General features: G+C 41.7%; 1 protein-coding gene across 1 annotated transcript; it reads right to left on the bottom strand.

Annotated features, from left to right (window-relative positions):
• IRX4 (iroquois homeobox 4) lies at positions 30,220 to 36,882 on the bottom strand. Its single transcript, XM_021389137.1, has 3 exons — positions 35,427 to 36,882; positions 34,598 to 34,920; positions 30,220 to 34,418 (listed from the first exon to the last, which is right to left on the bottom strand). Exons 1-3 carry the CDS (start codon positions 35,873 to 35,875, stop codon positions 33,685 to 33,687), a joined length of 1,506 nt encoding a protein of 501 aa, XP_021244812.1. The 5' UTR covers positions 35,876 to 36,882; the 3' UTR covers positions 30,220 to 33,684.

A 67,848-nucleotide genomic window follows, 5' to 3' on the forward strand; every position in this document is an offset into this window, starting at 1 on the left:
GTAAGGAGCAAAAAGTAAATTAATTTGAAAACATTTGTCATCTAGTAGCTAGTCCAGTGACATTTTTCCACTGATACAAAAAAATCAGGCTTTCCCTGTTATTGTGCATAAAGAAACCTCACAGTCCACAATCCAGCTCTGAAGATGCAATTTAGAAAGACTGCATTTTGATAGGTGTGTATTGGAAATGCATCTTTTCTTTTGCTCTTAATGCTTTCCTTACTGGATTTGTTGATATTTTTGTAATTAATTTGAGGAGGTTATGATGTAGCAAAACCAAACCAAACCAAAATGATGATAAATTAAGTTTTAAGAGGTCAGATGGGGGTGAAATGTATAAGCAATTTCCCTTTGAAAGTAATAAGACTAGAGCAGAAAGAAAAAGGTGGGCAGGAGTTAATGGTGAAAGACACAGGCTGGAACTACTTGTTACCAGTCATTCTTCTTGGAAATGCCGCCTGGGCCTTTGAGTCTGTGTGCCAGATCTCCTCTGCCTGTGTCTGTTGGCGGCTGAGCTAGCTGCAGTCTGAGTTAGTTGCTGAGCACAAACCTTGCTCTTCCTCTTCTCCTGGATCAATTACAATTGTGTCAATTTGTAATCCAAAATGCTTTGTGTGTAGTGTGTCAGCTGGCTGCACTGCAGAGGAAGGCCGAGTCTGCATACAAGCCAGCAGTGAGCTTACACCCAAGTGCTGTCCTACCATCAGGATATCCCTGCCACTGCAGTACCGCTTTGAAGCGTGTCTTTCTGTTCCCAACACCTCTGTGTGCTCAGCTGTGATGGATATCTAGAGGGCTCTGGTCCTGTGCATTAAGGGGAAGGGAGAATTTATTCATGCCTAGAAAAAACATTTCCTGAGACAGAATGTCACTGCACGAGGCAGAGGGCTTAGAAAGTTCTGTGACTATTTGTCAAAGCAGTAGCACTCCTAGGGTCAGTTGAACGGAAGAGCTGCTTGAGAGCTGTTATCATGGCAGGTTTTTAACACCAGAAGAACAGAAATGCAGTTTTGGTGGATGCCAGCTCCTACCAGCTTGGGAGCTACTCAGGTAATGGGCCAAAGGCAGCCTTCTCCTGGGGACCTGGATTGAAGTTAAACATCGTTTAGTTTTGGATGGCTCTGCGGATGGTGTATGCCAACAGTGCAAGTGCAGGAAAAAGAGACCTTTTTCCTGCCTTCAGAGAAGAGTGTCAGCTACAACAGGGCATCCTCTGACAATGTCACTGAATGGAAGAGCTGGGGTAAGCATCATGGCAGTTTTGCTCATCTGGCTCTTTGGTTCAGTTCCATTATCTTTGTTGAAATTCTCTCTTCCAGCAATGAGGATAAAATTACCTGACCAGGCACGGACCATTTCAAACTGGATTGTCAAGAGCATAGCTAAAATTATTGTTACAGAAAGAAACCGTTATAATGGGAAGCACTTTGAATTTTAAACAGAGGCAATGCCTGTGCTCTCCTTATTTAGCTAATGGTGGCAGCAGAAAAAAAGTCAGCTACAAGCTGTGAAACTAAAATGCTGTAGAGAAGCATAAGACCCCATTCAAGTCTGAAACTTTTATTATTATTTTATAATGAGAGGGAGTGATGGTTAAAGCAAGTGGTACAGTCTGGAGCCAGGGCAAAGATGGGATTTCTTATGTTTGTTTGTTTCTTTTTTCCTGCAGATACACAAAACTCTCTAATTGGTGATTGAGTGCATAGGGAAAGGTGATTCTGTAGGCTAAGAATTGATGATTTCATCAATTTGGAGAACATTTCAATAGTGGCTGAGTAGGAAGGAATAAATTCAGAGAACATTTCTGTTTGCTTCTCTTTTTTTTTTTTTTTTTTTTACGAATATTCAGAGGAGCTGTTTCTATGATCTGCAAACTCTTACAATAATGGTAACAAGTCTGTATTTAGGGTTCAACATATTCCCACAAGCTATGGAGGCAAGGTAGAAAATGAAGAATTAAAGAGCACTGCTGCAAGCTTTTTTCATCTATATCCTGGTATTGCACAATAGAACATCCCTGTGTGCACTTATGCATTTTTAGTGGAAATAACAGTTAAAAAAAAGAAAATAGCTTCTAAAGCCAGAGTTTAATCAAATGTCATTTGATCAGGCAGTGTTTTTCCTTCATTTTCTTTGAAAATGTTTTAAATTTTCCATATAATAAATAACCCTCTCTACTTGTTTTTAGATAATATACAACTTTCTAATATCCCATTTCTCCCTTAAATATTGATTATTAATTCACTCTGAAGAATTCATACTATTTAAATATTTATAAATAATTAATATGTGCCACCTTGATCATTACTTAATCGGGTTACGTAATTGTTTTTTAATCTTGTCTCGCAAGCCAATCCTTTCAGCTCCTTCATTTTCATTTTTGCTCTCCTCTGGGCTCCAGCAAATCTGTGACTATATATTTTTTTTCCAAGGTGGGAGTCTAGCCCGAGGATTGCTTTTGGAGTTAAGAAAAAAACCACACACACACAAAGGCAACAATAATACAGTAGCAGTATGGGGAAAAAAAAAGCCAACACAGCTCTACAACCCAGTTTTGTTTGTATCTCAGAGAATTACTGTCAACAGGTAATACAAAGATACAGCTGCAATAGTTTATCTGAAAGGTTTCTCCCATACAGTTTAATTTATAAAATAAATAGGTTATCTCTTGAGAGTATTTATTTATGTATTTCTCTCTAATTTGTGTCATTTTTATGAGCCGTCCTGTTATTCTACCACTATACAGAAAGTAGGATTTTTTTTTAATCTTTCCAGGCTGAAAAATACTTTTTTCTGCTTAGGTTGAAGGTCTTCTGGTTTGTCACTGAAAGGCCCCTTTACTTGCTGATTTCTACTCATTAAAGCGGTAGTTTATCCACCTTCAAATGTCTCTGCTCTGTGTCACAGACACTTATTTGTTCTCCAGCCATCAAAGTGTATTAAAATTAACAGCAGTCATCACATGAGTGGAGGGTAGCCGTTTTCAGACACCCAGATAGTTATATACTCACAGCAGGAAACTTGCAATCAAATTCTAACAAAAGGTCACATTTGCAATAAGTAAAGGAAAATGTAGGTAATTGGTTATGGAATCAGTTAATATCTTTGTGGGCCTTGAAAGGTACTCTGGCGGACTTGAAACCCTTTTGTTCAAGTAATTAAAACTGAGGTATTGTTATAGTATTAAAAGCCAAGGAAATTCTGGGTGCTCTGTGGAATAGTGTCGCTACAATGGCAAACAGAGGGAAAATTATTTGTAGTTTGTTTGAAAAGACCTAAAGACCTGGCTGAAATGCAGAAATGAAATAGGGAACAACATGAAGATTAGCCCTTACAAATACATGCATTTGCACCCAGCGTTAAATACACACCTACTGTTTGCCTTGGCTGGCTTAGGTCTCTGGCCCCTTCGTTAACATCAGATTGCAGTGTTTAAGAGGCCTTCCAGGGACTTGAAAACACCTGTCTGTCTCAATAGCAATGAGTGACTTTTTGAGGATGCACTTTGGCTGAAATTCTGATTCCTTGAGTAGTATCTACCCAACCAAGAGGAAAGGTACATGCCACAAATAGGAGTCCAAGCAGCCAGAGCATGGAGCAGAGACCTCACAAGAGCATTCATAGGGAAAAGCCATGAAAATGTGCTGAGGTTTTCTTTGTCTGTCAAACACTCTCTTTTTTTCTCTAGTTCTATCTAGGAGTTTCTCAAGGTTTCCACCATGACTGGGGACCAGTCCTTAGGGTTTCTAGTGTGAAGCCCTTCTTCTATCCGTAGAAAAACAAAGCTGGCACCCAACAGCCCTCAGCAGAATGTTGTGGGATCCCTTGAGCAGAAGATGATGTAGCACACACCTTCCTTCCTGTTTGTTCTTCAGTGCTTTGAATTGTATAAACTAGGAGTCTTTCGGATTATACAGAAAACGTATGTGAAAGCATACCTGAGTCTGTGAGCTGAGGCATTTAGCAAGGAGAGGGAAGGCATTGTTAAAACTTCTGCTTGAATAAACATTTTAGGTAATCAAACAGCCATTAAATGTACTCCAAGCATTCCTTTTTGTCCACCAAGTGCTCTGTCTACTAGTCTAGGCAGTCAAACATCATATTGACTTCTCTGTGACAATTCATTTCTCGTGCTACCATTAAAATTTTGACCCCTTCTACTCACCAGTTTTGCTCCAGAATAGAATCATAGAATCATGAAGACCACCAAAATAATCAAGTTCAACCATCTGCCTACCACCAATATTTCCCCACTAATCCATGTCCCTCAGTACAGCATCTAAATGTTTCTTGAACACCTCCAGGGACGGTGACTTAACCACCTCCCTGGTCAGCCTGTTCCAGAACCTAACCACCCTTTTGGGGAAGAAATTTTTCCTAATATACAACATGAACCTCCCCTGGTGCAACTTGAGGCCATTCCCTCTAACCTTATTGCTGGTTACATGGGGAGAAGAGGCCAATTCCCACCTCACAACAACCTCCTTTCAAGTTGTTGTAGAGTGCGATATGGTCTCCCCCAAGCCTCCTCTTCTCTAGACTAAACAATTCCAGAAATAGCCTGGTGTTTATGGAACTTCCAGATAGTCTAGGGAATGCCATTGCTGAGCTCTTGTCTCTCCCATCACCGTTGGGTGCCCTTCTTGCTGCACGCTCGCTCTCCACAAATTAGGTAGAGGAACTCCTCCATATACCTTGAAGGAGATTTAGGCCTCTTAAAGATACCCAAAGCAACTATGGGAGCTTTCTTAGGTATGACTCGTATTTCATGTAGAGTCATAGAAAAATATGAGATGCCAGTGGGCTTCTAGGTGTCCTCGGGCTGAGGCAGGTGGGCCTGTGCTGTGTCTGATGAAGAAGGACATTTTAATTTCTACTCCCTTAATTGAAAATAAAAGCTCATGGAGAATTTCTTCTTATGTCTGGAAGTACTCTCTGAAAATTGTTTGGAAAATGTATTACTAATTTACAACAGGAAAACTTAAACACTTATCCATTAAATTTTCTACTGGCTAAATTATTCTAAAAAAAATGTCCTACACCTTATCTTAGGATGGCACTGATGTTCTCTAGGAGAAAATTTGGGAAATGGAAGAGAGCTTCCAAGGCAGATTCAAAATCTCCTTAAAATTAATTATGCATTCAGAGCTTTCAGAGGAATCCTTTCAAACTTCCACAATGTTAGGTGAGAGAATGGGATCAATTTCAAACTTTTCCTTTTTTTCTCTAACTCTAAGAATTAAACCCTCATTTCTAGTAAATGAAAATTCATAGGGAGCACACATCCAGTGCTTCTTGCAGGAAGATACTCTGTTCTTTGAACTGTTTCAGGGACAGCCTCCAGGCTCAGTGCTCACCTTCTCATGTGCCTATTGCTCATGTCATCCTCTCCTCTGCACTGTATTTAGTGTTTCTCCCCAGAGGTGTTCCTCTCTGGCCCAGTTGAGAAAAATATGTGAAAACATTCAAAAACCTTTGAATTTTGAATATTAAATATTTCAGAGAACTATAAACTGTATGTATGTGGGAAGAAAGAGAAGAACACCTCTGTCTAGCAACACACCAGCTCTATTTGAAGATCTTTCCCCAGAGTCAGCAAGAAGGAAGATAGTAATGCATTTCCTGAATTGTTATATGGAGAATATTTGTTCAGTTCTAATTGAAACTATTGCAGGAAGCTCTTTGTAAATTTGACAGTCTTTCAACTGATAGAAAGAGGAAAAGAACCCAAACATCCTCTGATACTTAAGTAATCAATCACAGATGGAAATTAGAAGTTTGAGTGAGAAAATATTTGGATTACTGATTGCAGTAGGTAAGAGTTACTTCATAGGTTTAAATAACTTTGCCTAAACAATCTGTTAAACAATTTCAAATGAAAAACATACAAAAAGAAATGATGGCAGAGTTTCTGAATATGAGATAGATTAAGTTGTTGCAATTAATTTACCCATCTAGAAGGCAAGAGAATGGAAATGCTGAGTAAAATTAGTAAGACCTTCTCAACATCTTACTTCTTTCTAGTCTAAATTGTGGTAACATAATGTCTAGTCTAAAATTTTCCTGGAAGTTATGATTTTTATACTTAGATATTTTGGAAGGAAAGAATGAAACTTTTTCAGGATATTCTCTGTCAAAATAGTTGACTGTGTGAGTAAAAAAAAAAATTAAGACCTGTAATATGAAGCTTTCAGAGTTCATCTTGCTCAGTTTGTTTGAAGAGAATCTTGAGATGTGACCTAATCACTGATAACAGGACTTTCATTGTGGAAAAGAGCTCTGACAATAGGGGGTCATTATCTTGTTGACAAAAGCACTCTGAGATCCTACTGAAGCTAGACATCGTTTCTTGAAATAGAATACTATTTATGAGGGCTGCTCTGAAAGTAATGCCTGCTACTCTATTATGTTGGCCCTTGACCTCAGAGGCAGATGTTGGTGATACATAGCAGTGGATGATGAACCTCCCCACTAGTATTCCGGTATATTTTGTCACCATTTGACAGATGACAGCAGAGGGACAGTCTGACAAAATGGCGTCTGATGTGGGAGTGGGCATGAGCAAAGATGTGTCATTGAATTCCTCAATGTAGAGAAAAAACGTCACCCACTGACATTCATCAATGCTTTCTGAACATTGATGGAGACCAAACAGTGGATGTGAGCACAATGAGATTGTGGGTGGTGTGTTTCAGCAGTGGTGACAGTGACAGTGGGTCACCTCCACTGGTGCAGAGTTTTATGAGCATGGCATGCAGGCTCTTGATCACCACTGGCAAAAATGCATAGCTAATGGTGGTGACTATATTGAAAAATAGTGTTTTGTAGCTCAGAATATGCTCTTTATGTCAAATAATTTTATTGTGCTCTTTGTATCCATTGTCATTTCCAAGGAAATAAATAGGAGGCATTACTTTTGGAGCAATCTAAGTATTTACTGTGAGTGTAACTGAGCATTTGTTCGATGTACATCTAATCAGTCTCCCATCCTGGAAGTGTCTTCATCTCTGCTGTTCTCAACTTTCTACTGACTGAAATTCACAACCCTAGAGCTTGAGGGAAGGTGTTTGATTAATTAAAGGTGGCTGATATTTAGCTTCCCTGAAAAGATGATCTGACCGTTCTTTCTGTGCTCAATGCCCATCAAATATATCAAAATATCCTGTTGAATGGGCTTGACCTTACTTGGTTTTTTGGTTTTTGTTTTTTCTGTTTTCCCCCCTCCTCCCAGAACATTTTGAAGAAAACTCTTAGATTAATAGTTTGTTTCTTAGGGACTTGATTTAATTATTTTTCCCTTGTTAACTTCTCTTAAATTTCTTTATCTCTCTTAACAAAATCCCACTGGAGCATTCATAACACATTTCAGAAGTGACCTCTCTCCTATAAGCTTTCTGCTGCAGATTTCCAGCGTTGACCTTCCCTATTTCATAGAATCATAGAATCATAAAATGGCCTGAGTTGAAAAGGACCTCAAAGATCATTGAGTTTCAACAGGGTTGCCAACCACTAGACCAGGCTGCCCAGAGCCACGTCCAGCCTGGCCTTGAACACCTCCAGGGACGGGGCATCCACAACCTCATTGGGCAACCTGTTCCAGTGCGTCACCACCCTCTGAGTGAAAAACTTCCTCCTAATATCTAACCTAAATCTCCCCTGTCTCAGTTTAAAACCATTCCCCCTTGTCCTATCACTATCCATTCTCATAAACAATCGTTCCGCCTCTTGTTTGTATGCTCCCTTCAAGTATTGGAAGGCCATAATGAGTTCTCCCCGGAGCCTTCTCTTATTTGGATGGAATAAAGCCTCCTGTTCCAAAAATTGCGTAATGAGTCAGATACAGATTAAATATAAATGTTAAATTTGGGTTATTTCTGTAGAATTTGTGTTCGATTCTGCTCATGGAAAGTCCCATCTTTTAATGCCCCAACACAATTGCTGGCACCCTAATGACTTATCTATCTATCTATCTATCTATCTGTCTACCTTCCTTCCTTCCTTCCTACCTATGTACACATCTACCCATCTATCTATCCATCTATCTATCCATCTATTTATCTATATTTGTTTTATATTATGTTATAAACTTGGAGTCTCAGAGATTAAGAATAATGTTGATCTGACTGATGGTATATTTATTGATTTTTGCTCTCTCTAATCTAAGTCACAACTTAAGCTACTCGGTCCAACCTTATCTGTGCAATCTATGCTTACAGCAATAGCACCCAACCTGCTCTCTTATTGAAGACAGCAATGTTTAAGTAATAAGTGTTTTCCTGAGCTGTGGAAGCTATCATTTTGCAGGACCAACCTTTGCTAACAGGGTGCTTGCTGATAGACTTTGGAAAGCCCTGATATAGCCAAAAAGCTTCACAGGATGACACCAGTTGTGATCAGTTTAAACAGTAAGCAAATCTTCTGACCTGACTTCCTACCTCTCTGCCTGGTTTTCTGGGTAAAGGAGGATGGAAGTTTCCCTGGTCTTCTTATTTCACTTTACAAGGCTGTTAACAGGCAGTGCTCAGTGCTAGTCAAGTAGCAAGGACTCTTTCCTTTACACATTCCCAAAAAGAGAAGTATTGACGACATCAAAGGTTTGGTTCATTGTAGATAGATTAACTTATCATATGTGTTTTGTAAATATTAGAAGGTTCGGAAAGTGGAATAATGATCCTTATTTATAAAATATTTACAATATATCTGTTTATAAAGCTGATAAACAAGTAATTTCATAAAACCAATTTAAAATGTCATTTTCTAAAATCTCAAATTGGTTCTGCTCTCATGATAATTCTCGCTGTAAATTTTATGTTGCATATTTAATACTATTTGGTTTCAAGTAATTATCTGTTTTAAATCTTGCAGTTTTTGTGTATGCCCCAAGGCAACTGTACATAGAGCTATCAAAAAAAAAGGAAAAAGAAAAAAAGAGCTAGTATACTCAAAAAGAACGAAGTATGTAAAGTTTTGTCATATTTTTACAAATCCATGTATATTTATCATAATTTCTAATTATTCTTTTTGCTTTACTGCATATTATTAGCTTAATTGAACCATAAACTTTAGACTAATGACACCAATTTGTCTTTCATTATACTTTGCTCTATTAACTTTTACAAATGGATTAATCTCAGCCACTGATTGATGGGCACACAGCAACTACACTAGATTTCTCACTCTCAAACAGCTGCATTGCATTTTCTGTTCCTGAAAAATGCTTTTCTTTTTTGCTGTTTTTGGGAGGAGGGGGAGAGGAAGGCAAGATTTGAAGTTTTATCTTTTATTCTTGAGTTTTAAATACAAAATACACTTTCCTCTTCAATTTATTAGCCCTTCTTTGCCTTCATTAGCCCATTACCACCAACAGTAAAAAGAGTTAGAGTTGTCAGTTATTTCAAGAGATCATTTTCAAAATGAAATGCTTTGTTCGGTTTCCCAGGAAAACCCTATCCACTTCAGGATTTTGGGAATTTAAATCTCAGTGATCTTCACTATTAGGAATTTCTCTGATATATGATGGGAATTCTGTGAGAAAATAAATGCACATATATATCTTCTCTTAGGAAAATGAACAAAACAAAATAAAAAACACATAACTACCAAATTACACAAAAATAACAAAAAAATTGCAAAAAATAATTGTGGAAAGCTATTGCAGGGCCACTTATCTTCTTTGTAGTTTGAACCAGTGCTGAACAACACAGTCCACGTATCCTTTTCTAGTTACTTTGCAAATCCAATTAAACTGCAGGGAGAACAATGAATACTGGAATTTAGCTGGTCTCCCAGCTGTATCCAGTCTGATCTGTGGACACCTGAGCCAGCTTTGCAAGCTCAAGTGATGCTCTGTCTTGCCCTGCCCTATCACCTGTTATCGGTTCCATGGTCATTGTACATGCCCTGTGAAGGCTTCTGAATATTCAGTCTAGCTGATATATTTGAAAAATACATCTTTTTCCTAATTTTACCATTCTTAGTGAGGATGGATGAAAAAATGACAAGCTGAAAGGCAGTCAAGAAGAAAGAGAAGAGTGTAGGAACAGAGAAAGGGATCTTCACAAGGAAGGAAGGGGAAAGGGAATGGAAAATAAAATATCCAAAATAGATGAGAAAATGCAGGGTAAAAGAAGCAGTGCAGAGAGAGGTGCAACCCTGGCAGACTTAGAGCAACAAGAAGTCCTTTACTACAATAGAAATATTGCTCTCCCTTTCTGTGGAAATAGCTTTTTTGTGCACCTTATTCAGTAGAAAGAGTAGTGTGCTTATTCCTAAACCATAGCATCCCAGGAGATGTGTCCCTGCACAATAACTTTGTGAAGGAAAGAAAACATTTTGGAACCAGTATGAAGCCTACTGACCAGATAAATTTACCTTTGGAATTGGATAATCCAAATAATATCTTCCACAAAGCCACTGTCTCACCAGATAAGGTGTTATGACTTACTTTCATTTCACCTTGCAGTTACGGTGGAATTCTAGTGATTGCTAAAATTATGGAAAAAGTGGGGTTTAAACAACAACTTTATAGCAAGAAATACCATGGAAGAAGTACAGAAGGTTCTGCATTTTCCCATTTCTCCATCACCTCATTTTATATATTTGGATGTTTTCTTGTTTGCACAGATCTTAATTTAACTGGTCTCAAGTTTCTGAGTTTCAGTGAGTTTCCAGCGTTTCAAGTGAATATGGGCTAATAGAAAAGAAAACATCTTCTTGGGTGTGGTTTTCTGTAAGTTGAAGTGACTTTGGTTTCAGCTTAGTGCAGAGGTGAAGACAGTGAACAGGAGGAGAGCAAGTGAGAGCTGCAGACTGCCTACAGTAATTGGTCTGGCTCAGTAAAGTGTGATGGGGATATTTTATCATTTTGTTAGGTTAGTCTCTATATATCTGCAACCAGATATTTAAAAATAACAACCCTGACCTGTAAAATAATTAAATTATTGCAAAGAAAATAAGATTTAATAATAAATAATACATCTGGGGACTCTGCGTTTGCCATCTGCACTTTGAGCTCCTTGAATACAGAGAATTCACATTTTCAAGCTTCTTCAAGCAGCCAGGTTGGCTGCACTCTGCTTTTCTAAACAAGTTTCGCCAGCAGTCACGCATCTTTGTCAGTAGTGGCTTAAGAGCTGATCTCACATATATCAATGCTCCAAAGAAAGCTGTGAGAGCTGACAATTTTTCTAATCTCCCGCAAAGCATTTATTATGTGTATGTATCTTAAATTTTCACTAGCCAATGACCAGGTTTTGAAAATTAAGATATGTTATTGAGATTTTTGTGGATGCTTAAGTTACCTTATGTGTTTCTTTTCTTTGGCGGCTTTTAATAAGGGAAATAGCTATAATTTTTAAGAAGACAAAGAGGCTTCCTTTGTCTACAAGTCACCACACCCCATATGTCACATAAAGGGGCATCTAGTGAGCATATCGTATTCTGCAACAAAACATATCCTTACTGCATTATTGAGCACCAGACCATACAGTTCATCAAGCTAAACTTCATTGCAAGTAGTCCTGCGATTATCTAATTTGTATATGAAGCAGTTATATCTTCACTACATGCACATTTGAAATGGAAATAACATGTTACTAAGCAGCTATTAAGTTTGGATCATGTTTTTGGTATATCTTTTTGAAAGGACAACTGTGAATGTTATTCAACAAGTTAGCTAGCTTTTTAAATTGTTATTTCTACTACATGAATCTGGAAATATTTTTCAGTAGAAAATGTAAATACCTCTTCACTTGAAAGTGGTGTTTCTTTAAGGTATATTATGGTATCTCAGTGTTTTACGCCAACACTCAGAAGAATGATAAACCAATTGGGCTTTTCATATTTAAACTTCCATTCTTTTCCTAATCTTATTGGATGCAACAAAAGAAAAATATAAAAAGAGATAAAATACTCCCCTTGTTCTGGAGTAAGTGAAATCACCATAAATTAATTTTGTAATTACAAACAGTTCGTAATTTTCTGTTATTCTTTGCCTCACTTTCCGTGTCATTCTTCCTGGTGGCAGGGACAAGGAATGGAAAGCAAGTGTCATTTAATTGGAACTCAAAACACAGTTTTCTGATTGATTTGCTCACTGCAGCCTTCCATCTCCTTATCAGTATATAATTTCATGAAGTTCTACAGAAAGATTTTTCTTAGATTTTTAAAAGGCCATATAGGTAATAATTATTGACAAATAAAATTTTGATCTGGGGTTTATTAAACTGAAAGAAAAAATGTTAAAAATCAGAAAAAAAACAACTTAATAACAGCAATGCAAATTTCCAGTTTTCTTCCTAATTGAGATATGTGTTCCATGTGTTTCATTTCTTGTTAGTGAGAAGCCATTTATCCCACTTTGCTTAAAATATTAGCCAAGTTTGGTGCTGAATTTTCCAAGGAAGATGTGTAAGCATTTACTTTTTATCTGACACAAAGTTTTTCACGAACAATTAGAAGAGAAGTGGGTTGCTTTTTACCATAAGAAGAACATTTTTCTCCGCATGTTTTAAACAATGATTTTCTGGACACATATTTTTTGTCTCAAAAAACTCTGCAGCTTATGAAGTTGTTTGTTATTTTGCTGTGATTTTATATGGAATGGAAGGGTGAGGAAAAGGTCAGCAATAACTCTGATGTTGCATTTTCACTGGGAAAAACATAATATTGATCGATAAGAAAATGGAAAAAGCACAACTATTAGCGTCTTACTTGATCTTCTCCGACCTTTACCCTGCCATGTTGATTTTATTCTTAAATGTTATGTCTGTTGTTCCAAAGGTTTGTCCTGTTTAGTCTTTTATTTAATTAACACATGATCTTCTTTACTCTCTCTAATGTTAAAACATGAAATACGGTTTCATTCCTTGTTGAACCATTGTCCTCTTTACACTCAGAAATGCACACTGGGTAATGACTCCATGTACAAATTGGCCTGCTTAAAACTCCTCCAGAATCGCAATCAATGGGTACTTAACTTCACCAACTTGTTTTACATGTCCCATAGGAAAAATTGGCTTTAAGGATGTGGAAGCTCTTTAAAATGAAAATTTTAATTTTGATATAAACCCACAGGCTTTTAACCTTTCTCTGTGTCCACTATAGACACTCCTGCTTACATTTCTTCTTCTTCAAAGGGGCAGAAACCAGACCCAAACCTGCTGAATGGAGACTGAGGTCACTAATTTGTAGCTTCAGAGAAGTAATTGCTGAATTCAGTAGGTCAATAACGTAACTCATAGCTATATTCTAAGTTGGTAATTGATTTTGCACCTTCTTATTTCAGTTTGGTTTAAATGGAAAAGGCTCTGGTTGGTTCACCCGAGATGTGGTTCTGTTTAGCTGAAAAAAAGGGGCAATGTAATTTGCAGTCCTAGAATTAAACAGGCATCAGAAACAAGTCAGACAACTGTAAGAAGGCTTTTTTTTTTTTTTTAAACAAAATAGTAGAGTCCTGACCACTTGAATCCAAGATTTATAAAATAATTGTGAGGGCTGTTCCTGGTAACATTTTAAAACTTCAGAACGGCAGGGTTGTTCTAAAGAATTATGTGTAAATTTTTATTTAAAAGCAGTAATGAGAATAGACCTGTAAAGATGACACTGTGTCTGCCAAAATAATGGAATAACTGATATGAAAAATAAAAGATGAGGATATAATTAATTTCAGTTGACATTTTTTTTTTTTTACATAAAATAGTTTTTGCTGGCCTCATTTCCTTTCTTAAGAGATGACAGGCTGATTAAAGGTACCTTTATTAGCTTGATCAGACTGAATGTACAATTTTCCACATATTACCATGCAAATTTCTCAGTATCATAAGATTATATGATATGTGATATACTAATGATAAATATCCAACAAAGTAATTACTAGAGAATCATAATCCAGTATGTTTCCATCGAGGACTCACACAGACCAGTTCTTGCTCCACTGCAGCCATAAATCATTGACAAAAGCACATAAGAAAATATAAAATAATTGTTGATAAGGGTTGCAGGTGCCATAAAAACAGATGGAATGGTAAAAACATCCTGACAACAAATCGTTTGTATGGGATTCTCTGTATCATTTAGTTCACCGGGAAAAAAAAAAGATGCATTTTAATATAACTAAGTGCAAGACCAAGCACCTAGAGGTAGAAAGGATTTAACATTAGGGAGACAATAATTTAAGAAGCACTGAGCCTGAAAAGGTGGTAATACTTTTTGAATTGAAATATTTTCTCTTCTGATGGTTCAGGCAAAAGAATTAGTGTGAGTCCCTGGATGTATAAACAAGAAATCATCAAAAAGAGGGAGAGAGCTGTATTATCTCTGCCCATGATGTTACTGACACCACCAACAAAATACTGTCTGATATCTGTTCCTCAGAACAAAGAGTAAAAGATTGGAGAGTGTTCAGAGAAGAGCTACAGGAATGATTTTACGGACAGGAAATTCCACCTTACAAAGAAGCCTACAGGAAGCTTCAAGTTTTCAGTGTATCTTAGATAATCATAGCCCAGGGGGTGTATGAGCCCTCTATATTGCTCTCTAACTACAGAATGTGTTGCTTTTTAATATGACACTTGACTGCAGTAGACCAAGTCACCAGCTCCAGCAGTCACAATACAAATGGTTAACACTGTGTATAGAAATATATGAGATTTTTTTTTCTTATTTGAACTTTTATGTCAAAATTGTGGGGTTTTGTTTTTCTTTTTTTTCTTTTCAGAACAGATTTTTTTCTTTCTTTCCTAAAGGATATTTTGCAGTCAGTCACAGGTTCTTAAACACAATCACAGATGAAGTTAAACAGCTAAATCATACAGAAAACCAGATGATATTCTGGTCTTAAAAATCTATTAACCTCTGTGAATCTTGCATACGTCAACATTTCTCTGTGAAAGTCTTTGGCATAATACGAGGATAATAGACTGTGCCTATCATTATTATTTTTTCACATTTTTTCTCAAAGGTGAACAGTTGTTAAACAAATATTACAAGTCTTTTTATAACACTGAACTCCTTTATCACCATATCATTAATTCCCCAGCTCTCTCATTTTAGGTGCTTGAAAGTCGCTTTCAATTGCAAATTAGCCGGGGCAAGAAGAAGAGGGGCCATGAAATCTTTTTATATAGAACACATATCTTATTTTAGTGACCCGTGGTCTTGGATGCATGTTGCAAGTATCATATAGTAAAGAAAAGCTTGATAGATACATTTGATCTAATGCAAGTTATTCCTTATAAAGCCTGAATTATTCTCCTTCACGGTTTTGCATTTTTCTTCCACCGTGTGAGGTTAGGAGGAAGAGCCGCAGATAAGAAAGTATCTGGAAGACTCAACAAGTTATCTGCCTCGACCTTTGGAGAGCCTTAAAGGGAAGTGTTGTCACTCTGAGGAGATGTGGAGGTCATACTAGGCACAGAGCCAGCCTACAACTTTTTTTAGAGTGTGTCAAAGCCAGGGCAAAGTGAAGACAGACTAGACTTAATCCTTTAACCTAACCTGTCAAAACCACATCAAGTCAGCACTGCCAAATCTGCAGCCACCTCATAACTCAAAAAGGTATGCATGAGTGCATTTATGAATTTGCTTTTGAGAAGCGGTTTTATGCTTTGGTATTCACAGCATTATGAAACCTGGCCACATCGCTGGGTATGCAAACATAAAGCTAAATGCTGCCTACTGCATGAGTGATTCATCTCACTGAGTAGTAAGGAGATCTGAAATGTGATTATTGCAAGAGGTGATTGTTTTTAATAGATACTCACTTCTAAACATAAAAAATACAGACTTTGAAGAAATTAGGTTTGTACTGTTTTAACAGAACTGGAAAGAAACAGCTATTTGTCAAATCCACAGTAATGGATAAAGCACACATCACATTAAACTGATATTTTATTTTCACCAACTGTGAAGAAAATACTGTTCCTGCACAGTGATAATAGTTTGTTAACTGTAAACATATTTTCAGGTTTTACATACACACATGTGTGCAAATTGATTTGTGTGTACGTAGGTATGTGTATGACCATTTTACTGATAGTTATAAGAGGAAGCATTCATGTGAAAAAATAACACAAATGCATGCAAAATACAGGACCATCTCCTAACCACTGCAAACTAGCTTGGCTGATGATGGCACCCAGCCACACTCAGACATGACAGTTGTCACCATTCCCTATACAGTTGTGAACTTTAAAGAGTGATACAGAGATGCAAATGAAAAATGCTGGAAAGCTCATTTTGTGCTGTTGTTCACCGAGCTCTTCTTTGAAATGGGCAAAGACAGAGTAATGATTTTGTCTATCTTCAAGGAGAACAGTCTAAAAGCTATAGCCTGAGTACACATAGGGACGGGCTCTGTAACAAGCTGGGGCTCGAGCTCTTTCTCCAGTACTCATTTAGGTTCTTTTCTTGTTGGAGCCATGGAGTGCAGCATCCAGCTCACATCGCACACAGCTGGGGCACCCAGGTGGACTTTTCTGGGGCTGGGCCTCCCCTCTGAGTGCAACAGCTCCCAGCTGGGAGCAGGGCAACTCTGCCCCAGGGCTGGTGCCACAGGGAGGTCTGCTTCTGTGAGAGACAGGGACAGAGCAGGAGTGTGATCTCTGCCTTAATGATCAATTAACCAGGGAATTGTCAAAGGAAAATGCAAAAATGTCAAGATTTTATTAACGGTTCTTGCTTGTGAGCTTGGAAGAACCATTAATGACACTGAGATTTTTTACACTGGAAACATCAAAACTAAAATGTAGCCTTCTCTACTCTAGGAAAATGAGAGTGCTCTCATCTTAATGAGTGATTTGAGCAAACCCAAGGCAGGGTAAAGGTATTCTTATATCTACTTTACACTTAGAAGACAATAAAATTGGAAATCTGTGAAAAGCCGGCCAAAGCATGAAAAGGAAAGGAAAAGGAAGTGGGATGAACTATGGAAAAGAATATGGGAGTCTGAATTGTGAGTGAAGTCAAGTAAAAATGATGTTAAACACATGTGCCAGGGATTTTAATGCATATGTATTGGTGATCTCTTGTGAAAACTCCACCAACTAATCAAGAATTTCACTTTCAGGAGGAGCAGTAGGTTGGCAGATGTTCCCCACAGTCTTTGTGCTTTTCTGGGGAGGAGATGTGACAGTCCATGCCTATGACAGTCCAGTGATCATGTAGGGCACAGATACTAAGTCTGATAAGTGGATACGAATCAAGTAGTCTATCATCTAATTTCTAAAATGAGGAAAACAAGACTCTTTTCTTTTCAAGTCCGAATAGTGTTGGAAAAATACTCAGAATCTGCTATTCCAAAGGAGCAGAATATATAATATTTCATGCCTAAATTTCTGAAGATATTTAAGATAGTATACGTATAGCATACATTTACAAAGAAATAAGTCATACTGGCATGAAGTTGAAACCTGGATTATCTGTTACTACCGCTTTTGGATCTAAATCAGTCACTTCAGGATATATGAAGAAAAACAGATTTCCAGCTTCAAATACGTGTACAGTGATGCATTTTGACTGCAGTTTTTAAGGCTTCAATGCCAGAAGATACTTCCAGCTTTCTGGCCTGACTGGCTCTGTAAATCAGCCATAACTTCTGCCTCAAACCTGGCAATGGCTTACAAATGACCAGAGGCATGAATCCACACTTGAAGCTAGAGGTTTCCAACTTTCAGAGATCACACCTGTTTTTCTCATTCACCACATTTTTCTCATTCACCTTATTTAAGCTTTTATTTAAGCTCATTTAAGCTTTTCCCTTGTGCCTTTGTACATCTCCTCTGTATTGAGAAACTGCATTATGAAACTGTTATTTTGTTCCTAAAGTATTAAAGACTACCTCACATTTTTCAGAAGTAATTCTGTAAGAATACACTATACAGAGGCATAAACTCTTTCAGAACACCCACTGTAACTTTGAACAGCATAGAATACATGTAGTGATATGTGAAATTAATCTATAGCTAAATAATACTGGTATAAATTAAAAAAATAAAAATTAAATAAGTAAAAGTCTGTGTGGATTAGAAATTCTGTCATAGTTGCACTTCAGCTGCATCTCAGTATGAAACTTAATGGCTTTGCCACCTAGAAAAAAAGAAGAGCAGTAGAGATGTTCTTGCCATGCATTTGTGACGTATTTGTATGACATCCAGTAACTTAGGAATGGTAAAGAAGATAAAGAGTTATTATATGCCACACAACAATTGCATAACAAAATTAGAACTCAAGAGTTGACTGTGTCTGCCCAAACCTGTCTTAGTGACTGCAAAATTAGAAGGTGCAAGTTTGTCATTTCTAACTGGTGGTGGCCTTACAACAGTTCTGTTGCTTTTCCTTGTTTAGATTCCCAAATGGCAATTGCTGCTGGAGATGAAGCATCACCATGTATACTATCTAAAGTGTAGAGGGTATAGACGTGTTCACTTGTATGATTCAAAGAGTTGAATATGGTCTATGTTGTTCTAATGAGCCGAATTACACGGGAAAAGAGATAAAGAAGAAACATAAGTCCGTATCAAAAAGCTTCTTGAATGTAAGTGCACATTGGCTTCAGGTGTTTCAGTGTAGCAGCGTTCAAAATTTTAACAGCTACTCGTGACATAGAAGCAGAGGAAAAACAAAGGTGGTCAAATGAGTGGTAGCAGGAATAGTCAACTCTCGGCACCATGGGCTGATGTGGGCTGGCTGAGCACCATGCTCTTTGGCTGGGAAGGGAGAAGGCATTGCAAATGCTGAAAAAGCTGAGAACAAGAAAGCTGCTTGTAAGAGCCCAAGTCCCTAAACTCTGTCCTCTGCGTCTCGGGTAAGGGATATTTCTTCCTAGGGTCTTGACAGTACAATCTGAGCCTGTTTTGAGCTTGTGGTGAGCTTGTCCTACTGGAAAGTTGGTGGTCATACTGACATTACTCCAGGCAGACAGGATTTTTAATCTGATCAGGCTCAAAAACACCCTCTTTTACCTCTGACAGGAGCCTGATTGTTCTAGTGCCTTAGATCTGAGTTACTTAAAGATACCAAATGAGGCTGATCAGATGCTGAGGGGCTGCCAAGATTACAGGCCTGTTGGCCCTATCACTTTGCTTATTAATTATGATAAAGCTGTACAAGCTGCAACCTGGCCTATTCAGTGCAGACTCTGGGACAGATTTTGTCCCTTCTAGTCCCCTCTTTTCACTGCTCTGGCTATTCTTAGCTGGAGGAACAGTCCCTGTGGGATGATTGTCATCTGGTATATATATATTGCAGCAGCTGACTCAGATAACCAGGAAAGTATAACCAGCTCCCTGACTGCCCTGGGAACTCGACAGCATCAGGGAGTCTGGCCCAGTACCAGAAACAACCACGCAGCCATGAACTGCATCTTGCTAGCGCAGGACACATGTTTCTGATGCTTCTTTGCTTTTCAGGCTTATACCATGGAGACCTTCACAAAGCAGTGAAACAAGGGCAGATAATCAAACTGAAAAAAACTAGACCCAGACTGAATGACAATGGAAAAGGTATCCTAAGGATCTTGATGATGCTTGTATGATTTCCGTCACCACTGAAGAGGTCTCTACATCTGTTTAAATTACACAGCCAGTGTCTACGCTTTTACTCTCATCAGTGATAACTTCCTGTTTCCTGCTGACCCCCTGTGACATTCCCATACTGGTCATCTTCTGCTGTTTTTTCTGTTCTTTGCAAAATAAACAAGACAGAAGATGTCAGTATTAATCCCAAGTGCATGAGGTTACACCCCTCCACACAAACCCTTTTCTGAAAGCCTCTGAAAGTACTAAATTCCTTCCAATATGAATTCCAAAAATGCCTGTCCCACAATAAAACCTGAAGGAAAGGAAGAGTGGAAAGATGGGTTACAAGGAACTGTGTGAAAAGACCCAGCAAAGATGGCGAGGCCTTGGAGCTGGGAGGATTTACTACTTCTGGCAGCAGGGAACAATCCTATCAGCCTGCTGTGTATAGATTCACCCTTATCCTTATAATGTCTTATTGCAACTTACCTGCCTAGCTTAGGCTTGATTGCTCCTTCTGTTGCATCAGCAGGATGGTAATTTGCTCAGCCCTTATTTTGAATAAAATTCTTGACTGTGTCTGAACATAAGCTTTTCCTATTTCAGTCATTCAGAATAATGGCATTGCTGTTTAAATAGACCTGTAGAAGTGGTTAGAGGAGGTGTTCAGGTGCATCAGGCCTAAAGCATTCACATGAGGATCTCACTCATTTCTCAGCCAGCTTATGCTTTTACCAGCTTTCCAAGTCTCAGTGTTATACAGTGATCCATATTTGTGTGATGATCTGTGCAGTGATCTTCCAGTCACCATTTATACTTTAAGATTCCTATGACGTTCTGGTTTGCAAAGTAAAAATACCTGGTATAGGACTATACCATTTACCTGGTATGGTCACTGTTATGACTGAGATGAAATTTTGATTGAATAGAAAATAACAGTCAAAAATAAGCTTGAGGCAAGGAAGTATCTTCAGGTGTAAGAAGATGCAGAACTGTAACTGTAGGAAACCAAGAGCAGAAGAAGGAACAACCATGGGGCTAGTGGAAGTAGTACAGAATAGGATAAGAGGCACAGCAAAAGAGGAAGAAAAAGAAAGAAAAGATTATGATTCACACTGCTTTGAATCTTTTCGTGCTGTATCAAGGCCAAGACAGTTACATGCAGTCTGGACATCTACCAGAGCTAATAGGAAAGGGGAAGAAGAAGCGGTATGCCAGTTAGGTTTGTATGATGGTGATAGCAAGCCGTTCAGGATGGATACGTGCTAGCCATGTCTCCCTTATTCCAATGAGTGTGTGGGATATTTGTCTCCCAGCTTTATTTATGAAGATTAATATTGTTCCCTGGTTTCACAAACCAAAACAGAGAGTGCTGTTCAGTGAAGGACTGAGAAAAGTCTGTGGTGATTGTTTTATTCTCAGACGTTTTGTCTGAAGCAATAAGGGCTCTGTGTTTGGGGTAGACAAGTCTAACAGTGCTGCTGGAACTGCTGAGGAGAAATTCCAGTCAGGCTGAGTTACACGTGGATGGTGCATCCCAGCCACAAGCTAGAGTACCACATCAGCCACTCTTCACCCTCTCTTTTGTGTACCCTATTCTACACTTGAAGGAAACCTGAACAAGCAAGGAAGGAGGCATGACTTGTTGCAGCAACTCTCTGTTGTAGGTGATCAAGGGGTTTGGACTGTGAGAGTGACAGCACAAACCTGTTCTTTGGTTTGGAGAAAGCTTCAGTGCCAAAAGTCCTGGTGGGTTTCCATGCCTCTGTGCAGATCGGCTCCTGTAGCTTTTCTTAGGACATTATTAAAAAGAGTCAAACTATCAGACCTGCCTTCTGTTGTGTCTGAAACTATGACCAATATCTTAGGATGAACCAACAACCAGCGAATAGCTGGTGAAGAGAAAAGCCCCAAAAATTACTTGTCTAAATTTGCAGCAAGATTCAGAGAGGGATCCATCTAACCTATCATGAATATTAGAGGCCGGAGGAACTGCCAGAGAAAGAACACATTTTCACTGGCTACAGAAAGAGTGCATTAGATGATATACTTTTTTTTTTTTTTTATCGATGGACAGATGGGTTTCCCACTCTTCTTCTCATTGTGTAGGGAAAAATAATTTGTGCTGCACAATGAAAAAGCTGGAGTTTTAAACATAATAGTATAAATTCAGTCAATAAGCCACATGCTTTGGATGAGGATGAGATACATCATCATTTTAGCAATAGCAAGCAGCCTGAGTTTTTCAAAATGCTTAAAATCTGATACTTTAATTGACTACAGTGGGTCAGGAAGAAACTAAACTATTTGGTAATCTGTTGTCCATGATTATAATCAAACAATCCCTTTCCTTTTGCAAATAATGGCACAAAAAATATAAGCTGTCCTAAATTTCCTGTGCCTGCTACCTTTTCCTGATTGAAATGCTCTTTACTTTCTCTTAAAACTCCAAAGCTTTAGGAATATTTTTTTACTTTTCTCCCATATATAGAGGTAAGGGTATCCATTCAAGGGTGTAGGGTGAAGTTGATTTATGTGGTCAGCCATACATAACAGAAGATGCAGCTCTGCATTCATAGACAAACTGTAGTTTGACATTTGTTCACATAAATGATATGATGAGTAATTATGAAAAATGATCTAATTTGGGAGAATTACAATCAGGTCATGTACATTATGGGGAAAAGAACTAAATTAATTATGTACAGTGTGTAACTGTCAAATACCTACAACATATGTAATGAAAAGTCAACAATACGTAAGTATCTCGCTAATCTCTATGAAGCCTGAATTTCTTTGGATGTCCATGTTCCTTGGGTTCACAAACTCCTGTATTCCAGCTTACCAAGCTGTGCTTATAAAGTTATGGGCTTGGATTCAAATAAATTTGTTGGTGGGAATTACTGTTCCCTAGAATTCAAAACATAGTGTGACTACCCATGACTGCACCATCGTGGGGGTTTGTTCTCGTGGGGCTCAGCAAAACTACCAGGAAACCTATGGGCAATTACTGAGCACACAGTTTTGAAAATCAAACTGCTGATAAATAGACTAACTATGAATCACTTGTGAGTATGAAAATGCCTAAAGAGTAAATTATCTTTAAGAATTTTTTGTTGCAGCATTGCGTTACCAATCCCATAAATACTACTGGTATTATGAAAAACCCACAGTAAAAATCTAATTATTGCTATTCCATGAAAATGATATGATTTTTTAGTGGTTTCTTAATTACATTATAATTAAAATACCTGAAACTTCTTTAGTGTAAATACACTCTGTCCTAGAGGCATTAAAAACACCACTACATCTGAATCGTGCTAATTATCAGAATATGAGTAGTAAATAATGAAAAATTACCTTAAATGGCAGCATAAAAGCCCATTTGCTATCCTGAGTGAAAACAGAAAAAGGAAGCAGGGCCATCAGACCTAAAATGTTAGAGCTCCAACTTTCAGCTGAAGGAGCTAGTGTCTTTGCCTTAGGTAGCAAAATCGCTATTGGTGACTGAATTGAATTTGTATCCCAGTTACAATTTTGGGAGTTGCTGATAGAAAAGTAATTATTATTTTTTAATACCCAAAGCTAAGTGTGGAAGTAGGAATTTTCATTCTAATTCTGTTTTCAAAACCAGTATGCAAAAACTCAATGTGGACATACTTCCTATTTACTTTAGTATGAAAAGCACACATCTTGTGCAAAATGGAGAAAGAAGATTAGAAGGAATAAAAACCCATTTCAGCATGAACTGGGTATTCACAATGGACTCACTGGGGACCTCTGTTCTTGCAGTCAGTAACCGTGCATTTCCTTCTGCTGAGTTTTCCTTATACGACTGCCTTAAGAGAATTCTTGCCATATGTCATTTGAATCCTTTCGGGACTTTGAAAGAAGATGAGAAGACTACTTAAGCAAGTTTTGTAAATGTATGTGTCTGTCCATATGTATTAAAGTATACAGATAGTTTTTATCTTACGTCACACTTAGATTTATTAAAAATAAATGAAATGCACTGAATTTTATCACAGCTGAAACGTGCAGCTTAACTAGTTGTTATTCGCTTAGTTTTTTATGATGTCTATCTGTTAAGGGGACAAGCTCATACATTTATATTAAAAGAGTGAGAAAAAAAAAATCTGAAATTTTAGTACATCCACCAGATACATTTTTACTTCTATTTACAGAGATATGGACATATATACAACTGAGATGATGCTAGTGGCTTTTTGCTTTGTTTTTTTTTTTTTCCCCTCATTTTATCAATATAAATAACTGTGGTAACCAAGAAATTGATATTACTAAAACAAGATCAGGTTCTAGAAAGTACTGTGAGTAATTAATCATACAGCTTTCCCAGAGTTCTAACTCTGCCTCTCATGCCACATGCTCAGTCAGGTTTTGTGATAGTATTTGATCAGTGCTTCTGTCAGTTCCAGGAGTTTATGTTTCAATAAGAAAATATTTAAAAATATTTAAAAATGAAAAAGGTTTTGTTACTGATACGGATTAACTACGTTATGTATTTTGGAACTTGGACAATTCCTCTTCAGGAAGTGCAGGCCTTTTCCTCAGTGCAGGCCAGGAAAGCCATGGTTTAAGAGAAGGCAGCTTCTGTGATCCTCACTTCTTCTTCTGCAAAAGAACAGGATCAAGGTCTAACGGACAGGAGCAATGCAGAGGGAAAATCAGCATTTAAGAGGAACAAAATATTGACCTTCTGGAATTTTTAAGCAAATTTCATAGAGAGACAGTTTGCATAATTGCCAATTGCTTTAATCAGAAACTTCAGGTTTTTAATTTTAAAACAAACAAACAAACAAAACTGAGTTTGAATTTAGTGCTGTGGCCAAACTGGGTTATTATTTTCTAATATGACAGATGACATATCCTCAAAAGGACCTCACAGAGGAACAAAGAAGGGAAGGGAAGGTCTACTCCAATCTGAACAAAGGTTTTCCACAATGCTATTTATTTAAGTGCTAAGACCAGTACCTAGAGGTGTGAAAGACCTACTTAATCACATCAGAATGTAGCAGTATCAGATAGTAAAATGTGCAGCAGGTAGAGCTTTAAAGTGATGGCAACAAAATGGGCCACTTCTCAGAGAACTGCCTAGCCTTTAATTCAAACCCCCAAAACATATGGAAGCCTGTCATTGCTGAAGCTGTTAGAAGATATGTTACTGATTAAGAGTATATATTGTCTCTGGCAGAGTTCAGCCACTAAACAATTCTGTTTCTTAAATTATTGCTGTAATAGGTTACTGTTTCCAAAGAAAGATTTGGTGATGCTAGACTCAAGAACCTTCCATTTTTATCCCACTCTTGAAAGTGGATTCACTCTGCCCCAGCTTAGAAGGAGGAGATATCCTTCCTTTGTTTGAAGCTGAATGCCGTAATCGTGGCAGCACATCCTTCTTTGGATCAGGAAATCTCACTGGTGAGAGCCATGCCAAAGCTATAAACTGACTGAGTTTGGTAACATATGCAAAGTCAGGGACTTATCCTTTTCCAGATCACAAACAATTAATATATGACATCCTTCTGGCAATGCATTAATCAGGATAAGTCACAGTGAAGGCTGAGAACCCTGTCTCCTTACATCTTGGTGCCTGACGAATTTATAGTAGTTAAAAGCAACAAAATGAATATAAAATGCTTTATTACATCCCCTTCTTAATGTTGTCCTGTTTGTAGTTATTCTACCAGTCAGCTACCTCTGTGACAGCAGTCATCAGCATCTTGTAACTATAATTCCCAACACATTCTCCTGGCCATCTAAATTCCCAGCTGTTTAAAAGTAGCAACCCATGGGGCATACCAGCTCAAATGAGGTATGCCCAAAAGAGGAATCTCTGTAGCAATCCTTCTTCATCTGTACCTCAGTGGCTCTCTTGTATACATAGACTGAGATATCAGCCATTCACTGGGAAATAAAAAGCTGCTTCTATTTCCTGATCTGCAGAATGTCTTCCTGTGCTCAGCTGGTTTATGTAAATTTGGGAACATGCTGTTAGTGAACAGAATACTGCATCTCAGAAATCCCAGCTGCTGGCTGGGATTAGGGGCAGAAGGACTTTGTCACTTGTAGCTGCTCAAGAGTGGACCACATCCTTTCTTTAGCAGTCCTCAAAGCAACATCAAGAAGACTTCAGACCTCACTATGGTTATCCCCTTCCAATGAGTTGCTCACACTCAGGAGTACCAAGCCTCTTCAGCCTTCAAAGTCCAGGTCTAAAATGGGGTTGAGAAGAGTGTGGTAGTATTTGATTATGAAGGATTATGATGTTGACTTAGATCTGGGAGATCAAATCTGAAATGCTGAGTAACAGGCTCAAATTCAGCCCAAACAATCCTGATAGGAGACTGAGCAGAAAGGAGAGTAACTAAATGCACTGATTTCCACATTAACTGTGACTCAAATTTCTGGACTTGATATTATAAAACAGATTACTTGCATTAAAAACTGAGCACTGTGATACAGTTGGCCCACTGATGCTCACTGGGATTTAAAAAAAGGATAGTTTTGAGTTAGTGATGGCTGTAAAGTAGTTGCATGATATTGCTCTGCACATACCACATCAAGGTTATTTGTTTGGTTGTTATTAAATGGACAAGGATGGCATGGGAATTATCTATGTATAGCTAATTAAATCCTTTACAAAAGCAGAAGTTTGATGTTTTTATGAAGCATTAATGACCATGTTCCAAAAGAACAGTACTGTTTGTTTATCACATTTGCATTACTTACTTTATTGTAAGTATGCAAGCCTATTCTCCCAGACTTTGATCATTTCCAGAAACTGGAATTTGTTCCAGAATCTATATATATATATTTACTATATATAACGTTCCATTTCCGTCTCCTTCCTTCCTTCCTTCCTTCCTTCCTTCCTTCCTTCCTTCCTTCCTTCCTTCCTCCCTTCCTCCCTTCCTCCCTTCCCTTCCTCCCTTCCCTTCCTTCCTTTCTTTTTCCCCCCTATTTCTCTTTTGTAGTGGAGATTCAGAACAAGAAAAGATAGGACATTATATATTAGTGGAAAATTCAGGGTTGATTTGTGCACCTTGATCATGCATTCAGTGTAAACCAACTGCATAACTCGGATTGGGATTTAGTGCTCATCTGCTTTTTTGTTTGGATTTTACTTTTACTATAGAACAAGCTTCATTTCATTTCTCAGAATCACCTGAACACTTTCTTATGATGACATTGCTATTATTCAAAGAATTTACAAAACTGGCACTATCTGTCTTCAGATTTTTTAACGTATTTGCTTATTTGTTTATTCATTTGTTTATTTATTTATTTAGTAGTGCATTATAATTTAAGTTCTTTAAGTCCTTCATTTTATTTGAATGAGTTATGGCAATGCTTTATGATGTGAAATGAGTAGAACGGAGGTGTTGTGTTTATTCCCAGGCCACCCTTTTATTACACGGTTGCTACAATTGCCAGTTTCAGCCCACTTATGACAATGCCTGCAGTACACAGTAGTAGCTGTGAGCTTGTGTTTGTGGCTCCTGGTTTAAGTGAACAATTTTTCTTCTTATGTGACTTCTCTTTCTCTTTCATCATTTTCTTTGGAAATAAAAAATTCAGACCAAGGAAAAGCAGCAGCAAAGATTCATGCATAGCAAGGGAGTAGCCATATCTGGAGGCTTTCTACTGACTAGGTTATGTGGCGGGAGACAGGAAAATAGCAAATGTCCTTTCCTTCACAGATCTCTCAACCAGCAGATGCCTTGCATTCCTCCATATGACAAAAATGAAAGCAAAACTTCTCTTGATGTTCATCTCTTCTGTGCTAGTATGAGAGAAGAGAGACTTAGTGGAAATGTGTGAAAGTAAACCCAGCAGTAAGTTTGGGAAGCCAATTTCTGATCTCTACATTAGTTGATTCCACTTACTTCAGTTTAATACAGAAGTAACATAACTTGAACTGGCCTATGGCAGTGAGGCACTCCATTTATGGGCCTAAAATCCTTAACTGAAAACAATTACACAGCATGAGGTTCCTTCAACTGCTTTGCGATTGCTGCAGAGCCCCAGGTTTACATGCAAGAAATGTGCCAACAGGGGTTTTACTCCAGTCAGCTTCATGCACAGGGATCTTTCCTGATGTCTGATAAGGTCACACAAGGTCAGAAGGAAGATGATGGTATGTTCAGAATGAGGGCAACCAAAGGCATGAAACCTCAGAATTCAAATGTTGTGTTCACATCGCTACCAATGACTAATGTCATCAGGGCTGGCTTATATTACATCACTGTCACATACAGTATTCTTGTTTGTGTGCTGTGATCTAACCAATATGGAAGGAAAAACACTATGCCATGGCTTGCATATCCTATGCAAGGGCCTGCTTGGTCATCTTTCCCATTTCCAGGAGGGAAAAAGAATCCTTCTAACAAAGGTCTCCCAATAACTCTATTTTTTTTTTCCTTTTTCATATATTTTTCCTTAGTGGAAGCAGTAATACAGTCAACTTTGTTCATTAGTTGAGCACCTTCAGACTGAGGGCAATGGAACTTACTCTGAATAACTTGGCAGAGTACTACAATTACCTGAATTTCAGAGTCAGGAGATATCATGATATAGGACAAAGCTTGAAAAGACCCACCTGTTTTTGACGTAGCAGATCTGAAGCCATAAGAACAGAGCTTGAGCACTGATTTGATTATTCAGCTTTGTTTTATTTTCTAGCAAGTGTGTTGTGTTCACATGTATTAATGCCATTTCACAATAGAATACATATAGGAAACTGTTTCAAATTATTTTTTGGCTTTTAACATTTAATTGACATCATATGAATCAAAGAAACAATGTTGTAAGGAAGTTTTTTAACAGTTCCATTTGATCACCATTGTCATCCTTGGCAGTATTTCAGAAAGGAATTCTGAGGTGTTCTTTGAGAAAAGACCTGATTATGATCCCATGGAATCAAGTGACAAAATGCCAACTGCAACTAAAAGACATCCAATTCAGACTGTAAACAATCACATGCTTATATGGAGGAAGGAAATAAAGGTAAGACTGAGAAGAGAAAGGATTTTTACACTCTCATTTGTGTCCAGCCAAATCAATAAGAAAAAAAAATATTTTTCAAGTATTTATGTTAGGGGGAAAAAAAGAGTACATTAAGAGAATGATTTCCTTCAAGGTATTTATTTCTTTTCACGCTCTCCTTAAACTGGAATGGGCAGAAAATAGCTCTTGAGTCTTGTAAGTAGGCCAGATGCAGTTCTTATGCCCAGACTCTGTTCCCTACTGTGGAAAGAATACCAGTGGGACTTGCTATTGTACATACACTCTCTCTAGGCTGCACAGAGGCTTCCTTCTTTCCTCTATGTCCATTTCTCAATGGGATGGGAGGACACAGGGAACCAATTTCCATATTTCGCTTTTGAAATGCTCGCACATGTTTCCTCTTCTCTCACTTTTTCAGGTTATGTTGAATGTATCTTCAGGTTCTCAATGAAGTGAAGACTTCGCTGGATAGTTACACGCTACTGGAGACTGACTTCCTTTGTATTAAAACACTCTCTGACCTATGTAGTGTGTGCGTACATTAAAACTGCTTCTTGGAGGACCACAAGTCTGGAATTATTTTCTGCAGTGGTGCAACTTGACAAGGAGTATGACGGGAACCCTTTTCACAAGTCCTAAGCACTTCACAGCCTCTTTGACATTAAATATGAGTTAAAACATCCTCACACATAGAAGGAATTGATACCATATGTCACACTTCTAGGATCTGTGTTTTTGCCATTAGCTAGTCCTTGAAAAACAGCTTCCTGCTGAAGATGAAGCACAAATATTACACTTCTTATCAAGCAAATCAAAAGATGTAATTTTGTCATTATCATTCCTTCATTCTTCACTTTTTCATATGCAAAGGTACACGCACAAATCTCAGGAGATGGAGGACCCAGATTCAAGCTCACTAGAGCCAATTTTAACTCCATCTAAGGGAGGGCCTAAACACACTGGCCAAAACTGAGTGCTGTTTGAATGATCTTTCTTCTCCCCATTCAGCTACAAATCAAACTCACGGAAACAGTTTCTGATCCTTTACAAAATCTATGGCTTATAGTATTTTCTTGCATTTTCCAGTTTTTCTGCATGAAATGGTACAGAGTGAGCATTACCTCTTTTCTTGGCATTTAACTGGATACACTTTCTCACACACATTATTTGAAGGTCAGATTTAAATGGAAAAGTTAAATGCACATCAAAAAGACTAGTAAGCTGGAGTTTCCTTCCGAACCATTATATCTTTAAAATACATAATGTACAAGCTCTTACCAAGGCAAAGTCTTCCTGGACACTTCTCTTTGTGTGGCTGATGGGAAGGGTCTGTTACACTGGGTTCTGTGACTATGAACTGATTACACTGTTTCAATAGTGCAAAATGAATTTGGGATAAAAAGAAAAGTGATCCTAGACATTAACAGAAAAAGGATGTATCTCTGTAGTTGTCTTTTAATTAGGCATCTATAAGCAAGCTGGCCATTGCAAGGTGCTCTATAATCAGATTACCTAAACGCCAACCTTTTCCTAAATTAACACTTACAATTACATGACATAGTTTCAGATTGTTAATTGGTACTCCTTTGTTGTTGTTGTTATTATTATTATTATTATTATTTAAGGAAAGGGCAGCATGCTCCATTGCAATTTTGCATGCACGCCTGGGGAAAAAGAAGTAGATGACATAAATCGCATGCATAATCTCAGGAGACAATCATTTTAAATCTTAATTGGCTGCCTTTTAAATATCATTTAAGGTCTCGTTTTTCCTGCCTCTCTCACTCTAGTTAAGAAGGTGTTGTGTCAAAGTCTATTACCTTGCTGGACGTCTCGCCTCTAAGTTTTTTTTTAAAAAAATAGAACCATCAGCAGAGGTTTGAGAGGTCGATAAAGCTTTTAGATTTGGAGATGTTTTCAGGGAGCCCATTTCCTGCGGCTAAGAGTTGTTAATGGAGCTTAAGGAATTATCTTATGACTCGGGCTGGGAGAGCCGTATATTTCTTCGCTCCTGTTCCCTTGTCGAGGCTGAATATGCTGCTGTCAAACTCGCTTAATGAAAAGTAACGCGTCGCTGATTACAGTTTTATTTGGGCTCTATGTAAAAAGCACTGTTAATTTAGCATCCCCTCCTTTGTGTGTTTGAATTTGCCATGGCTGAATGATTTAGAGTCTCTCAGTATCAAGCCGTTTCTCTACGATTTTTTTCTCCTCTCTCTCTCTCAGCCTGCCTTTTTATTCCTGCTTTGTACAACCACATGAGCTGCGTATATTTCCCTTTCAGCCCCGCAGCCCCGTCTAAAGCCCTGATCTTTGACTTGTGCTATTGAGTCAAAGGGCAAAATTAATTTCTTGCACTCTTTTGTTCAGACTTTTAAAAACCTTTTGAAAGATCATTGCATTTGACGGCTGATCCATAGATAAGCTTCGTGCGCCGAAGTGAGAAACTGCGTTCCCTCCCCTATCGTTCCTGCAGACTCCTCTCACACAGGGAACATTTTGGTGTGGGTGAGTGCATGCACCCACGCACACGCCCACCTACAAGATTTAACAGGCGGCCGGGCCGTTTTTCTGAGGGATCTGGTCATGTCACACAACAAGCGTAAACTTACTCAAACTTGTTCTGTAACGACAAACATAAGGAAATGAAGAGATAAAGTCCTGGTCCGATTTTGACTCGGCTTCTGATATTTCAGCGTGCCTGCGAGTTGCCCGCGGTTTTTTTACCTTCATTTTAAGGGGGAAGCTGCCCCCCAGACCACAGCCTGACCAAACCGCGCTGCTGACTACGCCGACGCCGCTCAGCATCGATCTACAACGGGGGACGACCCGCCCGGCGGCGGCCCGGTGCGCAGCGCTCAGCACCCCGCAGTCCGGCAGCTCCTCGGGTCTTGCTGAAACCCGCCGGGAAAGCCGGTGCCACCCTGTCCGGTACCTGCATGCACGCAAAACCTCCCTGCTTTCCTCCGCCGTAACATCCCCCCCGCGGCCCGCAGCCTTTCCCCCCGTCCCGCCGGCCGCCACCAATGGCTCGAGGGCAGCCTGACCGCTCGCCTTTCCTCCCTTCCCTCCTTCATCCCCACCTCCTTAGTTGGGCTGAAAATAATTTGCTTTGTCTAAAGGGTTTCAGAGGCAAAGCTCTCCGGCCGCCCCGGCTGCATTAAAATTCCTGCCGGCCCAGCCTTGAGCTGAGATCGCGGCTCCCCGGAGACTCCACTTTCGCTATTACTGTCAAGTACCCTTGACTCTTTATTTTTGCCCTTTTATCTATTACAACTAATTCGAGTTCTTTTGCCCTTTTCAGTTTAAGACGTGGCTTTCTGTAAAGCCTCCCCCTGCCACCGAGCTCTCCGGGTGCAGAGCCTTTAGAAATTGAGGGGTTTACTGTCAAAATGAAAATTTCACTTCAAATTATCTTGGCTGATGCACGTTTTCCAGGCCGGGGGCTCCTGTCTGAGCCTTTTGACAGCCAGATCAGCAGAGGGGTTCAGTGATCTCGATAATATCATCCAAGAGAGCGAAAGTCAATACAATGACAGGGAATATGACTGGATACAATCCAATTACGGCTGCTCGCAGAGAGGGGAAGGGCTTGATCTGATCTCCGCACCCGGATTCCTTTATTCAGTCCTTGCACTAACAGGTCTCGCTAGAAACTTTGCGGGCTGGAGGACGTTCTATTTCGGCTGGGTACTGCCTCGGCCGCATTTATAGTCGCCTTTAATATATATGTGTATATCCCCCGGGCTGCATTCTCATTTAGCTATTTATTTCGGGCGGGAGGCGGTGGGCGAGGACAAAAGGGCTCTTCAGCTCGCTCGGTGTCACCTCGGTCCTTCGGGCGCTTTCACTTTTCCCCCGTAGCGCCGAGCGCGGCCGCCCGGGGGTCTGGGCCCCGGTGTGGGCACATCAGGGGCTGTCACTGGCTGGTAGCTTCTTTTCCGGCAGTTCTCCCTCTCTCCCGGTACGAGGATCGGGAAAAGTTTGCTCCAATTTCGGGGAAGAGTAAGGGAAATCTTTTAAACGGCTGTTATCTAAATGGTAAATTGGCTGCGAATGCTCCTGAATCACACGTCGAGAGCTTTTTTCCTCTCTCCCTCTTTTTGTTGGCTGCACTCTGTTTAATGTCAAAACGCTAAAGCATCTGTCCTGAAGTGCTGAAATATTCATGGAGGATCAGCGATTCTCCATACTGGCAGAAGAGCTGGAAAGCTAAAACTGTTGTTTAAAAGATCAAATTTTCCACGTGAATCAATCGCTCCGTGCACCATGGAGGAGGCGGAAACGCCGCAGCAGAGCCAGGCTGTTTCGGGGGAACCCCTGCCCGCAGCTGGAGCGGGCGATGGGCTCGGGCTGCGGCGCCCCGGCCGGCAGCCCCGCGACACCGGCGGCCCAGGCGGCGCCTCTCGCCCCTTCGGCGGCGCAGGCGACGTTTTCCCGGTACGGACCTCGAGTGACCACTGTCAGCCTCACCGCACGCAACGCCCCGCACTTCCTCGGCAGCGGGGAGGAGGCTCCGGCACCGTGCGCTGAGGGCAGCGTCTTGTTAGTCCTCTGAGAGAGAGGGGAATTTGGAAACCTGAAATATGTTTGTGCAATGCAAAACGCCAGCACGCGTGGTACCTCTGAAACAGACAATTTATTGGAGTGAACATACCCTTTAACATATTTCTCTCTCTTTTTTTTTTTGTCAAGATAAATTTGTGCAGTAGGTGTAAACTTAGTGGAAGTGCTGTTTGTGAATTATATGCTAACAAGGAAATCAGGAGGAAAAACTCTCGAAAAGTCTTTATAACTAATGTCGGCATGCCTTAAATAAAATCTGAATTAAAATTTCTCGTCTGTAAACTTTCAGATGTAAACTCTGTAAGTAGGTCTACGCTATAGTACGTGCTTTGGGACATGGAATTAAATAACTCTCACGACACTGATCCCTTAAAGTCGCAGCCAGGAGAAATTAATTCTTCAGAACAGCAGTGTCTGTCCGTTGAGCTGAGCAAACTGAACGTTAAATCCTCGTTTTGGTTGTTAAAAAAAAAAATAACAATAAAGGAAAAAGTTTTATATTTCAACTCTCGCGAGTTTCTTTTCAGTGTACATGACTCTTCCAGCGCGGGGAAGTTCTTTGCCCCTCGGGGGGCCGTTAGGAGCAAAACATTTTGCTCCCTGCTTTGGGAAAGGCGAGAAACTCCTTGCTTGAGTCCTGGTGGGCCAGGTTGGCCAGCTGCCCCTTGAGCACGTTGGCGCCATTGCCCACCGAGCGTCCCAAGGCGCCCGTTTCCAGAATGGCTCCTTTGGTGGTGGCCCAGGACACCGTGGTGTTGCTCAAGGCTTGGTTCAAAGTACTGTGCCTGAACAGCGGGTCGTGAAACACCCCGTCCACCCAGTTCCTGAGGTTGGTGACCGGCGAATCCTGGTGCCGGTCCATGACATTGACTGGGGCGGAGACGGCGGCGGCAGCCGAGCCCCCCGGCCGCTTCAGCATGCAGGAGGGGTACTCGGCTTGGTTGAGGGAGGTGGCGGTGTGCGCCAGGGACCAGATGCGGGGCTTGGCCTCCAGCAGCGGCTGGCCCTGCGGGAAGCACAGCTTGGCCTCGCAGCCGCGCGGCCGAGCTCCGAGCAGGGCCGCCTCGCACTCCTCCGCCGCCGGCTTCAGACAGCCGCGGGCCCGTTCCGCCGCCTCCTCCTCCTCCTCTTCGGCGGCGACGGCGGGGGGCTCGGCGCGGGGCGGGGGACCGCCGCCGGGCAGTGGCTGCGGATGAGGATGCGGGAGCGGGAAGGGCCGCCTCATCTCGCACTCGGAGCTCTCCGACTCGGCGGCGTCCAAATCCTCCAGGTCGCTGAGCTCCAGCTCCTTCTCCTCCTTGCCCGTGGGCTCTGCGGGTGGGGGCGGGGGAGGGGACGGCAAAAACAAGACACACGGTCACGGGCGGCCGCGCTGCCCCCGGGCGCCCCGCCAGCGAGGCCCGAGGCCGCGGGGGCGCGGCCTCCCAGAGGAAAGCCGGCAGCCGAGCCCCCGCGGCCGAGCCGCTAAGTGCCCGCTCCTAGCAGGGTACCCTCGGCCTTCTCGCTCTTCATGGCGTCTTCCTGCGAGCATTCCTCCTCCTCCTCCTCCTCTTCCTCGTAGGGCCGCTTCTCGTCCGAGCACTTGTTCCGAGGCGGCCACGTCATCTTGTTCTCCTTCTTGAGGCGGCGGCGGGCGTTGGCGAACCAGGTGGAGACCTGGGTGAGGGTCATCTTGGTGATGATGGCCAGCATGATCTTCTCGCCCTTGGTGGGGTAGGGGTTCTTGCGGTGCTCCTGCAGCCAGGCCTTCAGCGTGCTGGTGGTCTCCCGGGTGGCGTTCTTCCGCCGCGTGCCACCGTCCATGGCCCCGTACCTGCGGGCACAGCGTCACGTCGGGTCCCCGGGCCCGGCCCGACGGGGCGGGCGGGGAGTGGGCACCTAGCGTACACGGCTCCGTCTCAGCTGCCAAGGAAAGGCGAGGACGGAGCCGGCGCGGTGCCTGCGGCGGTTATGAGGGAGGTGGGGACAACACCCCCTTTTAATGGCCGTGAAGTCAGCACACATCTGGGTGACCCCAGAGTGTAACTGGGAACAGAAATCTATTTATTTCCTTATTTACTCCTTTTATTAGCACACCCCTCACCACCGCCTCTACCCTTTTGTTCCTGACACTATAAGAACCCTGACGCAGGCGACATCACAACTCAATATTTAACGCACACCCTCCAGGAAAGGTCACCGCCGCCCGATGGGCCCCGAGGGCTGCGGCGCTGGAAGCGCTGGGACGGACAGACGGCCGCCGACGCTCGGCAAAGAGCTCACCGAGTGCCCGAGGCAGGGCACAAAGCCCGCTGCGGCCGCGGCGGGGGGGCCGCTTACCTGTCGTACTGGTACTGGCTGAGGCTGTGCTCGTAGGGGTAGTAGGCAGCCGCCGGGGAGATGCCCGCATGCGCAGAGCCGCCGCCGTCCTTCGCCTCCAAAGTGTTCTGCAAGAGACACCTCGCCGCCCTCAGCCCCCCGCTCTCGGGCAGGGCCGAGGAGGGAGCGGCGGCCGTGCGCTGCCTGCCCCCCGCCCCGCTTACCAGCGAGTAGAAGGCGGGCGCCTCGGTGCCGTAGGTCACGTAGTTCCCGTAGCCCTGGGGGCCGCCGTAGGGGCCGCCGTAGACCCCCAGGGCGGCGGCGGAGTTGAGCTCGTGGCGGGCGGTAGCGAGCAGGCGGCTCTCGTAGACGGGACAATAGACCGGCGTCTGCGCGGGGGCGGCCGGGCCCGACTCGGGCAGCGTGCGGCCGCCGGACTCGCAGCAGGGCGTTAGGGAGTTGGTGCTCATCAGGAACTGCGGGGACAGCGGGCGGGGGGGTGTCAGCGCCCGGTGATCGGCATTGGGGTATAAGGTATAAGCTTTGGGGTGTAAGCTTTGGGGTTTTGAGGTCTCAGCGTTAGGGTGTTCCCCCCCTTGTTCCCCAGTGTTTTGTTTGAGAACGTTCTGCAAGTGTAAGTTTAACCCGTATCTATGTAGAGTGATACATCATCCACCAACAATGAACAAACGCCCCGTGACTGTGGGCACGGAACCTCCGTAACGCACCGCTCCTTCGCCCAACTTTGCGGTGCGCTCAGCCAGCAGCGACTTTACACCGCTTTCTCCTCCTGCAGCACAATGCTGCCCATCTGCGTTCTTCCAGCTTCCCCCCCGCCCTCCCAGATCACTCATGCATATTTATTCGGACTGCAGATTCGCTGCGGCCACGCACGCATCTGTCATTAACCTGCTGGGTTCGGGTATCCCATTATGTTCCCGCACCTCGGCCCTTGCTACGCTCGCGTTTAATTGGTAAATTCCCTCGGGAATGGAAAAAAAGCGCTCCGGGGGGAGAGAGGGTGGGGGTTCTCCCGCTCCCATCTCCCCGCCCTCTGCTCTGTATCTCTACCCCACGCATCGCCATCACCCCGAAGCCCCTAAACCCCGTTTTAACGCAAGATATAAGTTGAGGGTCTGGCAGGCGGCTGGCATCAAACCGCCGGTTTCACGCTCCCCCGTGCTAGGAGGATCGCTGCAGCTCCCGGCCCCGAGCGGAAGCGATCGATAATGAGCGGGGCTCAGTGGAGCGCTGGGAGGCAGAAGCCTTACCTGGGGCGCGGAGGAGTAGGGGTAGCCGAACTGCGGGTAGGACATGGTCCAGAGGCTCCCGGTGATCTAGAAACAAGGCGAGACGTCTGATCTGCACGCTAGGGCAGCCGTGCTCTGCTCTATTGTACCGATTGATTGGGAACCGCAGCTCCCTAGATGCTTAGAGGACGAAGCAGAAAACCACAATTTATTTATTTGCATGACAATTTAAACTTTTCTTTTGACCGAAGTGAAAAAATAAAATAAAATAAAATAGAATGTGTCAAAACTGTAGTAAGTTCTCATCTACATTTACAGCACGAAGAGTTGTTACGTGGGGGCTCCGGGGCTGGCAAACGGCAGAGATGCACGTTTTGCACCCACGGGAAAAGAAAGGGGGGCAATGGGGGAGAGCAGAGCTAACACACCACGTCAGCAGCTGGGAACGAGCCGAGCCTCTGACGTCACGTAAACCCCATTCACATCAGCCGGCCCCGAAGTGTGACTCTCAGAGCCACCCGCACCTCTCAGCCCAGCGGGAGCCGAAGTTGGGGCAGCTCTGTTGGAGACGCGTCGGCGTATTTCGGGGAGGGAAAGGAATGGGTTTAATCGGAAGGATAAATGTTGTATCAGCTACGGTTGGCCCCCACCCTCCTTCGTCACCGAAGGGCTGGGATGCACTTTTAATTAGAAATTAATTAATGAGCAGCTGCTTCTTCCCACCCCACAGTAATAATTAGTCTCAATTACAAACAAGACATATGAAGGGACACACGACTGAGTCTTCATTTAAGATTTAATCAACAGTTAAAATTAGCGCTAACGCTGCCAATAAAGCCCGTGACATACGGCCCTGCGTTCTTTTTCCAGCCTCTCTTCCCGACGTGTGATTACAGGTAGAAAACCCCGCCAGCGCCTTCCGGGCAGCGACCGAAGGGCGAGAATTCTTGCGTTAAAACCCCTCGGAAGCCTTCGGAAAAGCATTCGGAGGGGGGGCTGAAGGGGGAGGGTGCACAGCCGGAGTGTAGGGAGCGGGGTGTAGCCCCAGGGGCCACAGCAGAGCAAACACCTCTCTCCTGAGCGAGGGGAGCAGCCGAGGCCTGGAGCCCCCCGCTCCGCAGACCGTGCCCCACAGCCCCCGGGGCCGGCTCCGTGCTGCCGCCCCGCGGAGCGGCCCCGACGGCGGCTCCCAGCTGTGGCTGTGTAGCCGGGCCGGGCCGGGCCGAGCGGCGGCTGCCGGAGCGCTGAGCGCTGCAGCGCGGTGTGCAGACTTGCTTAGAGAGATTCCCGGGTTCAGACATGTGAATAGCCCCAGGGTCACACTCTAATTAATGATGATGTTCTCTTCTTCTCCCCAGCTGGAAGACTGCCTCCCAGAAACGAATCTGCCCACACTGACAGCTCGATTGAGGGTGATTGATGACTATCTGGAGACCACAGTACACATAATATAATATCTGCTGCGTAATTGCTTTAATTTACAGATGAAAATAGTACTTCTCGCACGGAGTTAGACTACGACGCGCGGCGCTTTATGGCGCTTTGGAGTGTTTGCAAATAAAGACTATCAGAGGCAGCACATGCAAATTGCGCTGACAGCTCGGGAGAGACGAGTGGAGAGCGGGAACCAAATGGCATTCATAATCGGGCCTGAATTCCGTATTGATTTTGGGGAGCGGGGAGAAAACGCCGATCCTTTCCTCACCTGAGCTGCCAATTTCTCTTTCTCCCTGGGAACAGCAATAACTTAGCCATTGGGGTTCTGTGACAGAGAATCACTCCTTTATTTCTCCCGCGGCCCCGGGACCTAATGACACTTGCACTCGCTATTTACAAGCAGCTCCCGTCCATGTGGCGCACACCGCTCTGGCCGAACTCACCCCTGTGCCCGCACAGCGCTCTGCCCGTAGCGCTCAGCACCGCTCAGTGCACCCCGCGCGGATGGCGCCGGGGCTCTTCGCTACAACCCCGCAGCGGGACCCCGCGGTGCTGGGGAAGAGAACAGTTGCGCTTATCTCAAGAGCGGCTCAGGGGGAAGCACTATAATTAGCCGGGAGCCGGGGAACTGCCTGCAGAAGTGCTCGCAGTTCTCCAGGCTGGAAGTTTGGGAGATGTCCTGTTGTTGGTTGGTTTATTTTCTTTTTCCTCCCCTTTTTTTGATGCTACCGCAGATGTCAACTCCGCAGCGGCCCGCACGACACCACAGGTTTGATATGCAGATGAGTCTATTAAACTTTCAAACACAAGGTGAAATTCAATATTTATAGCCCTCGCCTATTTATATATCGCGGTTGTCTCTCAGTGCCCCGCACCACACGAATACTCAGTGCCCATTTTGCACCCAACTTTCCCGTATTAATCACGGTGATTATTTGTCATTTGTCACCGCAGCCGGGCTGCAGGGCCACGTCCAGGCTGTATTCCCTAGAAAGCGCTCATTAAAAACCCCAAAGCAAAACCCAAAACCAAACCTTCACCGACAAAACCTCTTCGTATTTCAACACTGAAAGCGGATATTACATCTTCCTACGGCTCACCTCTTGCTTCACTTTCAGCCTACAAATAATGGCCTTTTGTTGACGGGAAACGCAGTTATATTTCATCCGGAATTTTTGGTGCCAGAGCCCCGCAATGATTTAAAATAACCTCTGTGGTCGGTGCGCAGAAACAACGCAGCGCTGTTCCACCCCGAGGAAAGGCACCGAATGCGGTGGGCTCTTTCCATAAGCACTTGGCAAACGCACGTCTGTGCCGTGCAAATGCAAATGGTTCCCTGTCAGAGCTCCTTTCCCGTGCACGGGAGTTCAGGGCACAGAGCAAAGTTTGGGAGAGTGAACCCATCGCAATCAGAGCGCAGGCTCTTGCAGGTTTTCCCTCCTGCAAGAGGCAAAATTGGGATTTGGGAAACAGAACCGAACTGAATGCGTCTTCTAGGCTCTGTGCTTCCTCCCCGGGAGCCCAGAGCCAACGCTCATGTGAATTTCACCGTACAAACACGGAGCGAGGTGGAAGCGCTGCGGCAGCGGAGCAGGCCGGGGCAGGTAGTGGGGGAGCGCGGTGATGGATGTCCGCAGGGACACGCGTTGAGGCAGCTCTGCAGCCACCGCGCTGCTATCTGCGCTCCCATCGCCTCCCCGTTCCGTGGACTTCTGCCACTCCTGCAACCGTCTCCCCGACGGAATTTGCTTATGGGCTAAAGAAAGAGACTTCGGCAAAGCTCTTTCTGCCGAATTTGCTTTGTTTTCCCGTTCGGGATTTCAAGCAACTCCGACACCGGCTGCCAAACGCCGCGAACTCCACACATCGCTGACCCCGAGCCCCCGGGGCCCCCGGCACCGCGGGAAGCGCGCAGAGCCCCCCGGGGCGGAATGCCCCCGGTGCTGCCAGGCTCGGGGCTGCCGGTGCCCACCTGCACGGTTCCGTGCGAGGGGTCGGGAGCCGCGGTGACAAACAGCAGTTGCCTAAGCGAGTGCCGCTAATTCATTTACGCAATTGTAACTACACGTAAAATAGCGCCCGGAGTGCTTTCATTCGGTAGCTTCAATCTCTAGGCGAACCATCTCGATTAAGGCCTCACGGGCTCACTCTGCTCTTCGCATGCAGCAACTTTCCGCTCGGAAGGGCTGCGGCCAGCCCGCACGCACGGCTCACCCCAAACTTTTGGGGAAGAAAAGCAAAAGCCGCGCCCGGGGAGCTGCTGTATTCCTCCGCACAGGGCTCCGCGGGCACGGGCCGGGGAAGGGCTGTCCGAAGCGGCTCCGCTCGGACCCCGCTCACAGCCGCTCTGTGCTGCGTGGCAGCGCGCAGACCCGCGCACTCCTGCGCGGAGGTAAAACTTTCCTGCTCGCATAGGTCACATCCTATTCCTTTTAAAGTTTGTCTTAAAATCCGGAAAGTTTGACTCGGTGCCTTACCTTAGTGCTCGTGGAGTGTCATACGCGCACCCCCTTCCCAAGAAATAACACATATGTTAGATTACATTTGCTCTCTTTCCCAGGCAAAGATCGCACGGAGCCAAGTGATCCATCACACGGAGTTCCCCTTCCCTCCAGCACTTCGTTCCCAGCCTCCTCGCTGCCGCTGCAGCTCCGAAGGGGGAAAATAACCCCGCCGCCCCCTCCTCCCTGCTGCCGCGCACGCACATACACACACACATACACAGCAGCATCACCACCAAAACGAGGAGAGAACGTTTTACCTGCGATCACGCCCGGCTCCGGCTAGCACCTCGCAGTGCCATGGCAGGGCTCCTCTCCTCCCGCTCTCTGCGCGGATCGCTGCGCGGAGCCGCGGCGCGCATTTCTCAGCGTGCGGCACCTGACGGCAGCGCGCAGTGCCTCCGCTCCCCCGGCGCCGCCGCCACGTCCCTCACCCCTGTCCTAGTGACGTCCCAGCGCGGCTCCGCTGCTCCGCTGCCGATTAACACTTTCCAGGCGCTCGGCTCCCAACTTTTCCTTTTAAAACAGCGGCAGCCGGAGCCTCTCGCCTCCTCGCGTTATAAACGCCGGCTGGGGCGTGGGGGACACCATAATTAATAGCAGGTTGGTAAAATTAGCGCTGCCGCTCCAATCGTTGTCCTTGTCGCCGACAATAATTGCATTGATTCGGGAAGGACACGAATGTCCTCCATTTAACCTAATGATCCGCGGGGTGCACCCGCCGGAAGGCAGCCGGAGCGCTGATTAAGTGCGCGCTCCCCGCGCTGCCATTTATCTCCGCGAGTCAGGGCTGCGAGGCGCGCAACTTACGGGCAACTCTGCCTCGCCCGCCGCCTTTGTTTCCCTCCCGTCGGCGGAGGTGGGCTCGGACGCAGGCGCCAGCCGGGCTGTGCCCGCACCTGCCCACCCCCTGCCCGCACTTCCACTCGGAGCTTTCGCTCCGGGCTCCGCCGGGGCTGTGGTCCCCCCGCCCCGCAGCGCCCCGCAGCGCCCCGCAGCCCCGGGGCCGTCCCCTCCCGCCCCGGGGCTGCCTCCGGGGGGGCGATAGCTCCAGGGCCGGAGCGCTCGCTCCCGCTCAGCGCGCCCCCCCCCCCCCCCNCCCCCCCACCCCGTCCGTGTGTCCGACTCGCAGAAGTTCTGCGTGCCCCGCGGCTCCTGTCCCGGCTCCTCGAAGTTTGGCGGAGCGGCCGCTACTTTCTCGCCTTAATTGTTTGTGCGGAGCAAAAAGAATCAGACAGAATCATAGGGATCGTAGGGACAAACCGGGATTGGCAGAAGGGGGAGGAGGGATCGATATCATTTGTGTTTAAAGGCATAAGGCTGGTGGACGTCTCAAAAAGACAGAGGAGGAGAGAAGGAGAATATTCTATCGCACCCAATTAAGCGAAGACAAAGAGGTGTGGGGAGAAAAGCTGCGAGAGGTGGGGTGGCGGTGGGGAGTTCAAGCCGCTGTCTTCTCACCGTAACCACCAAGGCTGAACAATAACATTAATGGGGAACATCTGTACATCGACAGATTTATTCTTGCCAGGGCTCTTTCATGCCCGTGTCATTTGCATGGGCCCGTGCTCATAATGTTCGACACATGCTGCACCTTGTAGTGTGATGACAGGGTACATCTGATGAACGCTCAGAGTGGGAAATCCACTTCTCTTTCCCCTTTCTCCCACCTCGGGTTGCCCTTGTGACTTCCAAGGCAGGGAAACCACATGGAAAGAGAGAACATGCTCCTTTCTCCCCATCTGCACATGCAAACAGAAAGCTAATCACGCTCCGAGCCTTCATGTGACCAGCCGGGCAGCAGCCCAGGAGGTGCCCGGCCTTGTGTGGGTCTGGGAGATGCCATGGGGCTAGGGCTGCCCCGTGGGTGCTGCCTCCCCTGGGACATCCCCTCTGTGTTCAAGGGCAGGAGGCATAGTTTGAAAAATACTTTCTCCTATTGACACTTACCAGGTGTAACAGTGCATAAACGTGTCTTACACAACACAACTACCTCAGTTGTGTGAGATTGGCATTTTTACCATGGCAGTGTTGGTTGGAGGAAGAAGCGAGCAGACACTGTCTTTTCCAATCTGCTCCTGTGCTGACCTGCACACCTCGGAATTGCCACCCTTTGCCTCTTTGACAAGGCAGGGTGGCTTTCTGTCTGTCTGCGCAGGAGGATGGCCAAGCAGAGCAGAGGAGAGCTCCCAGTGGATGAACATGCAAGTCACCCATGGCGACCCGAGGGACACATCTGCTGAGGGAGCATGGGCCACCAGGAAATCCCAGAAGGTGCCTGCAACCTGAGCAAAAGCTTCTGGGGAGTACTCAGAAATTCAGCGTCCAAAGTTCATGACTCAAGGGCCATTTGTAGGTTTTGCCTGATGTTACTCATGGCATTGTTACAGATTCTTCTTCCCCCTCCCTTTTTTAATGACCCATGATGCAAAGGTTTCAACCATTTGTAATGTTTCAACTATTAGGAAGTGCTTTTTTTTTTTCACAGTAGAAATGGTGTTGGTCTTGTCTATCCTGACATTCTTTGGCATTCTTTCCCATTTCCATAGCTAGATCCGTGGCACCTCGGTTCTGAAAAGGCCTTCACTAAATGATAGCAAGTGGTTAAAAACCTTAATTTTCCATGTCATTAGACAAACAGCACTGGTGATAGCACCGTGTACTTCCATTCAGAAAGGGAATATCATTTAATTGCCAGTGTCAATTTCTGCAGCGCTGTGGCTGTTCTTTGAAGACCTACTTTCTAAGAGATCAGATAGGAAAGAACACTAGCTTGATCTCTTTCTTTTTTTTTTCGGTCTTTATTTTAATGTTGAGAGTATTGAATCACAGCCAGTGAAGGAATATTATACTATTTCTTGTCTTACAGCTCATGCACACAATGAAAGTCTTAGAAAACTCATAGCTTCATTGTGAAAACTCCAAGATTATCTGTATAACTGGAATAATTTCACACACACATACAAAAAAAAAAAAAAAAAAAAAGTGAATAGAATTCAGAATGCAGTAAACACATGGACAGAAATCAGATTTTCACTGAAACTGTGTTTGTCCTCGTCTGGTTTTGGTGCAGTTTTATGCTAACCTCACAACAGCAAGGTTTGTCTGAGCAAGCAGGGATCCGTACAGGTACATTTCTTTTCCCTTTCTCGCATTAAATTGATTATGTGATGTTCAAAAGACTGATATACATTAGAAAACCTTTAGGCATTTCAGAGTAAAGGAGATGGTTTATTAAAAGGAGAGGTTATTACTGTGAACAATGACTTCAGTGCGTACGTTGGCATGTGAAATGTTTATCTGGCGCTGACCTGCATTGGTCAGAACTACACTTTTATGCATAAATATATGGTCAAGCCAATAAAAGGCATCTTTTATCAGACTTGATCTGGTCATCTGCGGGTCTTTGGAATATATATGCTTATAATTACATTTTCCGCCATTTTCTAAGCAAGTATTACCATAGTTCTGCTGGCAAACCTGTGGTTTTGAGATGACATTTATTCTGTACTGTGTACTCTAAATATGAACTTGGAGAGGATTATCCTTTGGTAGGAGAGGAGCATCAGCATCACTTTTGTTGCTGAAAAGCTTCACCATTCCAGCAGACACTGAAGACCTTAAGAAGGCAGAAGGCGCCAAGGGAGTTCTGTAGGACCAAGTTCTCCTTCCGGCCTTGGGTGGACAGTGCTGAGCTCTGGGGGAAAAAGAGCAGGAGTGGGCTCCTTTCTCCGTGCTAAAGAGAACCAAAGAGAAATGGGCTGTGGGTCTGATCCCAGAGAGCTCCCTGTCAATGGGAAGTGCCATACAATGTTACTTGCAGGTGATCACTCTGTACCCAGAAGGGATTACAGACAAGAACCATGTGCGCCTTGGAAAACAATGATGCAATTAAAGCGGCGTTTGTAGCGTGCACTTAGGGTTATCTTTCTGTGTGGGATGAACCATCATTTTTTTTCCCTGCTAATTATTTTCATTAGCTGTTTTAACTCTTCCTGAGAGCTCTTAATAACTGCTTCAGAGCAGAATGTGTAAAACTGAAAATTATTTATGGCACCGATTAGAACTACAGAATACTAATATGGGCACTCAGGAATAATTTACCATAGCGGGAAAAGCATTATTTAATTGTTTAATATAGAGGTTTAATTGTGCTTGCATATAATTATCATGTAAATATCACTGTGATCACTTTAAGAGGTTATTTCTAAGTGTGCCAAAATTCTGAAGCAATCTGAAAAGAATTAATTTTTCTCTTGCCTTCCTTCACAAGTCTCTCAAGTGCATTATATATTTTAACTTAAACCAAAATATAGCCGAAGGCAGACAGGAGTTCCAACAGTGACCAGTGTAATACTCACTGCTTTTAATTACTGTAACAATAAATCACACAGGAATGTCCTCCAGGAACTAAATGATTTTCTAAAAACATTTGAGAATATTTTTGAAATTCAATTAATTGAAGGCACCAGATAAAAGGTACACATTCTTAATGGCTATAAAATAACCCTAAGGGATGTAACTGAGCTCCAAGCTTAACTTCAAAGTGTGACAGAAATACTTACTGTATTACTTTAAAAGTATTCAGATCAATGAATCAGTTAAAATTACTTATACATTTACCAACCTTTTCATTTTCTTTCTGAATATGATAGAAAGAATTGCTCTCATTTCCCAGGATACAAAAAGCAGTTGAGACCTGTAAAAGAAATTGTAATTAAAGCCAGCCTTCAGTCAAAATCGGTATTATGAATTTTTGGTTGACACAAGATAAAGGGGCCAGCAAAACATAAAAGTGACTCGATAAAACATACGTTTAGACATTTTATACTGAAATTCAACTGGGTTGTGCCAGTAATTTGGGTTCTGGGATTAAATCTGTCCTTGTTAAAGCCAGTAAGCGTTTTTTATTGAATTTAATGGAACCGGCATTTCACCCTGGGATGTGTACCAGACCAACTATCAGATTCTCGGCCCAATCTGTTGTTGTTGTTGCTGCTTTTTTCTCCTATCTTTGGACTAACTATGCTAACTTTAACATGCGTGGCTTTGCAAGGTTCTGAGCAGCTTAAACGCATGCACCATGCCTTCAGCATTTCTGGGCAGTGCTCTGAGGTAGTACTCAGGAAAATGCTCAGCAGGATCCCACCCTGTCTTGGCATTTGACCTGCAGTTTATAAGAAGCAAAGGTTGTTTTAAAAGAAAAGTGTTTAAATCATCACAGTTTTCTGGTTTGCTAGGTGATTTTATAAAGCAGCGTGATTCAACAGCAGAAACAGATGAAGAAATATGGAGAGGCTGAAATGTCACTAACAGCCAAGATTTTCTAGCACAGCTGCTCTGTTGTGAGCAGCTCTTCCCTCTGTAGTCTCAATCTACAGCTGTACTCCTAGTTGTACCTGGGCCATGAAAGCAGATCATAGAACATAGTCATCACACCATGGAGATAAGGGTTAATTTCTAAGCTTTGCATGAAGGCTGGTTATCATAAATATTCAGTGATGGGAAACAATTAAACTGTGTATATACAGTGCAGGAAGCTTAGAAACAGTTGGAATGGAATTATGCACACATGCACTCGAGGCCCCACCTCGAGTACTGTAGGCCCCACCTTGAGTACTGTGTCCAGTTTTGGGCCCCTCACTGCAAAAAAGACATTGAGGCCCTGGAGCGTGTTCAGAGGAGGGCGACAAAGCTGGTGAGGGGTCTGGAGCACAGGCCTTATGAGGAGCGGCTGAAGGAGCTGGGATTGTTCAGTCTGAAGAAGAGGAGGCTCAGGGGAGACCTCATCGCTCTCTATAACTACCTGAAGGGAGGTTGTAGTGAGCTGGGGGTCAGCCTCTTCTCTCTTGTAACTAGTGACAGGACGAGGGGGAATGGCTTCAAGTTGCGCCAGGGAGATTTAGGCTGGACATTAGGAAATACTACTTTTCTGAAAGAGTGGTCAGGCGCTGGAACAGGCTGCCCAGGGAGGTGGTTGAGTCACTGTCCCTGGAGATGTTCAAGAAATGTTTAGATATAGCGTTGGGAGACATGGTTTAGTGGGGTTGTTGGTGGTAGGTGGATGGTTGGACTAGGTGATCTTGTAGGTCTTTTCCAACCTAGCTAATTCTATGATTCTATGATTCTATGATTCTATGTACATTTGTGCATGTCCCTATCTGTGCACACACATATGTAGGGAAAGGATGTGGAGAAGCGTCTGTTCTGTATGAAGAGATTGTATCCCAAGAGAAAGATAACGGTTCTCTAACAAAGACTAATTTCTCTATTTTCCAACAGCTACATCATTTCAATACTCACTGATAATTTTCTCAATTTAATCAGTAGCAAGTTTCTCTCTGTTTAAAATGTGTTAAGCTGAGAGGTTAAAAAACAACAATAATACTACACAGATAAATGTGTCTTTATCATTTCTTTTCCTCGATCTTTCATAATCATAAACATAATAAAAAACTTTGAGCGTTTAATATTGATGATACATCATAAAAAGGTAGCCTTCTTTTAGCCCCATGCAGTAATTCTGCACCCTGAAGGTGACAGGTAAGAGGGTCACTGGGCAGTGGAAGATCCTCAGTAGGTTGCAGATGTAAAAATGCACTCACTGAAAATACGTGTATTATATTATAGCTATTTTAAAAATGAATAGAATAAAATCTATTACAAGGATAAAGGCTCCGGATATGTCAAAGAACTGTGTTGGAGAAGGTCAACAGTCTAAAGATGACACTTTTAATCCAAGACTGTGGACTCTAGAAGACAGTTTGAAGGGTTTATTTTGGTGGGCAAATGCCCATAATGTTCAGAACAGACTCACATCTACCAAATTGTCACCTGTGACCGGCAGCCAGATTCAAATCTATTCAGTATAAGCCTTTGAATCTCTCTCTATTTTTTAAAACTTTATTTATCTTTTCTTTTTAAGTATCTTTACCTGTGGTGAAATGGTTGAACTGCAATAATATGGAAGAACAGAAGTAAAAAACACAAGTCAGAATATTGGCTTCAGATTAAAGCTGCGTAGACCTGGGATAACTTGTCCGGAAAGTTAAATCATTTCATTGAAAATACATGTCAGGCAAAGCTAAATATCATTAACAAAGGAAAAAGTAAGCACTTATGTGTAATTTTTATGTTTGCGAAAAGTCAGTGCAGCCAAGATATGAAATGTAGCCGTTTGTCATCAGGTGCTGTGTTTCATCTGCATTGTATTTTCCAGTTAACACTCCTCCTTCTCTCTCCAGCATCTGATTTCATAGCAGGGAGAGCTATCAGTCCTAAGGACACAGGCAGTGGGAGCCGAGGGATTTCTGCAAAATCCTCATTAATGTTGAAGGAAGAGACTTCCTTGGGAAGACAGCTCAATTTCTTGTCTTTGCTCACATCCAGAGACACCCGTGAGACAAAGGGCTAAAACCTGCAGCCACACGTGCCCACAGAGAGCCTGTCCTGTCTGACATTTCAAGCCTTGCGCAAGGATCCCAGACCAGCCTGTGTTTCAGCTGGAAGTGGAGCAGAACAGTACCAGAGCTGTTTAGCCAGGAACCAGGGAAACGTCAGCGCTGAACTCTACTCCAGAGTGGTCTGGGATTCAGCAGAGCCAGCGGAGACATTGGTGAAATTCATGGCTGAGGCTGACTGTGCATATCTTAAGAGGAAATTTCAGCAGAAATGATGTGGTGGTGATGAAGGTGAATGGCAAGCGTTGGCACCACAGCCCTTTCCAAAATACTCTGTCTTTTCCCCAGGCTGCGGAATTATGCCTGTTGCAAATTTGGCCAGATGGGCACACGGTAAGCAAAATGAAGATGTCTGAGTGGGACAGGTATGAGAAAATCTGTTCCTTTCTAGCATGACTGTCTAGCATGAAATGCAAGCAACCCCTGGACTTGCCTGGATGCTGTAGCAGGAATTCAGCTGGAGCCCTGCTTGCTTTGTCCACTCTTTAGCTTTAACCAGTAATTAAAACCTTGAACTGTCAAATCTTTTTTGTGATGCCGTAGCTTGCTGTTTTGCATCAAGTTTTAATACGAAAAGGTAGTTAGACACCCAAACTAACATGTAAAGAAAGATCTCCTTGCTCCATCTGCTCCTGGGCAACAGGCAGCACTTTCTCATCTCTCTGAGGATTTGGGAGGAGGACTTGTTGGAAGCAGCGATGCCATCTTGCTACTTCTTCTTTATGACATTTAAAGATTTGAAGCAGAAAACCTGAGATGATCTGAAAAAGCAAAAGCAATAGGCATCTACGAGAGACTGCATAAGCGTAAGTAAGACTTACAAATCTGATATTTTTCTAGTTAAAATATTCTGTGTGAGAAAAAAGCAGATGTGGGTACCAAAATCACTCTTTAAGGCAGAGAAGGTCACAGCAAGACTGGGAGGGCAGCTTGTTCCCCTGGTCTATGGTATACCAGTCCTCTTTGTGATACATGATCCTAAATATCTGCTTTTGGGGCAAATTGTGAGTCATGTGACTCTAATGGTTGACTTTTGTGGATCAGAAAAACAAAAGCTTTTTTTTTTTTTTTCCCCCTGCTTAATGCAACATATTTACTTTCAAGAAGTCTTAGCTTAATTTGTGCTTCAGTAATCACAGATAATTTTCTAAGGTTCTCTAACCTGTCTTGTCTTTCCTGGAATTACAAAATGTTGTGGATTGGTTGCTAAATAATACCTAGCATTTCTTTCCTGAAGTTAGAGTACTTAAAATCATTGAAACCAGCTTTGTGAAGGCACTTTGGAATTACCAAAAGTGACAGGCAGGGGGGACCTTCGTAAATTTGTAGAAGTGCAGTAAGTAAAATTGTAGTTTGTGAATCCAGTCTCAATTATTTTCACTTTATTTCTCTCCTTCCCTGAGTCATGTGAGTTTGCCCTTGTCTTGCCTCAGTTACATGGGAAAATATCCACATGCAATTCCAACTGAGAAATGAGATACTGAGAAAAATGTTTTTCAGTATTTCTAATGCCATCTTTACTTTTTAAGTTTTCTCATTCCCTTGGAAGTGCACGTACCAAGGTAAATTTTTTCAACAGAGCAATATACAATGGAAAAAATTATAAGTAGAACTAGGAGAACTAGTCAGTTGTAACAAGACAGACGAGAAATGAGTTGTCATGTTATGAATGAATCATGCAATTAGTGAATTTCACTAAAGATAGTATTTGTTCATTACTTCAAGTCTGGAAGATAATTTGAAATGCCCTGGAAAGCTGAATGAGAAGAATATTGCTTGTCTTCAAAACCAAGTTTAAAGAACCTACCTTCAAACAACTTACAGCATTTCCAAGTAGCTATTACACTGCAGGATAAGTGCTAAGGGGAACTGATCCTAAAACATCCTAACAAAGTAACTTGGACAGAGTTTCCCAAGAGATGGTTGGTAAAAAAGAAAAGGTTATGGTGAAAAATAGCAGAAGTGATGAAGGCCTAGGACAACCACACCAAAAACTTCCTTCTTCCACTCCAACATGTGCACTGCAGAAGCATGTGCACTACAGAAGCAGGCCCTAGTGCAGCTGAATCCCATCAGTGGCCTTGTGTAAGTTTAGTATTTGTCTTTCCTTTGGAACTAAATGTTCATGCTAGTACTACGTAGACCTGTGGAAGTGGTACAGGTGCTGTGTATATAACCAATTTGATTTTGTTTCCTCTACTAGGCTGTAACTTCATAAACAGTGCTTACTATGGATAAAATGATTAAAATGATGTGGTAGAGCTGCCTGTACCAAATGACTTTTAAACAGGTAAAAGGTTTTTTAAACAGGGTTTTTTCATCTTTGCAGCAGATGGCATTGGTCAGTCTTGGAAACAGGACACTTGATAGATAGGCTGTAGTTCTTTCAGAATAGCCATCCCAGATTTCTTCCAGATTTGGCTTTTTTTTTCTCCTTTTTTGACTGCCAAGATTACAGAGGCTCTTTACCCCAGTGCACTGCTTGTGGTCTTGTTTTTAAAACTTTCATTGAAGACAGATTTATCTGGACTTCTGTTAGCCAGTTTAGAGGAAATTGTCCTTCTGGCAGCAGTATCTCCTTGGGAACATGTCAATGTTAATTCTTCCTTCAGCTTTTGAGCCAAACCAGGAGTCAAAATACATATTTAGGAGCCTAAATAAGTTTGTCAGAGTTTCTGAGCATCACCAGTTTCCGCCCTGGTCAGTAGCAGCTGATGCTCAGCATCTCTTTGATTCCGTCACTTTTTGGTGAAAGCTCTTAACTCTTTGATATATCAGGGGATGGAATTCATTTCCTCATGCCAGCGTTTGCAGAAAGGGATGCATAAAGTCACGTTTAGGTAGGAAATTTAATTTAGAGATTAAGCAATTGTTACAAAAATAAAGGAGGAATTGTTCCCATCTTGTGACTAAGACACTAGATTTAGAAGTAAAAGGCTCCTGTAGCATGTTCTCTGGTGCATTTACATTAGAGCAATTTGTGATCAAAAATTCTCTTCTAAAGGAGCAAGATAGAAATTTAAATCTTCTATGAGTCAGCTTGGACCATATATCAGTGTTCCTCAGACAAGACATTCAGATTTCAATTCCTAAATGGAAATTCTGTCTCTGAACACATAAGAAACAGAGAGAGTAGAGGTAAAACAGAACTGGTCCCTTCGGGAAACTTTTCACTCATATCCACATATGCACATCCTGAGTTTTAACAGTTACACTGAGCACACAAGCACTCTGTAGTCATTTACAGGGCTTGGTCAAGGACGAAAGAAAAGAGGAGTGGAGAAGTGTGTGGCAGAAAGGTTCCTTTTTATTCTTTTTTCTTTCATGAAATACAGGTATACTTGAGAGATTTTGTGTAAATATATGTATGTATACATGCTTATATGTAGGTTGCTCTGAAAGTAACGTCTCCTATTTATTTCCAGGGAAACTACAACAGATCCAAAGAGCACGATAACACTACTGGATAGAGAAAATTCTCAGATACAAAACGCTATTTTTCAGGATAGTCACCGCCATTAATTATGCATTTTCACCGGCAATGAACAAGAGCCTGCATACTGCGCTTGTAAAAATCTGCACCAGTGGAGGTGACACATTGTTGCCACTGCTGAAATGCACCATCCATGCCTTGCTGTGTTCACATGCACTCCATTAATATCAATGTGTGCTATTTTTTTCCACATGGAGGAATTCATTGACATACCTTTGCTTCATATGCTCTTCCATGCCAGACACCATTTTGTCAGACTATCCCTCTGCTGCCATCTGTCACATGGCAACAATGTGTAATGGAATATTGGAGGAAAGGTTCAGCCTCTACTGCCATACCACCTACATCTGCCTCTGATGTCGTGGGCCAACATAGGAGGCATTACTTTTGCAAAAACCCTTGCATATAAAAAACAAAGATTATTTATGGTCCCTCTCTTAAAAAATGTTGAACTAAAAGTTTTGGAATATAACTGATTCAAAAACAGTCTAAATGGATCAGCACTGTATTGACATTCTCAAAACATTTTAATCTTTACTTGAAAAAATAATCTGCTGGAGACTGGGAAAAACAAAAGAAAAGAAAAGAAAAGAAAACAAAATAAAGCAAAGCAAAGCAAAACAGAACAAATAAGTCTAGTTTTCACTTACTTAACCTGATGTTCTGCTGAAAATGCTTCAGATCTTAGAAATACCTAGTAAGTAGCCAGAAGAGAAAAAATAAAATCAAAACTCCTTTTAATCCTTTAAAGTGCCTAGTGAATGGTACTAGTACTGTAACCAGTACTGGTAACTACTGGCACTGGTAGCTAGTAGCTACTGGGAGTAAAGGAGATTAGTTCAGTGATATGCACTTAACTAGAAGACCAAAAAGTAGAAGTTGGATTCTTGCCTCTTTTAACACCTGATGTTTTTACACTAAAATCCTCTAAATCTTTGTTGTTAATCTGAATCCAGTACTTTAGAGGGAGATCTGTTTGCCCACTTTAGAGATAATGGAGAACTCCTAGAAGGGACATTAAGTAAATCTCTTGAATGCTTACTGCAATTTAGTTTGCTTCTATAAGCCACTGCAGCAGGGCGTATAATGATACCACCCTAGCAAAGAGACCAGGTAATAGAGACTTCTGACTACTTTCACTTCCACTAGTATTGTTCAGCCAAGGATTTATATAGAGGGTGGACAGAGGCTAAACTTCACAAGATGACACAAACATTGACATGAGTAATTTGATTATGTAGTCTATGACTATTAAACCTTATTTCTCTGAATGCAGCAATACTATTCTTCAAATTCTAGTTTCTCTAGATTCAGAAAGGGGCTATCTGTCAGCATTAGGTTGGATTCAGAGCACACCGTTCTCCTTTTCAGTGAATGATCCTTCCTTTAAAGGGGTAAGGGAAGAGCTGGGAGAAATATACATGGAAATTGCCCTTGATGCACTTTCCCAAGGAACAGTTTCAGGATATTTTTGGGGAATTTCTTCTCTCTCCCAAGGACAACTTCTCTGAACTGAAGCCTTTTAAGAAGTGGCTGCTGTAAGCGTACACATTGTATTTGAGGATTTATACTCAAGAAAATGTTAAAATAGTACAGATAATTCATTTTCTAATTACATAATGGAGATAGTGGGTTTAGATATGCCTGCCTTGCTACTTACAGCTATATTAGCTTAATGTGTAGGAGTATTTTTATATATTTTAATACTATGGTGTGGGAGAACGACAATTTTTTATCTGAGATAAAAAAAAGTAAGAGAAATTTGTGAAAATGAAACATCTTGTTAATCATCTTCTTGTTGTAATTACCTGTTGTTTCCTACCCTACATTCTTGCCTGCCTCCTTTTGAGTTTGGACATTCTTGTCCTAAGAAGGTTGTTGTAGGCTTGTTCTGCATAGACCTGTGTACCTGAAAGTCATTTGTACTCCCTGCATCCAGACCATGGCACTGTTATTTAGTTGATGTGAGGAGTAAGCAGTGGCTTTTTACAGGTGGACTTTGGAAAGGAGGAGGAGGAGATTATGACAAACTGAATTAGCAGTAAATAATTCTTTCCATAGAAAGGAACTTATAGTCATCTCAGTGAGTTACTAATTTGTTTACCTTCAGGTAAAATCATATCTCTACAGCCAGCCAATTTTTATACTGAAGTGTAAAAGAACTGTCCAATGTGGCAATGTGATGGATAACTTCATTACACAACTTAAGAAGCGCTTCTTCCCTTTCTTGTACCTTTTCACACTCTAGTTAATCACCTTACCCTGGTTAAGCCAACTGACTACTTCAGCATTAAAAGTATGCAAAATTAACATTTCACTGCACCAGTGCCAGATAAAGGAGTCTCTTCCATCTGGAGAACAGGCAGTCTTGTTTAAGTGACTCTGACTTCTCTCTCAGATATGTGATCCTGATGATTCCATTCCGAATGAAAGGACTTGTGTTCTCAGCTTCTGTCCCATCTCCAACTTTTTTCATAAGAATCCAGTGCAAAGATGGCTGTCCTGGGATGTCCTTGCCTATGACAGTGACAAATATTGGCTGCTGAGAGTATATGAACCAGATGAGGATGCAGAGATTTTTCTCCAGAATAATCTTTCGGCCTCCAGCAGTGTTCAAGCACTTTTGGAGTCCAGGTTGACAGAATCCTGGTTATTGTTGCTGGGACTGATCCTGAGCCTCACCAGTGAGCTGATGTCCTGCCTAGCCTTGGCCTGTCCTTAAGGAGGTGATAGGTGTCTGCAGCTGTGACTGGCCCCTGCTGCTCTGCTCTCGGCTAGGGGTCATGGGGTAGGGTTCCCCAACCCTCCCTGCTTCTTAACATCTAATGTTGGTTGGGATTAATTTTTCCTCTGTGATTTTATCTGTGGAAAGTTGTTCCTTTCCTGGAGTACTCCCTTAGCTTTCAAAACAGCCATGGCAGGGAGCTCAGAGATTGACTGTGAGCTGTGATTCATCATTTCCTTTAGAGAATTTCAAATCTAAGAACTTTCCACTTGATCTGATATCTCCCAGCTTTTCTACAGAGAGACAGTAAAAAGTTTTCCCCTGTTTACCTTCTCTGTGCCACTCAGCCATTTTGTGTATACTCATCAAACTCTTTCAATTCTCCCTTCTCCATTGTATCTAATGTGAAATTATGTCAGTGATTCTTTCACCTCTCTAAATACATTTTCCATCTTTTTGGGATGGAGCACAGATTCAGACACGTACCCAGTATTGAGCATATTGGTTCAGCTGAGATTTATACAGTGACATAACAATATTTTTGTTTATTTTTTATTTCTTGAAGCTCTTTCATAATCATGATTTGTCAAATTCATTGTTTCAAAAAACAGGGTGAAAATTGTTTTCTTCCCTCGGGCCTAAATCATAGGGATTGGACGGATCATGCAGGGATGAGTCAGGAAAGCCAAGGTGCAGATGGAATTGAACTTGGTGAGCGATGTGTAAAGCAATGAGGAGGGATTCTTTAGATTCATTGGGCAGAAGAGACAGGCAAAAGAGAGTGCACCCTCTCTGATAAATGGAAAGGGAGAGTTGGCCTCCTCAGATATGGAGAAGGTTGAGGTACTTAATGTGTTCTTTGCCTTGGTTTTCATGGCCAGTCAGGCTTCCCATGCCTCTTGTGTCCTTGAGCTTCTAAGTGGGGATTGGAGGAGCAAAATCTCTCCCAGTGTAAGAGAGATCAAGTCTGAGACCACGTCATGAGGCTGAATATGTACACATCTATGGGGCCAGATGACATGCATCTCAGCGTTCTGAAGGAACTGGTTGATGTGGCTGCCAAGCTCTTCATCATATTTGAAAAATAGTGGCTGTCAGCCAAAGTCCACAGTGACTGAAAAAAGGGAAACATCACTCCCATATTTAAAGAAAGGGAGAAAAGAAGAACATGAGAACTACAGGTTGGTGAGCTTCACGTCTGTGCCTGGGAAGATCATGGAACAGATCCTCCTGGAAGAAATGTGAAGGCACGTGTGAGATGTAGAGGTGATACAAGACATCTAGCACGACTTCACCAAGGGCGTGTCATGCCTGACAAAACTGGTGGCCTTCTATGATGGAGTGACGGCATTGGTGAACAAAGGAAAGGCAACTGATATTGTCTATCTGGACTTGTGCAAAGCCTTTGTCTTAGTCTTGTACGACATCCTTACCTCTAAGTTGAAGAAAGATGGATTTGAAGTCTGGAATATTAGGTAGATAAAGAATTGGTTAACTGGTCATAGCCAGAGGGTTGTTATCAATGGCTCTATGTTCTAATGGAGACTGGTTACAAGTGGTGTCCCCCAGGGGTCCATCTCAGGATTGGTGCTCTTCAACATCTTTATCAATAACATAGACAGTGGGATTGAGTGCACCCTCAGCAAATTTGCTGATGACACCAAGCTGAATGGTGCAGTTGACACAATAGAAGAGAGGGATGCCATTGAGGGATCTGGACATGCTTGAAAAGTGGGCACATGAGAATCTAATGAGGTTTAACAAGGCCAAGCACAAGGTGTTGCATTTGGATCAAATCGGTCTCAGATATGAGTACAGACTGAACTCACAGAGAGCAGCCCGCAGAGAAGGACTTTCGGGGTCCTGGTGGAAGAAGAGCTGGAAATGAGCCAGCAGTGTGCTCTGGCAGCCAAGAAGGCCAACTATATCTTGGACTTCAGCAAAAGATGGGTGGCCAGCAGGAGAGGGAGGTGATCATCCCCCTCTACTCTGCCCTTGTGAGGACCCATTTGGAGTACTGTGTTCTAGCCTGGTAGATGGCAACCCTGCCCATGGCAGGGGGTTGGAACTGATTGAGCTTTAAGGCCCCCTCCAATCTAAGCCATTCTATGATTCTATGATCATCAACAGGCCTTTGAAAGAAATTGCTGCAATATTTAATGAAAAGTTGAGAGGTTGTTTCCAGCCACTGAGAATATCAGGCTTTCCAGATTTTGAAGTCTTCACAGAGTAAGTATTGGTATCTGTAAGACCTTAACTGCCCTTCCTAAAAATATATCAAGATGAATTCTCCTGTCACAAGACCTTGTGAGGTAAAATTCATTGTTCTTTCATTTTGTAAGCAAAGCTTATCATTTCTCCCTAAGTTCCAGGATTCTGTTACCAAACAGCAAAAGCAGCACTGAAGCACAGGTTTTTTTTTGAGATAGTTATTAAAAGACTATTTTTCTTCTTTCTTTTCAACTGAAACATTTTTTCCTCAAAGCTCTTGCGTGAACACTTCACAGTTTGAAAAAGAAAGCCAATATGATATCACATTTTGCCACCATTAATCATTTGCTATGCAAATTGAAATACCTACAGGACTTCAGAGAGTTCAAGGCCTGCTAGCACATGTGGCTTGTACAAACAATTAAAGATTTACAATGTGAGTAATAAATGCTTTCAGGAAGAGACCAATTACAAATCAAAAAGTGTAGAATCATATGGATAGAAAAAGAAAAAAAGGGCAAGTGTTGATCACAAAAGGGAAACAAAGTGTAGCGAATACATCCAGAAAAATTGTTTTAAGAAACACTTTGATTTGAAACAGTATACATAAAACTCTTTTGTCTGAAACTTGTGTTTATTTTCTAAATTCTAAACAGCTTTGAAAATAATTATTTTTTCAAATAAATATAAGATCTTTAACAAGTGTTCAAAGGTCCATCCACAGCTTATTTCTGAGAGACTCATGGAGGATTGGAGCACATCCAGAGGAAGGCCACAAAAACGATCTACAGAACGGAGCACCTCTCCTATGAGGACAGGCTAAGAGAGCTGGGGCTGTTCAGCCTGGAGAAGAGGAGGCTCTGGGGAGACGTGAGAGTGGCCTGTCAGTATCTAAAGGGGCTACAAGAAAGAAGGGGACAGATACTTTAGCAGGGTCTGTGGTGACAGAACAAGGGGAAATGGTTTCAAACTCAAAGAGGGGAGATTTAGGTTAGATATAAGGAAAAAATCTTTTACGGTAAGGGTGATGAGGCACTGGAACAGATTGCCTAGTGATGTGCTTGATGTCCCATCCCTGGAGACTTTCAAGGTGAGGCTGCATCAGGCCCTGGGCAACCTGATCTAGCTGTGGTGTCCCTGTTCATTGCAGGGGAGTTGGGCTAGATGGCCTTCAAAGGTCACTTCCAACTCTAAGGATTCTATGATTCTATGATTCCATCCTTATGCTAAAATGTTGTGCCCAGGCAGGAATATAGTGATGTTCTCCCTGACTCCAGCCAATCTCAGATCAGGGCTTGTGATAAAGGTAAAATCTTTGAGTTTAGTGATCGTTTATTTTTTCTTTCCTGCATAAATTTTTCTGATTCCTTTTTTAATTGCTTTGCATTTTAGCATTTGCAGCATCTTGCGGTGAGTAGTTCCAACTCTTGAGCATTCACTGTGTGAAGTATTATCTTTTGTTTGTTCTGAGTTTGCCACATGCTATTTTCATGCTATGATTCTTGCCTGCTGGCATTCATCAGAAAAGTACACTCAATGTCTAATAACATAAGAATTGAGGCTACTGTAACAGGACAAATCAGGATGGTAATATATTTTCCATCAATATAAGATAGGCCAGATTGAGGTCATGTTAAAAGAAAGGCCCGAAGCTGCCACACTACCCAAAAGACAGAAAATGTAATTCCTCTTTCTGTCAGAGTACTCCCCAGTGACCTCCCCTAGATCTGTTTCTGAAAGGATTTTCCAGCTCCTTTGAAGCCAGTGTCAAATTTGGGTTAAAGATAGACCTCAAGTATACAAAGAAAAGAGGCTTTATGTTCACAGGCATAGGTTGGTTGAAAATAAAATTTCCCACTGTCTTCTTGCCGCTTGGAATGGATAGTTGAGGGGAATAATCCTCAGGGATAAAATTACCTCCTATTTTCCTGGCCATAAAGCAACCAGAGAAGAAGGTGTATTTACAATCACCTTCTTGCTATTATGGGTACATTGATAATCATGATAAGATCTGACTGTGTAAAGTCTACAGGGAAATATATGTACTTCTGATGTTCAACCTACCAGAGGGCTGCAGACTAAGAACTGGAGATACCATTCTCCCAGAAACAGAAGTCTAAGCATACTATCTATGACATCAAATATATCCGTAATTTTATATAAAAAATAACAACAACAACAAAGACCATGTGAGTTACTTTTCAGTCTGATGCAGCCTGAACTTAATAGTGATGTAGAATAATCAGTTTCACTCTACTCTTTTCACTGAAAAGAACTCAAATCCTTGATGTCAACAGTAAGTTAACTTTCCATTTTTAATAACTGAAAAATAATAGTCAAATTGTCAGACAAAAAATAGAGCACAGTCAAATGATGCAATATGTAAGTGATAAAAGTCAGTTTAGTTTAGAGCAACCCACACAGGATTCTTGGGATAAACCCAATAATTCATATGCAAATTACTGTGCTATTACAAGAACAACGTATTTATGGCACTAACCATTTCCTATCAATTACTTGTATATCTCTAAAAATATTATTTGAAGATAATTTTCTATCTTAATTTTTGTCAGACACTTCTTCATTTGTATACTAAAGAATAATAGCTTCTATCCATAAGGATTTTTATTCAGTGGAGATGACCTGAGCATTCCAACTGGTCTACACCTGCTTTCAGAACAGTGCAAGTCTCCTGTAGGTTTTACATCATATATGCCACACAGATCTCTTAGGATACTTTAGAGCATGTTAAATGTCTCCATGTGCCATGTTCAGGCAACGGAATGCCACCCTTCCATCTTGTTCGTTTTTGAGCTGTTGAGCTCAATTGCATGCAATCACATCGAGTTCTTCTGCTTCCTTTCACACAAGGACAGGATGAAATTCCTTTTCTAGGTCATTAGTTTTCTTTTAATTCCATTGTTTATTCCCCCCCTTTTGTTTTTCTGAAATTAGGAGATGAATTGGAGTTCACTATTTGTTCTCAATTAGCGCGCATTGTTTTATTTATTGTTTATATATTTCCTTTTCAGAAGAAATAATCTTGATCTTTAAGGACTTTTCACAAAAGTTTGTTGTTATTATATTTGCATTTATGCTCTGTGAACACCTTCCATTTGCACTCTATTATTTATTTTAAATGACGTGACTAGAATTAAACACAGCTTTCAAAATGAAAGCGTACAACTTGTCTGTGGTAGCATGTGTTAATTTGTAGTGTTTTGGTGTCCACAAGCCTCCAGGCTGCATAAAGTTCCTTTGGGCTCATGCTGCACAAACACAGAGCTCTTGCCTGGAAGATTTTCCAATCAGATTTGAAAACAGACGTGAAAAAGTTGTATAAATTATAGAAATGAAAGAGGAAAAGTGTGCCAGGAAATAAAAAGCTTTATGAACAGTTAGCAAAAACCCAGCTAATTTGATTAATTATCTCATTGTACCATTTTTAAGGTATTATTTTAGTCCATTTAAAAATATATTTTAAAATCTAGTTTCCCTGATCCACTAATAATTAATAAATATGTTAATGGAGCTGCTGACAAAAACTCATTGTCTCTTCTGCCCTACTCCCAAATGATTACAGTTCACTTAGAGCTTGTGAAGGTCTACCAGCAGCACAGATCATGCTGAATGCTTTACCTTCCGCTGTACAGTAGCATGCCTTTGTTAACACAGAGTTCTAACTGCAGCCAGGCTGCACAGTTGTCTATCTTTTTAAGTGCCCCTGGAATTCCACGCAATTCTGCCTGGTTTTCAGTAACCTAAATTATTTTGACATCTGTGAATATGCCACTGTGGTCGTTACCTTTTTTCCCAAATAATTAATAGATACATTAATTCATCATTTTCCTGCATTTTTAAAAAGAGTTCCAGTATTAACTCTGTTGTTTACATGAGGAACGCAGTGCTGAATTAGTCACAGAACCAAAGTAGCAAACTGTTTCCAATGTCATTGCCTATGAAACTGCCATCATTTGGTATTTTTGAAATCAGAATATATTGCTAAGCAGACCTAGAGGTAATTCCTCACCATAGGACCACCTTAAAGAGAAGGAAGTCACAGCCTCTGGTTATTCTGGGCCAATGTTATTAAGTACAAAGGGAACTTGTCTTTTATTAGAAAGCGCTGATTGTAGCCCTTCTGCTTGAAAACAAGTATGTCCGTAGGTTCCAAAAGTACGCATGCATGTCTCATTTATCTGTGTGTCTCAGGTAGAAAAGATGAATTAGGGCTGTGCAGATGAAATGCAGTGTCCTAAAATACACCTAGAAGTAGATCCTACAGCACATTGACAGGAGCAGAGAGAGCATAAAAAAAAAAAAAAAAAAAAAAAAATCGAATCTATGCATTAGTTTCCAGACCGAGAATAAATTTGAAGATGTAGCTTTGAGTTTTCACTGCAATATTCTGATCTAGAAATCCCAAGAAAGCATTGTGATCTTCACTTCAGAGATACAATTGTTATGTCTTAGACAGCTTGAGCTAGAAGGAGTCTAATTACAGTAGCTTCTTTTGCATTACCATAAGGGTGGTGAGGCACTGGCACAGGTTGCCCAGAGATGTGGTGGATGCCCCATCTCTTGAGACACTCAAGGTCAGGCTGGATGAGGCTCTGAGCACCCTGATCTGCTGTGGGTGTCCCTGTTCATTGCAAGGGAGTTGGACTAGATGGCCTTCAAAGGTCCCACGTTCACTTGTTTCTGTGTCTACATATCAGTAGTGCCATATTCATTTTTGAACATGAGGCTTTGATTTCTAAATTATTTGCAAGCTTTAAAAATTTTACCTTTGATGCTGTGGTAGATCACTGTATTGAATGTAGTCCTTTTGTCAGACCAAATGATTTTGGTTTATGAGAGTAAATGAAACTGAGGGAAACTGGGAAAATTCTCTCTGAATAAAATAAAGGTTAGTTAGTGGATTTCCAACAGCCAGTGAATACAAGTTACTTTTAAGGCAATATAATTTCTTAGGAAATAAAATGACTTTCTTATAGAACATAACAGTTTGGAAAGACAATGATTCAGAGCATAAGTGGTTGTAATACAATTGGCACATCAGTTGCTACCAGCTTTTTGTCACTTCTAATTTCTGCACTTTTTTTTCTGCACTGGAATAGTTCCCGGGTATAAACAACAGTTTACACAGCTTTGTTGGCGGCAGCTGATATTGTTTCAGTTCTGAATTTCGCATTACTGAAACACCCTGAGAGAAATTTAGAGAACAGCAAAAATAATCTGGATGGAAACTATGGGAGACAAAACTAGTTTATGGCAAAGGAGTGCAAAAACGAGGCATACACAGCTTTGTCAAGAAGTGACTGCAGAGGAAAGGTGATAAGAAAGAAAAAATATTATGCTAGCCATGTGCAATGTCTGAAGATTTTTTAATTTCAGGAAATTCACATTGGTTTAAGAAGGTACAATTCTGAGTAATAAAAAGAAAGTGAGAAGAAAATGTGAGAGTAAAAAATATTGCAATGTCAATATTTTTAGTTGTGAGGCAGTTTAGTAAATAGTTTCTGCTGGACCAGTTGCAATTAAACATTTAAGTTTGGAGAGTCCATGAGGGCTAGTTTAAGAGGTGCTCATGTGAACTAATGTCTAAATTCGTATCAGAGTCAACATGGCTCTGGGACTTGGTTCAGTTGCCTAGATGTGGACTTCTAGCATCATCTGAGTTTCTATGGGCAATGTCTTTATCCAAAAGATCTGGTGGGTCTAGCAAAGGTTCTAAGGGAAGTCCCATGCCCCTCTGGAGCAGCAGCCGGAGGCCAGGTAGGATGCTGTAGTAGGAAACTGCCTTTGGGCTCCAGATGTTTTTGGCTGTGTGGGTTGAATCTCCAGTGACTTCAGAGGGAGCTTAGATTCCTCCAGACCCCTGCATCACCTGTAGACACCTACTGTAAACACCTAAAGTGATGCTTCAAGATCCAGAGTTGAACCCTGCCCTCACTGTGTTTTTTCATTTAATATTTCTATGACAAGGTAATGTCTGTAGTTAGATGTCAAAGTCATCTACAAATTACAAATAACAGAATGAAATAACCTCAGCAATAAAGGATATGGAAAGGAATTATGATCTGTAATTAAATCATATGCTGTCTTTTCTTTTATAATAGTCTTAGAATAACATGATATAACATAATATGGTAAAATTATGGTGTTCAATTAAATGAAATCTTCAGTTTTGAAAATTACTTGTTTCTTTATAACTTCTTTTCTGAAATCTTCAGAGACAGTAAAAATCTAAGCAAAAATATTCCAAATCCTTTCTTATTACTCTGTTTACTTTGATAATGTCACAAGTTCCTAGATTCTAAATAACTTAATTATTTAGCATTATCTGAATAATGTGTAATAAAAAGAGACAAATCATCATGTTTTTTTCAGTAGCAAGTGCATCATACCTGAGTAAATGACCTGACTTTTCCATTAGAGATGACACAGTATGCTCAGAGTACTCACAGTCAAAAGAAATGAAGATTTATTTTTAAGTTTGATGAACATTTAAATACAGAAATGGTTCAGCAAATCTTTCCAATACATTTTCTCCTTTTCTATCTCACATTATAAATAGATAGCATGCATTTTTGACTTTAAAAATAGTCCGATATTTTAAGAATCAAAATGTGTAGGTCTCAGGGTTCATGAGATGCTATGCTTATATCAAATGACCTTTAACCGTCACAAGTTTTCATGAAAAAAATTAAGTTTTCCTAAGATTTTGGGGTGCTCTGGGGAGAAAAAGCCCTGCAGCTAAATCACACCTCTTTTTCTTTTTTGTTTGGAACATCCAAATACATTTCACTGAAATAAGATTGGATTTATTTTACAACCTACCTGACGCACAATGAAATCAATTAACTATTTTCTGTTTGGGCTAAGTCCTTTTCCCTGACTCATGAACGCCTGCTCTAAAACAACATGTACTCAGAAAAAAAACTGGCTTGCTTCTCAGCCTTATCAGCTGTTCATAAAACCACAGTTCAAAAAGATGACAAAACCAAGAGAAACTATAATTCACAATGTGAAAACAAAAAGCTCAAGAATGAAAACAACGTATTATTGTATGAAACAGAGAGAATTGACATATTGTTAATATTCTGTATTGTGCCTTGCTCCTGCCTTTATCTTCAATAAAGGATGACAGTGTTACAAACTTCTGGAAGAGGTCGAGCACTGTCACTTTTATCAAATATGGTATCTGCATTCTTCTTTAATGGTTTTGAAAGAACAGTCTCTTTGAAAGAGTTGACTGCTTGCATTGTGCCAGCATTTTGATTCTTGTGGTGAGTTTTGAGGGAACCTGGGGGAAACTAGTTAACACACAGAAGATAAGGATTTTGGTCTGTATAAAATAAAGCCTTTGAGTGTGTTTTGTCCCTGGGTTGCCTTCTTTGTCAGTGTATCTCATTTTCAAACACTGAATCACTGCACAGGTTGAAATCCTTTAACCCTACAGACACTTAAAACAGTTCCTTAGGACTGGAAAATGAAGGATGAATAATAAACCTATACTTCACACATTTGGATCTCGTGGATAACCCTCTGTCTGAAGCTCTCCTTAGGTTACACTTGATAGTGCTTAATGTAACTTGCTTAGCACTTAAAGATATTGAGGTGAAAAAAAAAGGTATATTAAATAATGAAGTTGCAAATTCCATCTACATAGCAACCATCAACAAGGAAAACCGGTGAAGGAGGAATTATCCATACATCTTAGCTATGTATAGCAGTCAGGGATATGTGACCTGGTTTTCTATGATTAGGTAGCTTTCTTAATGTAATTAATGTAAAGCATATGTGAGGGTATGTTTTGCACAAGATTCTTTAGTGCTACTTTCACATAACAACAAGATTATATAGTTTAGTGTACAGTGGAAACAGAGAGAAAAAGAAGTATGGATTTTATTTTCTCATCTATAGATTAGAAGAACTCATCATAATAACAGATGCCTAAATGAAAGACCGTGTAATATATATTTTAGGAATATAAATACATGTTGAATCTCAGCACATACTTGAGGAAGTCTTTACAAAGCAAACTAAAAATGTTAGTGACTGATGAATTATTGAATTATTTGATGTATGTAATTGACTGTCACGTTCTTTTATGTTCATATGCAGAGCCAGGGAGAATGCTACGATTTTGCATGTGAGATTGTGAAAAATTAAATGAAAGATTCTGGACTGAGATATGTGATTCAGGTTGCTAATGTTTCTTAAAAGAGGAAACATGAGCAGATGCAATCAGCCAAATAAATTTGTATTTTGTGCCAATGTACAAAAGAAATCTCTAATGACTCACTTAAAAAAAAAAAGTATCAGAGCTTGTTTTACAGTGATTGTACCTATTAGGGGAACATAGTAAATTCGATTGGAAATAAGATACCCAAAGCACTCGTGTATTTAAGTTTGAACAGGTTTGTGATATGATGACTCCCTAAAGTCTTCATTTAGGTGAGCAGGAGCTGAACAGATAACATGTCGAGCAGGATGCGATGGGTTAAGCTGCCTTTTAACTCAAAGATATTCAGCAAGGATGAGCTGGGGAAGCAATGATGAAGGCAGCAGAGAGGGGGGAATAAAGTGCACTGGAAATTTAACGCTTCCATTGATAGAACACTGCACCCTTATTGATCACAAAGTTACAGATTTATTGGGGACACTCAGATGGAATTTTGATGTACATTATGGCAAGGAAGCACACGAAATTTTTCCTTTTTAGACCATGTGTTTTCAGTCTTTGATCTTAGATCTGGTACTCTATCAAAGTATTACTGAACTCAAGATCTTTCAGGTAAGTAAGGATATGGTTAATTTCTTCTTCCCAAAATGTCTATAAAAATTATAAAACCAATTTTCACATTGTGAGCAAAGAAACTGAAATTAGAATTCATAAAGCCAGATGTAGCAACTGTAGTGGGAAACAGAGTAGAAAAATAAGCTTAGTTCCTTCAATCAATAGTCCTCCCTGTACCTTTTGTGCATGCTTCGGTTGTTCTTCCATTCTCCTTTATTAATCCACTTTGTAGGATTAGGACAGATGAATCATTAGAGCTAAAATCTAAACTCCACTAGGATTAGGTCAAATTTTTCCTAATCTATTCCTTATTTAATTGCTTATTCTCACTGGAATTACAGTAGAATTATAGTCACTACAACAATTTTGAAACAGCTGAATTTATGCTGAGTGCTGGCCCTTGAGTCTAGAAAGCTGTAAATGCTCATTAGTAGGACGTAATTTGATTTTAGGCTACAGTCTGTAGTTTTAATGTTTTCTTTCTACTTTTTTTTTTTTCAACAGCCAGAGTAATTTGAAGAGATCTTCATTCAAATAGAAAACGTTCTGTCTAAACACTTTCCAAAGGTGAGCATAAAGGTACATCTTGTAACATGCATTTTTTAAAAGGTTAAATCATAGAAACACAGGTCATGCAACTCCAGATTCTGCTAACTCTTCTTGTGTGTGTGTAGCACATGTTTCTCCATAGACAATTCCACTGATTTCAAATAAGTAATTATGTTTATTAATATAATTATGTTAGCACAAGAGCTCTCTCTAGTGGAGTCAATGATGCTTTACTCTTTGTGTTGCTTGGATACTGAAAAATAGTAGAAATACTTAATGCTGTTGTCTCCCAACTACAGCTAAGGTCAGAATGGCATTACAATCAAAGAGCACATGTGGAATGTTTCTTTTTATGTGTGTGTGTTTGTGCAGTATTTAAAAAAAAAATTACAAAGGGTGCTGGAGTGAAATCTTTGTAACTCATTGATTTCAATAACCTCAGCAGAGCTTGGATTTTTTGGAAGGTCCTCATGGACTGTTCAAGAAGAATGTAAGATTGCTTCTGAGCATCCAGTTATATTTGTCAAGTCTCTTTCTTGACTATTCTTTTCTGAGATGTGGTGGCTAGCGCTGGACAAAATGCAGAATGTGTTGGTGTTGTGTCTGGTCCACTGGAGAACCTTGATATTGTTTTATGTACGTGTCTTTCAAACTGCTCCTTACTGAACAGCCCAAGCCCCACAGTTGTGCCACATGCAACAGTTTTCAAGAGAATATCGAAGTAGAGAAGCTCAGAATACAAGTGATTGAACCAAACAGCCTTTTCTCTCAACCATGTAACTGGCTCTTCTGGAAGAAAACAGACATTGAGAGAAAACTCTTAGTGACATGTGCAACACAATAGATCTTTTTACATCAAACATTGGTTATGTTGACTTCCTGTTTACTTTGGACCTATTAAGAGTGAATAAGGAGAAGCAAAGATTCAAGATAGTATCCTTGGAGACAGCAAGCATTAATTTATACTTCACAGTCTTTTCCCTCTTATTTTTTTTAATTCAGATTCTTGTGTGTTTGTCTTTCAGAGCTGCAGTCATTTTTACCTTAAAAAATTGAGAGGCCCTCTACATGTTCCTAAATAAACAAATTAGTTCTACTATGAAAACTACATTGCTTGGGTTTGAAATCTGTTAAACTGTCTAGTAAAAATAGCACATTTCCATGAAGGGAAGTGCTCAGGTTTGAATGCAATGGTCAGTGTTGTTTTAACAAATTTGTTAGTACACTGGAGAGGCTGGTGAGTAGCAGACGGAAAAAAAATTACAGCAGATAGTTATTTGGGTTAGTTACCACTAAGAATGATTATGAAAACCAGTTAAGCTATGAGGTGTAGAGCAGATGAGGAAATTGAGGTTAACCACACTGGATGAAATCAAAGCACTCTCACATACTGGTTAATCCATTCGTTTTCTCTCAGATTAGGCAAAGAAATGTAGATCTGGATCCTAAAAGAGGAGCAAATCAAAGTGGGAACAATTAAAAACAGGTCCTCTGAAGAAAAGGAAATGTCTATGGTGGCTGACGTTGAAAGCAGAAAATGCAGAGGACTGAAGGCTTCTGGTGGCTTTGTGGTTTACTTATGTTGCACCCAGATGCTGTAAGCGACAGGACAATCTATTTTGAGAAGCAATTGACTCAAAGTTGTTACCAGGAATCTAAATAGAAAACAATGTGGGGAGATGAAGAAATGTTAAGGAGGGGCTAAGTTGGCTTCCAGGAACATTATTACCAATGAGAAAGGAAAAGTGGCCTGTCCATCCACTGAATTTGAATTTGGCAAGGTTAGCAGGTAGAAGGCCATAGTTTTTCTCTAAGACTGAACATGCCGACATGGCAGTCACGTGAAGTTGAAGCTTCAGATGTTCAAATTTTATTTTTACATATGTGCTTCTTAAAATTGGTGTTCTTTTCAGCTTTAATGTTGTATGTTGACATTTGAAGAAAAACAAGCTTCCTTCCTTCCTTCCTTCCTTCCTTCCTTCCTTCCTTCCTTCCTTCCTTCCTTCCTTCC

The sequence above is a fragment of the Numida meleagris genome, chromosome 2 (genome assembly GCF_002078875.1).
Source record: "Numida meleagris isolate 19003 breed g44 Domestic line chromosome 2, NumMel1.0, whole genome shotgun sequence".
NCBI classification, from domain to species: domain Eukaryota; kingdom Metazoa; phylum Chordata; class Aves; order Galliformes; family Numididae; genus Numida; species Numida meleagris.

Excerpts from the sequence above, each read along its gene's own strand:
- IRX4 (XM_021389137.1), bottom strand. The coding sequence starts at position 35,875 with ATGAGCACCAACTCCCTAACGCCCTGCTGCGAGTCCGGCGGCCGCACG. Across the intron at positions 34,921-35,426 it reads AGCCAGTACCAGTACGACAG|GTACGGGGCCATGGACGGTG; the intron begins GTAAGCGGCCCC and ends CTGTGCCCGCAG. Across the intron at positions 34,419-34,597 it reads GAAGAGCGAGAAGGCCGAGG|AGCCCACGGGCAAGGAGGAG; the intron begins GTACCCTGCTAG and ends CCCCACCCGCAG.